Source organism: Malania oleifera, chromosome 3 (assembly GCF_029873635.1).
Source record: "Malania oleifera isolate guangnan ecotype guangnan chromosome 3, ASM2987363v1, whole genome shotgun sequence".
Classification (NCBI taxonomy): domain Eukaryota; kingdom Viridiplantae; phylum Streptophyta; class Magnoliopsida; order Santalales; family Ximeniaceae; genus Malania; species Malania oleifera.
In genome coordinates, this window is record NC_080419.1 from 3,461,061 (window position 1) to 3,533,149 (window position 72,089).

At 35.1% G+C, this 72,089-nt stretch overlaps 1 non-coding gene and 2 pseudogenes across 1 annotated transcript; 1 reads left to right on the top strand and 2 right to left on the bottom strand.

The window, feature by feature from the left end:
• Positions 1 to 23,149: 23,149 nt before the first annotated feature.
• LOC131150413 (desiccation-related protein PCC13-62-like) lies at positions 23,150 to 24,957 on the bottom strand (annotated as a pseudogene).
• A 10,288-nt stretch (positions 24,958 to 35,245) lies between these two features.
• LOC131150414 (desiccation-related protein PCC13-62-like) lies at positions 35,246 to 48,889 on the bottom strand (annotated as a pseudogene).
• Positions 48,890 to 60,781: 11,892 nt separating this feature from the next.
• LOC131152568 (small nucleolar RNA R71) lies at positions 60,782 to 60,887 on the top strand. Its single transcript, XR_009136059.1, has one exon. It is a non-coding gene; the product is annotated as a small nucleolar RNA R71 (small nucleolar RNA).
• Positions 60,888 to 72,089: the final 11,202 nt, after the last annotated feature.

Here is a 72,089-nt window from a genome sequence, read left to right on the forward strand (position 1 = left end):
TCCCTCAACCATTCCTTTTCTAATCAACGGTCCATATACCTCAGGTTCTATGAAGGGTCAAATTATGATCTGAGGTTGGGGTTGACCCAGGTTAGTCAACCCACTGGATTTGTTCAATACGGGCCTGTGGACTTTAGGGTGCATTTGGGCCTCAAGTATATTAAAATATGGGCTTCAATATATTTCATGATGGGATCAGGCCCTAGTTTTAAAATGACTTGGGCTTGGATTGTCTATAAAATATTGGCTCGAATTTTTGGGTAATAGGGCCGAAGCCCTTTTTTGAAAATCTGGGTTTGACCCTTTTTGAAAATCAGGCCTGGGCTGAATCTTTGCTTAGGAAAAGGTTGGGCCTATACTTGTTATTTCTCCAAAAAATTGGGCCCGAATAATTTGAAAAGGGTTGGGTCGACCCATATTTCATGATGGGCTGGGGCCCTAGTTGAAAAGGAATTGGGCTTGGATTACTTGAAAAAATGTTGGCCCAAATTTTTAGGTGATAGGGCTGAAGCCCATTTTTGGAAATCTGGGTTTGACCCTCTTTGGAAATCATGTCTGGGCCAAGTTTTTACTTAGGAAAATGTCGAGCCTAGGTTTGTTTTTAAAGAATTGGGCCCGATTTATTTGAAATGGGTTGGGTCGACCCATATTTTAAAATTCTTGGGCCAAGTGCTTCATTGTTGAAAGGATGTGCCATGGTCTCATTATTGGGCTTTTTCAAAATACTAGCTAAGTAGTATGTAAGTCTAAAATGGATGCAGAATGCATGGTATAATACAAGGTATCTCACAACATATATACAATAGACGGTATGGGGATAAGGATGTCCCAACCCAGGGTAGGTATGTATATACAGGGTTCTTCATGACTCTATCCTAATTAAGGAAAACTATATACAAGTATGTGTGGGTAGGCTCTAACCCTATTAACAAAAGGTCCCCAGTTTGGAATTTCATCCTCCCCCATAGGGGTCCGGATAAAACCCGTACTGAGTGGAGTGGTTCGCGGGTCCCATCAAGCTCTGCCACGAAGGGACTGACGCTATTACACTCCTATCTAATCCTAGTAAGGAAAGCTCAGGTATAGAGCGTGAAAGTGTGTGAATTTAAATTTAACCTAATCCCGCTATCCCCACATTTATTCGCATGCTATAAACAAGATATCTACCATTAATATATATATATATATATATATATATATATATATATATATATATATATTCAAAAGATAAGGAAACACAATATATGCAATTAATATGTTTATTCACAAAAAATTTGGAAACAAAAGAATAAGGAAACAAAATATTTACGATTAGTATACACAATATCTATAATTAATATGCTTATTCACAATATCTAAAATTAATATTCAAAAAATTAGGAAACAAAATATTTTTAATTAATTGAGGTTATTTACAAATTATGGAAGTAAAATATTTACAATTAATTAAAGTTGTTTACAAATTACAATATTTACAAAATAAGGAGTAATTCAAAGATTTGCTAAATTTAAACTTTGGGATAACTTCCAATAAATTAATGGCTCGACTCTCTAAGTCCCCAGCGGAGTCGCCAAGCTGTCGCGGCGTCCCGGGAGCGCGTGTGCCCCGGGCGGCGAAATTAAAAATCGGTTTTATATTTTCAAGGAAAACGGGAATATCGGAGTCGCCACTAACCTTTAGTGCGGTTAGAACACGTGATTACTACCCCGTTAGGGATAGAATGGGTCTATGTTACTAGAGTTAGGTTCGGGAGTACGGTTACGCGAGGAGAAGGTACAAGCACCCCCTACGCGCCCGTTCTTACGAACGGTACCTAATTAATTTGAAATTATCCCTAAGTTAAATCTAGTAAGTCTTTAAATTACTCCTTTTTGTGACTTTATAAATAAATATGAAAAATAAATAAATAAATAAACAAATAAATATATACATATATATTCCCTCAGAGCTTAGGGTACGTGATGCCCAAAGGCTCATACCCCCGCAATAAAATCATAGGGATAAAATCGAAAATAATTTACAAAAATACACACCCAAAATTTTTTTTAAAATCTTATAGGGTTTTTTCTAAGTATAAAACTACTAGCTTGGGAGGTTTTTGAAATAACAAAAAAAAATATATATATATATATATATATATATATATATATATAATTAAAGAAAATAGTGAAAGTCAAGTCAAAAATGTTTTTAGAATTTTCTCTTAGTTTTCTATTTTTTTTTTATTTTTCTGTATCTCACAAAAATTTCAAATAGCTAATAACAAAAAATAATATACTACTTAAAATATAAGACATAACATGTAAATATTATATATCATAATAGTCAAATTTTCAATGATAAAACCCCAAGTATTAATAATCAAATCCTAATGATATACTCTAGAATGGAAACAATCAAATCTTAAAAATTATGTACTTTTTATAAACATGTAAGGAGATAGAATGAGATTATGGACAATAATTCATATCATGGATCTATTATAAAATATACACAAACTCTAAAATATTAATATACCTTAATATGGAAATGCTATACATAAATATAGAAAATAAATCAAATTCTTCCAAGCCATATAAAAGCCAAAGAAATAATATACATTTTATGGAAACCCTTAAGATCAATATTCAATGGTATGAAATCCCTAAAATTAGTACACAATAACAATATAGAGACAGATTAAATAAAACACTATTCAAAACCCTAATAACGTAAAATAGTCAAAACTCTAAACTAAAACAATAACCAAAACCTTAAAGATAATATCATGAAAATAATGTAAACAATCAAGAATCATGAACATACGTAAATATTACAATCCTAAATAATAAACAATAATACACAAAATCCTTAAATATCCCATAAACAATAATCATGATAAATATCCTAAATACATCAAAAAAGCCTAAATAATGTCTACACAATAAAATAACACCCTAAATAATATGTAACAATAAAAATAAGTATATTACAATGATTACAAAAAAAAAATGATAATATAAGTACTTTAATAAACAAATTACAAACTATGAAAATTCCACAAATAAAGAAATTAATGCATATAAATAATACAACCAAAACCTACCATGAATATGAATACTAATATTAACAAACACAATAAAAATCTAAACTTGAAAACAAATGCCATGACAACAATAGTCCTGCAATATAAAGATAGACCGGTTAATATTCCTAATAAATGTGAAGAAGAAAACAAAAATAAAAATAAAATAAACATGACTATCAAATATTAATATTACATAACAAACACAATAAAAATCTAAACTTTTGATATAGAAACTAAAATATTTACAAGGCTACAGGTGTAAGTATGTGTATTCGTGTGTGCAGTGTGCGTGAGTGCAGGGACTTACAGAGGGAGGCAGGGGACTCACCGTGGAGGTAAGATGGAGGGCTGGCCTACGGTTCTGCAAGGTGGAGTGGCCCGCAGGTCTTCGGGTGCTGCTGCCGCAGGCTTGGGTCGTGGTCGCCGGAGGGTTGCCGGGAGCAGGGGTGCTGACTTCCTGGAACTGGTGTGGTGCAGGGGAACGATGTGCAGGCTCTGTGTAGCTGGCTGAAGCATAGGAGGCCGAGAGTGATGGGGCTGTCCGGAGCTGGTGAAGATGACGGTAACGGTGGTGGTGACGGCAACGGAGTTGGTTTGCTGGAGAAGGTGTAGGGGCTGCCGTGAACGACAACTGGCGTAGGATCCCCGGAAACTATGGCGGTGGGCGTCGTCGGAGTGTTGCTGAAGTAACCGGATGGTCTGGTGCAGAGGAGCTCGGGGCTCTGCCCTGTTATGGAGGGAGCCTCGGGTGGTTGGTGCTAGCAGCGGCCGTGCTCTGGGTCTACTAGTGTATGGGTGGTGGCTGGGAGCAAGGTGGCCGGGAGCAAGGTGGTCAGAGATGAGGGGCTGGCAAGAAGAAGAAGAAGAAGAAGCTGGAGAAGCTAGAAAAGGTAGGCTTTTATTTTTTATTTTTTTGGTCTCCGGCCTGTGCTGTGCCTGCGCTTGTTCGTGCGCTGCCACCCCATGAGAGATGCCAAAAGAGACCCTTTCTATAAAAAAAAAAACTTAGAAACCCTACTTCTCTTTTCCTTTTTTGGTTTTTTGTATTTTATGGTATTTTTCTTTTTGGAAACAATATATATGAGTATAACTACTTATTATGGTAATAAGGAAATAATAATAATAATAATAATAATAATAATAATAATAATAATAATAATAATAATAATAATAATAATAATAATAAATAAAATAGAAGTAAAAATAAAAATAAAAGTAATAATAATAATTCTAATGAAAAATAATAATAATAATAATAATATAACTAATGAAAATTAATAATAATAATAATAAGAATAAATAAAATAATAAAAATACTAATAATAATAATAATGATAATAAATATATTGGGCCGGGGTAAAAATGGGGTGTCTACAGCCTATTCAGTTTCATGATTCTAAAAATCTTCAGAAGACTGAACTAAATTAGCAGTCTTCTGAGGTCACGAGAACTATATATTTAATACTTTAAAAACCTTAACTTCAGAAATGGAAAATCTCAAAGATGAATTTAAGAGCTTATTGATAACTATAACATTGAAATAAATAAATAAATAATGACATTGTTGGCCAAAATCATAGGATAATTTGTACAAGGCCTAACTTTCTAAGGTTTGGAAAGCAATATGAAATGAATCAAAAGAAAGAAAATCTGAAGCAAAATTGAGCTTATTGCATGAGAACTTTGATTAAGAAAAGATATTTGAGCAAAATGAGAGGTAGTTAAGATGAATAAAAAATACTTAAGAAACATGAGAAACAATTTGAACAAAATTATAGCACAATGCAATAATATGCTCCATGCTTATATGACATGCTGATATGCTACATACTCCTATACTGACATATATGATATCTATATTTTTCCAAAGAAATGATATTCACTTGACGTATATTGATGATCTTATGGCTCACTATACATTACAAATTTGAGCATGGAATTATTGAGCATGGTTATGAAGCATAAATCTTGGCATTGATATGATATTGGTATTGTAACGACCCGAAAAATAATGGTATTTAAATAATAAAGAAAGAGGGAAATAGAAACACTAACAGAAGGAGGCAGTCGACTTCGTCGACGAACGCTCCGCTTTCGTCTACGATATCAAACTTTGGGAAAAAAATACTCCAATAAATTTATCAGGGCCTCGTCGATGAATACAGGGGATTCGTCGGCGAAGGTACAGCAGGACCTCATCGACGAGGGCGAGCTTCGTCAATGAGAAAACACCAAAAGAAGAATTTGGGCTACTCTGAATTTCATCGATGAAGGGTAAGGTTCGTCAATGAAATTACTTAAGGACTCATCGACAAGATGACGTGGCTTGTCGATGAAGCCAACAGTATAAATAGCCCTAAACTCATTTTTAATCACAGAAATTTTCCGTAAACCCTCTCTCTCTCTACCCCTACGGCTCCTCCCTCTTCTTCCTTCGATCTCGGCCCCGTCAGTCGCCAGATCGACGATCTGAGGCCACCATGACACTCTTGACGGGGTTCTCTGCAAGTCTTCTAGAGTGGATCGTCGGTGGAACGAAGTTGAAGTTCATCCCAAATCCAGGGTAAGGTCTTTTATTCAATTTGTGGTCTTCTGGCAGTTGTAGGAAATGATGTAGGCCAAGAAATATTGATATTCTGTTCTGGCAAATGTGGTTTTCAGGGTGTTAAGTGGAGAACCCTGTGGGTGTTGGACCTATTGTTGTAGGGGGTTTTTAGTAGGAAATAGGTAAGGGAAGTATGCTATGCTAGGTTATTTGAGTATGTTTTTAGTATAAAATTATAAATGTTCCACTAGCGTATTGTTTACAGTAGAGATTTATACAGTTTATCAAATATGATTAATACGTGTTAAAATTTCTGTGTGGCTTGAGAATATAGATATAGTGCAGAAATATGCTTTACAGTATTTTCCAGAGATGTGTTTTACAGAATATACAGATATTAAATATATTTTACAGCAATTACAGAAATACCATGATTATACAATTTTATAGTACCATGACATACAAATTTATAGTTAATTACAAAAATACAATTGATATAGATACAGTTTCCTACAGCATCATGGTTTATATAGTTATTACAGAATCATGGTAAAACATATAGTCGTATATAGAGATGTATTATATAGTATCAGACCCTATTGGACCATACAGTTTACAGAGCATGATACCGTAGCTATATACAATTTATAGAGTGCAACCACCTATTCAGATAATACGTGGTATAAAGGTCGATCGCATAGAGCCCAAGAGTGGACAGGCTCCCCATCAGATATGGGTAGAGGAGGGCTGATCAGACTATGGAGTATAGTGATTTATTCCTAGTTGGCTAGCCATGGTAAATCCTGCCTACGGGCCGCACAACCCTATCATGAGGGGTTAAATCATGACACACAGTTATCTACAGGGAAGTTTACAGTTACTACTATGTTTATATAGGTTTACAGAAACAGAAAATATATATATATATACATTAGCAGTATTTTGGGTAGAAACCTAAAGTATAAAAATGTTAAGCAACAGGAAAAAGATGAAGATTTATATCACTGGTTTTGTCCTATACAGATTCAGTGATACATGACTATATAGTAATAGATTTTCACTGTATTGTAACTCATTTGCCACACACTAGCAATAGCATATTTCGTCTTACTGAGCATTGGCTCATTCTAATTACTTTAACATTTTTCAGGTGATCCAGGTAGGCGAGCAGATCAGGCTCGCAGATAGAGGGGTCTTGATATTGCCCTGACAAGTAATGTGAGTATTTTGGGAGTATTTTTGTATAGCCCTAGCCAGTTGAGGGTATTTTGGAAAACAGACATATATGTATATTTTGGGAAACACTTTAGCACTCTGGTATTGTATATAATTACATATTGTTATCTTTATTTGATTTTTGCTTCTCGCTGCTTAGGCTGATGATTGGCTTTAATCCAATGTGGTATCAGAGTATTTTAAATGTTATAGTATATATAAAACAAAATAAAAACCGAGTTAAATAGCAGGTCGTTACAGGTATTATTCTTGATAATGGTATCCATGAGCACTTACATTGAAATAAATTAATGGCATGATAAATTTAAAATCACAAATGATATCATGATTCATGGAAATCATTGAAATTTATGATATACATTCTTTTGTACTTTTTCATGCTACTTTGAGACTTATTGTTAATCTTTTTATGCATGATAAATGCAAAGCTTCTATGTTTGAGCCTTCACTAAATCTATACTTTTAGCTTACGGTTGCTCAATCGCCTTCGTATTTATAAATTTTCTTATCTTACTTTTTTGATTGATGTCAAAAGGGGGACAAATTTTGGGCAAAAAAATTAAGCACAATACTGCATACTTAAGTTGATATATTGGTATTTGATCTTGTATGATGTGATTTTGATATATGAGCATGATATAGAAATTAATATTGAAGTTGATATTGACAATTAAAAATATTGTTAAGTTAATGCTTATTGTAAGAGGGAGCCTTTTTAAGGCTTACTCAGTTTTTTTTCCCTTATTTGTCATCATCAAAAAGGGGGAGATTGTTGGTCATACAAGACTTAAAATCTTGTTTTGATGATAACAAATAAGATGAACTTGACATATTTAGTTAAGTGATGATATTTCAGGACTCATGTATGAGAATACAAGGTCAAATGCTCATAAAGATCATTCAAAGCTTATACTTCAAAGAAAGATGAACAAATGAAGCTTAAAGAGTCAAAGGATGGATTCAAAAGATGTCCTAATAAAGCTTGAAGATTATGAGAGCATGGATGTTAAAGAGGACTTGCTAAAAACCTTAAAGTATATTAAAGCTTGAGGATAAGATTGAGCAAAAGAAAGACAAAGCAAGAGAGCCCAAAGAAAGAACAAGCATGAAGACTTAAGTGCTTAGAATGTCAAAAGTCCTACGAAGTCTTTATGTAAGTAATTCATGTTTAAATATCTTATGGAAATATGTTGAAAGCTCTTTAGGGGTATTCATTGACTTAGATACCATATTTAAAATCCCGGAAAACGTTTTATAGGAAATCAAAGCAAGAGAGCAAAAATGATTTTTGAAAACAAAAATGAAAAATCTAAATTTGGTCTGCCCAGATGACTGAGGAGTACCCTTAGAAGACTAAAGAAATATGTCAAAATACTGAAGAATAAATTCAGTCTACTGAACAATTTTTTGGAGAAATCGTGAAGAGACAGTACGCCCTTAGAAGACTAAACCCTCAGTTTAGTCGTCTGAGTTGGGACTTTAGAAGTTTGAACTTTAGTTTAGTCATCTGACCCTGTGTCGAGTTCAAATTTTTTAGTGTGTTAAGGAACATCAGAAGATTGAACCCGATAGTTTAGTCTTCTGAACACTATTAATGGTTAGAAATTTTAAATGTTTTAAAATTCAAATAATGGTTTCTTGTGCCCTAAATTTTATAAAAACTTGGAAGAATCTCCAAGTAATCTTGGGCAATACGAAATCACTTTTAGAAGCCTATAAATACATATTTTTGCAAATCAAATCATACGAAGAACAACAAAGAATTGAAAAATCTTTTGCATAGCTGAAAGAACAGCTTGCTATCTTGCTGCTCTCTCTTGCCCAAATCTTTGCACAATTGAATTGCTGAATTTCTGAAGTGCTGAACATCCTACTACTAAGTTCTGAGTTGCTAATTCTCATCAGGAAAAAACTCGGTGAATTCTTATTTGAGCTTCAATAGTATTTCAATTTGATATTTGAATATTGAAGTATCTAGTGCTTGAATTTGTACTAATCTACTCTTTGTGAGAGTATTATTGCACGCAGATGTTGTTTCTTGACGATTCTAGGTTGTTGGATCATTGACCGAGTGTGGGGTATCACTTGGAGAGGCATTGCTCTAACCTATTGAAGGAGTGACCGAGTGTGGGGTATCACTTGGAGAGGCGTTGCTCTAGCCTACTTAAGGAGTGTTTAAGTGTGGGGTATCGCTTGTAAAAGGTTTGTTCTGCCTAGAAAGGAATGGTGTAGTGGAATCCTTTTGTGGTATTGGATAAAGGTGAGGACGTAGGTTGGGGATAAGCCGAACCTCGTAAAAAACATGGTGTCACTCTCTTTCCTTACCCTATTTAAATTCTAGCATATATTAACTGCGTGGTTGTGTTTTAATTTTTGATCACATACACTACATGGATTGTATATTAAATAAAATAAAGATTAATTTGATTTTGGAATTTGCAGAAACCGAAAGGAAGTATGTTGGTTGATCAATATAAATTGCAAAAACCGTAAGGGAGTACGTTGATTGGTTAACACCCAAGACTTATTAACTTAAAGTTTATTTAAAGTCTAAGTTTTTGCAAAGAGTGTTGGATTTCATATTGTGTTTCATATTAAGAAATCAAATGCATCAATGCAAGGCTTAAATCAAACATATATTCATAGGGCTACAATCAAATACCTTGAGCAAAAAATTGCTAAAGTGCTGCAGATTGTATTGAGTGGTTGATTACTTTAAAGTTGATTGATTGGTTGGATGTTTGTTTAAGTTTTGTTGTGCTGTGTTGAAGTGTTGGATTGTGGATTGATTAAGAAACTAAGTTCTTTACTGTGTGTTTGATAATTTAACAAGAGGTCAAAGAATTCATAAAAAAATATTAAAATAAATTTTAATAATCCAATTCACCCCCCCCCCCTCTTGGGACAACTCCTTGACTTTCAGGTCCATCAGGGTTCTTAAACAATATAATGTGATTTATAAAGCAAAACAATAACACGATTTCTTTTTCAAAATTCGGTATAAAACTGTCATACTATAATTTTGTATATAAAATACTATAATACTGAAACTTAGTATAAAACACTATTACACTGTAGTTTTGTATAGAACACTATCATTCTATAACTTTATATAAAATGTTTTCATACTGTAGTTTTATATAGAACACTATCATTCTGTAACTCTGTATAAAAACTTTGTCATATCATAACTCTATATAAAACATTGTCATACTATTACTTTGTATTAAACATAGTCATTCTATAACTCTGTTAAATTCTATCATACTATAATTCTGTATAAAAACACTGTCATATCATTATTCTGTATTAATCTCATGCCACGCAATTTGAGTTAATAACTCATAATATAAATTCTGCATGACATAACTATATTTTTTGCTGAAAAGTAATGGTGTAATCATCTCTAGGGTTTTACTCAACCTCAAAATACCTGATTCCCAAAATATACATATAATAATAATAATTCAAAAATCTCATTTCCATAAGCCTAAATACTCAAAAAACACATATATAATACTCTATGACTATATTCTTCATTTTAATCAGGTGAATTTTTAGAAAAAAGCTGACATAATCTATTTTCTTTGCCTTATCCCAGGAGTGGCGTGTACGATGCCCAAACCACGAAATCTCCCCGATTAAAACGTTGGTGGCCAAAATTGGAACTAGGCATATTTTTCTTTCTTCAATCGGCACAGGTTTCGCCGATAAAAATATAGAGAGAGAGAGAGGAGAGAGAGAGAGAGAGAGAGAGAGAGAGAGAGAGACGAAGAGTACAAGGAGAGAAAGAGAGTGGCGAGAGCAGAGGGTTGTTGAATCCTAACTCAATTTGAATTTAATTCATCAGGACGCATCCTAATGCTTCCTCATGTGTGTGTGTGTGTGTCTATATATATATATATATATATATATATATATATTATATTATTTAATTAATAATAAATATTATATATATATTATAATAATATATTATTATATTATTTAATTAATAATAAATACTATTAATTAATTAATTAATTTTAAATTTTTTTATTTTTTTTCGAATCACTACACTCACCTCGTGATTATCTAATATTTTTTAGATGCCATGTGGAGTATAATAGTGATGAGAGTAGTGCAGCAGAAGCGTGGGTGGGATAGAAGGTTCTATTTAGAATAGATATTCAATAAATTTTTTTTTGTTGAGTCCAGAATTTTAGGGATATGAATTGTGCTATTAGAAATGATATTATTATATTGGGATAATTAGTACTCTAGTAATTTGTATTTGAGGTCTTCCACTGTATGAAAATATTATTATAGGTGGTATCAGAGTAATGAAATTTTTGGGTTATCATAAAGCATGCACAAAGGGAAAGCATAAAGGAAATCAAAGTGCAGCAGGGCAAACCGTTGACAATATAACCATCGACGGTTTGGAGCAATGTCTAAATGAATTTTCATTCCGTATAAAACCATTGAAGGACAACAACCGGCTAATTAACCTAAACCACAAGTTAAGCGTGCAAGGCCTGTTGGTGCAAAACATAAAACTCCGAGAAGGAGAAAATTGAAATCTATAAGCACTCCAAAAAAAGTTACAGAGGCAGATAATTCATTTGATATTTTCAAACTCATTTCTCCTAGAAAATGAAATTCCTATTATGGAACCTTCTGAAGAGGAATCTCTTGAAGAGAAAACTCCTAAAGTGACATCCCTTGAAAAGGGACAGGTACCTGGAATAATAATGAGATCTCAATTCATTACATAGGAGAATGTGGGATAGAAGTAAAGTCTTTGTCAACATCATTTTTGCATATTCAATAGCTACTAATTAACATTACCTAAACTAAAGAGGAACTTGGACCTAAATCTATTAATGAATGTTGATATAGAAGTGATTGAACAAAATGGAAAGAGACTATCACATCAAAATTAAACTCTCTATTGAAAAGATAAGTTTTTAAACTTATAGTCTAAACCTAGAAGATATCCAACCTGTTAGATACAAATGGATATTAATGCACAAGAAAAATGGAAATAATGAAATTAATCGATACAAAGCAAGGCTTGTGGCATAAGCTTTCTCGCAAAAACCTGTAATTAATTATTAGGAGACATATTCTACCGTAATAAATGGAACCACTTTCAGATTCTTAATTGGGCTAGTAGTCGCTAATCAACTGAGCATGCGTTTTATGGACATAGTAACAACATACCTATATGGGTCGATGCATAGTTGAAATTTATATGAAAATCCCCTGAAAAAATTTAAATTGCCTTAGGCAAAATCCATGAACTTTTATTCAATTAAACTCCAATGTTCTTCATATGGATTAAAGTAATTTGGACGCATGTGGTACAATCGATTAAGGTAGTATGTACCTTGTGAAAGAAGGATTCATAACATGATTCAATTTGTCCATGCATTTTTATTAAAAGATTAGAATTCGGATTTGCTATAATTGTTGTTTATGTTGATGATTTGAATTTAGTTAGGATTCCTAAAGAGCTCACTAAAACTACTAATTATTAACAGTAAAATTTGAGAAGAAAGATTTAGGGAAAGACAAATATTGTCTTGGCCTACAGATTGAACATGTAAATAGCGTAATTCTTATTCATCAATCTAAATATACCGAAATATATTAAGGCAATTATATATGGACAAAGTTCATCCTTGGGATCTTCAATGATGGTACGATCACTTGATGTTCAAAATGATCCATTTCGACTTCATGATAATGGGAAAATTACTTAATCCTGAAGTACCATATTTAAGTGTTATCGGCTCCTTTGATATATCTGGCCAATTGTACAAGACCAAACATACATTTGTTGTAAATCTATCTAGCAAGATATAACTATGCTCCTACACGGCGACACTAGAATGGAATTAAATTTAAGCACATTCTACGATTTTGAGAGGTACATTTGATTTGGGTATATTCTACTCACTTGATTCGAAATCTCAACTAGTAGGATATGCAAATGTTTGTATATCTATCTGATCCTATTAACACTAAATCTCAAACTTGATATGTACTTCTTTATGGAAAAACTATTATATCTTGGAAATCAATAAACAAACAGTTACAGCAACATCCTCCAATCATTCTAAAATACTAGCTATCTATGAAACTAGTAGAGAATGCATGTGGCTCAGATCAATGCTTTCACATATCCAAGCAACTTGTGATCTTCAATCAATTAAGGATATTCCAACAGTTTTATATGAAGACAACATTGCATGTATAACTTAACTAAGAGGAGGATACATAAAGGGTGACAGAACAAAGCATATCTCTCCAAAATTCTTCTATACACATGAACTCCAAAAGAATGGTGATATAGATGTTCAGTAGATCTGATCAGGTGATAATCTAGCATATTTGTTCACCAAAATTTTACCTACTACAATATTCAAGAAATTGATCCATCTCATCGGAATGAAACATCTTAAAGATCTTAGTAGAAGGAATTTAAATATAGGTGGCATCCAAGGGGGAGTGTTGTGAAAATATAAATGATTGTCACCACTTTATCTTCAACTGCTTCATCTTCCACTCTTCATCTCCCACTCCTTCATCTTCCACCACCAATTAAATAATGTACTATCCTTATTGCCCTCTAAACAGGGCCCTCTCCCCCTCTCATTTTTATATGCATAAATATGGCTTGGAGTAGGCATACGAATAGATAGGATGTGAGAAAAGGAGGATAGAACGAATGAGAGAAATTTTGTACAATACTAGTTCCAACTCATCTTGTTATTTATCAATAGATGAGTCATTCTTGTTATTGTTGACCTATAGGTCACGCTCGGTTTTGATTATGACAAATACTCATTGAGTCTAATGGGGTGTTTGAGGTTTTGTGCAGAAACTAAAATTTCCAAGATCGAGATGTGCACAAAGAGGAATTGAAGCTGAAGAGACCCATTTTCTGATTGTATTGTATTTAATTCATATGCAAAGGGTGTGTAATAGTAAATAGGTCTTTGGTTTGTAATAAGTTCACACACATCACATGTGTGATAATACGTAAAGCTCCAAAACAAACCATCAAACTAAAAAGTGACCTTAGAATTGACCTTAGGGTTCACCCTTCGGTCTCGACCAAACTTTTTTGGGTCTTTTGAATTGTACATAAATGACCCTAGGACACACACCATGCACTTATGATTGTTGGGGCATTGAATAGGGTTTGTGTGTTTCACACGACAAGACCGAAATGTTGCCACACATTGTGCACTTTCGATCGATAGCCAAGGCAGGCTCATTCTGCCCCACAAGTCGACGAAAACAGGCCCGATCAACAAAGTTGACCAAGGCCCTGGTGGAGAAACCAGTTAAATAGTTCAAAAAAACCCCCGATCGACCGAAACCTTGAGGTGAACAAATTAAACCCATGGTCGACCGAGAAAAAAATGAATACCAACACCTAGTCGACTGCGGGTTCTCGGGGAAATCCCAAATATGGTCGACCAAACCATTCAGCATCAACATGCTGGGGCGGACGAACAGTAAAGTGGACAAATCGCCCACTTTCGGTCGAACCGAGTTTCAGTTCAAAAAATCCTAGTTACCGCACCATTATGAACTCTGGTCGACAAGACCCTTCGGGTTGCGTGTTCTGATTTTTTACCACGGTACACATTTTTAAACAGGGCTGACCTAGGTTTAATGATCTTAAACATATTAATACCCGCTACCATGTCCATAACGGCTATAATTCTTCAATTGTCTATATATAGCCCATCATTTCTACAAAATTAGTAGAAGATAGCTATTTTGATTAGGGGAAATTCTCTGAAAATCTCCCCAAAACCCATAATATCATCGTGGGCCTCCAACACTTATTTTACCAGTCTTACCTTCAAAACTTTTAAATGTTGTGATTTAAGTGTGGTTGTTATAAGTTTGCTCTCCCTGCTCTATTGATTGATATTATTTCTATTGGAGAGCAAAAACTTAAGGACTCCTAGGAGGACTGGTTAATAAGTCTATACTAGGAGGCTTCTTAGATCTTCTACGATTGACCCTCATTGCATAGATGAGAACATTGTATGGTTTTTGTTTGCAAAATCAATTTAAATCATTTCAATATCTAGTGTGTTCATATTGAAATATATGTGAAGAGATATTTTTATGAGCTAAAATCTTTGGTGCTATATCATGGAACTGACATATTTTGTGGATACAAGATTAAATAATTTTTGCAACCAAGGCATATACTTGATTTGATATTATCATGCTTGAGACATCCTGCTAATGAAATATTGAAAGACCTTGAATCTTTGTGTGAACTTATTGGCTGAATATCTTGTGCTACAAAGATGCTTAATTATACTCCAGGCATCATACACTGATAGTAAATATATATATCTGCTGAGTTGATAATCAAACATGAAAATCGAGATTCCTTGATTATTTTCATTACCTTTCCTTAGTATTTTTTTTGTTTTAAAAAAAGATATAAATGAACCAAAAAAAAAAAAAAAAAACCACCCATATGTATTTGGACCAGACGAACATTATATACATGCATTCATAAAACACGTTAAAATTTGAATTTTTTGATCAAAAACTACATTTGACTCGATGCATTTAAAAAAAAATTATTGCCATTCCCTCCTAGACCTTTAATACATGAAACAAACACAACAGACATAAACTGAAAACCAGAGAGAGAGAGAGAGACTTCGTTTTGAGCTATAAAGTTATGGCCAAAGTGTTGCGGGCTATTAAGCATCATCTTCTTCTGGTGCATAGTGGGGACAATTCTACGGTGGCCCAAATGAGTGTGAGGGCATTTCTGGCAATGACGTCCCACAAGGAGGAAGTGGATCTTTGGAGTTCCCTCTAAACTAGAGTACTTGAGGCAGAGTTCTTCTATGGGGGGATTGAGGACATGGTTTGGACCACTTGCCCTAAGTTGATAAAGGGCGGTCCCACCCCAAACGGCGCTAGGGTCACCAACTCGACCTTTGAGTCAAGACATCATTGCCTAATTGCTACCAAGAAAATAGGCATTACTATATACTACTAAATATATGATATCTATATATAGATCTATATATATATATATATATTGTTTGGGGAAAGATTTTCACAATGAATTTCAATTCCGGCATTAAATGAATATTTTTTGTTTTTCAATATGACTTTACGGAAAAAATTGGGGTGTCCGACCCTTTAAACCATTTACCGTACTTAGGACAATTGTGCGCCGATAGTATAATTTGGACCCTAGATCTGTTGAAAGGTCAAAGTCTCATTATAATTAAGTTACCTTAGGATTAACTTAATAATTATCAATTTCTAATCAATCATGTAAACAATTTAGTTTAAGTTACCACCCACAACAAACACACACACCACACACACACAACATATATCTATAAGGGATCTAATTGTAACATACTTAAGTCTTATGGTCCCTCTTCATGCATTATGTTAAATTCATGGAAAAAATACGGTCATTTATATCTAGGATGAATGATAAATAATAAACATGCGTTAGGAACAATATGTCCTTCTTGATTATGACGGTAAAATTGTCAATGAGCAAGGGATTTTAAAAATCCTTTCATCTACCATTCATGTTAAACATTATATACTTTGTTCAATTATTTATACTAATTTTATTTTTTTCACAAACCCGGCGGGAACGAAACGACGAAAGAAAAATCTAAAAATAAGATAGTTCAATCTCTGAAGTGCCTTTTTAATTGCAACATGTATATAGAAGCAGGGGCAATTCAAAGTCCAGTAACGGGATTTCAAGCCCTCTCCCTTTCCCTTAATTTTCTTGGTGAAACCTATGCCGATTGAAAAACGAAAAATATCCCTAGTTCAAGTTTTGGCCACCAACGTTTTAATCAGGGAGATTTCATGGTTTGGGCATCATAGGCATCACTCTTGGGATAAGGTAAGGAGAATAGATTATGTCAGATATTTTCTAAAAATTCACCCAATTAAAATGAAGAATATAGTCATAGAGTATTATATATGCGTTTTCTGAGTATTTAGGCTTTTGGAAATGAGAATTTTGAATTATTATTATTATCTCTATATTTTTGGGAAACAGGTATTTTGAGGTTGAGTAAAACCTTAGAGATGATTACACCATTACTTTTTCAAAAGAAAATATAGTTATCTTAGGCAGAATATTATATTATGAATTATTAACTCAAATTGTGAAGCATGAGATTAATACAGAATAATGATATGACAGTGTTTTTATACAGAATTGTAGTAAGAAAGAATTTAACAGAGTCATAGAATGACCATGTTTAATACAAAGTAATAGTATGACAATGTTTTATATAGAGTTATGATATGACAGTTTTTATACAGAGTTACAGAATGACAGTGTTCTATATAAAACTACAGTATGAAAGCATTTTATATAGAGTTACAGAATGACAATGTTCTATACAAAACTATAGTGTAATAGTGTTTTATACTAAGTTTCAGTATTATAGTATTTTATATACAAAATTATAGTATGACAGTTTTATACCAAATTTTGAAAAAAAATCATGTTATTGTATTAATTTATAAATCGCATTATATTGTTTAATAACCCCGATGGACCTGAAAGTTAAGGAGTTGTCCCAAGAGGAGGGCTGAATTGGATTATTAAAATTTATTTTAATTCTTTTTATGAATTCTTTAACCTCTTGTTAAATTATGAAATACACAACAAACAACTTAGTTTCTTAATCAATCCACAATCCAACACTTCAACACAATGCAACAAAACTTAAACAAACATCCAACCAATCAATCAACTTTAAAGTAATCAACCACTCAATATAATCTGCAGCACTTTAGCAATTTTCTGCTCAAGGTATTTGATTGTAGCCCTGTGAATATATGTTTGATTCAATCCCTGTATTGATGAATTTGATTTCTTAATATGAAACACAATATGAAATCCAACACTCTTTCCAAAAACTTAGACTTTAAATAAACTTTAAGTTAATAAGTTGTGGGTGTTAACCAATTAACGTACTCCCTTACGGTTTCCGCAATTTATATTGATCAACCAACATACTTCCTTTTGGTTTCCGCAAATCCAAAAATCAAATTAATCTTTAGTTTATTTAATATACAATCCACATAGTGTATATGATCAAAAATTAAAACACAATCATGCAGTAAATATATGTTGGAATTTAAAGAGGGCAAGGAAAAAGAGCGACACCACGTTTTTTACGATGTTTGGCTTATCCCCAGCCTATGTCCTCACCTTTATCCAATACCACAAAAGGAATCCACTACACCATTCCTTTCCAGGCAGAACAAACCTTTTACAAGCGATACCCCACACTTAAACACTTCTTAAGTAGGCTAGAGCAATGCCTCTCCAAGTGATACCCCACACTTGGTCACTCCTTCGATAGGCTAGAGCATTGCCTCTCCAGGTGATATTCCACACTCGGTCAATAATTGAACAACCTAGAATCGTCAAGAAACAAGAAACAATATTTGCGTGCAATAATACTCTCACAAAGGGCAAATTAGTACAAATTCAAGCACTAGATACTTCAATATTCAAATATCAAATTGAATTACTATTGAAGCTCAAATAAGAATTCACCAAGTTCTTTCTAGATGAGAATTAGCAACTCAGAACTCAGTAGTAGGATGTTCAACACTTCAGAAATTCAACAATTCAGTTGTGCAAAGATTTGGGCAAGAGAGAGTTGCAAGATAGCAAGATGTTCTTTCTGCTATGCAACATATTTTTCAGTTCTTTGTTGTTCTTCACATGATTTGATTTGCAGAACCATGTATTTAGGCTTCTAAAAGTGATTTTGTATTGCCCAAGATTACGTGAAGTATCTTCCAAGTTTTTAGAAAGTTTGGGGCACAAGAAGCCATTATTTGAATTTTAAAACATTTAAAATTTCTAACCTTTAATAGTGTTCCGACGACTAAACGATCGAGTTTAGTCTTCTGATGTTCCTTAACACACTTAAAAATTTGAACTAGACACAGGGTTAGACAACAAAACTGTAGGTTTAGACTTCTGAAGTCCCAACTTAGACAACTGAGGGTTCAGTCTTCTAAGGGCATACTGCGTCTTCACGATTTCTCCAGAAAATTGTTTAGTAGACTGAACTTATTCTTCAGTCTTCTGAGGGTACTCCTCAGTCGTCTGGGCAGACCAAATTCAGATTTTTCATTTTTGTTTTCAAAAATCATTTTTGCTTTCTTACTTTGATTTCCTATAAAACATTTTCTGGGGTTTTAAATATGGTCTCTAAGTGAATGAATACCCCTAAAGAGCTTTCAACATTTTTCCATAAGATATTTAAACATGAAGTACTTACATAAAGACTTCATAGGACTTTTGATATTCTAAGCACTTAAGTCTTCATGCTTGTTCTTTCTTTGGGCTCTCTTGCTTTGTCTTTCTTTTGCCCCATCTTGTGCTCAAGCTTTAATATACTTTAAGGTTTTTAGCAAGTCCTCTTTAACATCCATGCTCTCATATTCTTCAAGCTTTATTAGGACATCTTTTGAATCCATCCTTTGACTCTTTAAGCTTCATTTGTTCATCTTTCTTTGAAGTATAAGATTTGAATGATCCTTATGAGCATTTGACCTTGTATTCTCATACATGAGTCCTGAAATATCATCACTTAACTAAATATGTTAAGTTTATCTCATTTGTTATCATCAAAACAAAATTTTAAGCCTTGTAAGGATGACAATCTCCCTCTTTTTGATGATGACAAATAAGGAGTAAAAAATTAAGTAAGCCTTAAAAAGTCTCCCTCTTACAATAAGCATTAACGTAACAATATTTGCAATTATCACGATCAAGTTCAATATTAATTTCTATATCATGCTCATATACCAAAATCACCTCATACAAGATTAAATACCAATATATCAACTTAAGTATGCAGTATTATGCTTATTTTTTTTGCCCAAAATTTCTCCCCCTTTTGACATCAATAAAAAAGAGTAAGATAAAAGCTTGGTCTCATCTTTCCTCTTAATTAGGACATTTCCCCTTCCTCGAACTAGGAATTTAGATAGATCACCAAATGATATCTCTCTTTGAACTTTCTCATCAAGTTCATTAAAAAGGTTCTTTCTACCAGTCATGTGATTGCTGGCTCCAAATTCAAGGTACCAAACATTTTGGTCCTGGTGGGTTGAATTGTGTGCCATCTGCATCAACAATTCTCCTTCGGCTTTCTCCTTTTTAGCAAAGTTAACATTTTCATTTACTTTGTGATTTTGGGGATTACCTATGCACTCATTGCTGTAGTGTCCGTACCTGTGGCAGTTGTAGCACTGAACGTTTCTTTTGTCGACATTTAGACGGTTATTGTATCTCCCTCTTCTTCCTTTTCCTCTACCTCATGGGACATAGTTCTGTTGATTGCGTCCTTCTCTAGTGGGACCTCTTCCGCCTCTGCCACCTTCTCTAGAGTCAAAGTTTCCATAATTTCTTCCATGAGATCCTCGACCTCGTCCTCTTCCTCGCTGTGACGTACCCCCTTTGTTCTATATATTTGTAATGAGGGACAACATCCTTTGGAGGGCTTGCTTCAATGCTTTATCATCACTCCTTCTGTTGACTTTCTGGTTATGGGCTTGGAGTGAGCCCACAAGTTCTTCTATGGACATGGTTTCTAGATCTTTTGTTTCTTCCATGGTTACAACTATATAATCAAATTTTGTATCCAAAGATCACAATTTTTTTTCACAAATTCTCTTGTCGTTGAGAGGCTCTCCATTTCTTCTCAATTGGTTTGATACTACCATAACTCGGTATATCAATCACCAATAGATTCAGTATATTTCATTCTTAAGGATTCGAAATCACCTCGCAATGTTTGAAGATGAATATTCTTCACTTTGTCTGCACCTTTGTGTGTTCTATGGAGAGAGTCCCAAACTTCTTTGGATGTTTTCGTGGAGGCGATGATTTTGAATGTGGCCTCATCAAGGCCTTGGTAGATTATGGACTTCGCCTTGCAATCCTTCTTTTGATCGGCTTGCAAGATTGTTCTTTAAGCGTCAGACATAGTTGCTTTGCCTTATTTTGATGGGCTTTTTTTGTACTCATCTTCAGCTATGTCCATGACATCCTGAGCACCTAGAAGGGCTCTCAATTTGAATAGATTAGTTGTCATAATTCTCCTATGTCAACTTTGGAATGACCGCTTGGGTAGTACCATTCACCATCGGGTTTAATATATCAAAAAATAAAGTGATAGAGATTGATTTTGACAAATTGTTAGTCCATGTGGCGGCTTTTGGGCGTGCTGCGTGTCGACGATTGGATGCAGGTCTGTCAGTTGGGTCGGGTTGTCCAAGCGGGTCCAATTTCGTGTTGCTGGTTGCTGGGTCGGATCGAGGATAGGGTTTGTGGGTCAGATCTCACCAGCTGGGCAAAGAAGACGCGTGTGGGCGCGTGACGTCAGCGGTTAGTGTCATCGCCGGCACGTGCAGCTCGTGTGGAGGACGCTGTTTCGTCTGTCGGTGCATGAGTGTGCGTGTGGGGTCTTCCAGACTCCATTTGAAGCACATTTTTCACCTTTGAAATCCTCTCGACCCAAATTTTACAATGGTATGCTAAATTTTGGATTTTGAGCAACTTCAAATCTTGGAAAAAAATCAAATTTCCCTTTGTTTGCCTTTGTTTAGCGAATTTCAGGGAACCAGGACGCTTTGATACCACTGAAGGGTGGAGGGAACCCACTCAATCACTGGTTGTGATTAAAACTTAGTGAGGATTGCACACAAATACACTCAATTGATTTCAATCTGAAAAAAAATATTACAGAGAACTTATAAATACACAAACTCTCTTCTCACTGGTTGTTCACCCTCTCTACATGGCACATTACATTACACACACACACACACACACACACACACACACACACATCTATTTATAACAATTTCTAAAATAGTATAATCAATAATGGTGGGATGGTTGGTGAGGTGCCCAAATTCAACAGAGGTGGGCTTCCGGCCATCCTCAGTCAAGTTTAATTTTCAACAATAAATTCATCTTTTAAATTATATATCTGATATTAATAAATATATGATCGTCTAGCCAGGTCAGTTCAAGTAGTAAGAGCGATTTGTGACTTTGGTGACCCCAAAGGTCACGAGTTTAATTCTCCCTTGAGGCATTACACCGTGAATTACCAGGGGTATGTCAATAGGAAAACGACTTTCACCCGCTCGGGTTTGGTACCGCACCATAGTGTCCAAAGTGACGCAATGATGGTTGGAGTCCTCGGCTTATAAAAAAAAATAAAAATAAATAAATATATGCTTAATTTGATACATATTTAATATTTAAAATATAGACACATATATGGAGTGGCGAGTTCTCTTATGTATTTTTTTCTTGTTTTTGGGACTGTACAACAGTAGTCCTGGTAAGAGCATATTAACAATCAAGAAAAATAGTTACAAAAGTTGTTCTACATAAAATTTAAAGATTATTAATTGTATAATATTAATTATTTTAATATTTAATTTTATTAAAATATTGTGAGATTTATACAATTTTAATATGCTCAATCCATATCCTTCATTTATACAAGTTTAAGTACTACGTTACTAGTATGACATCATATAATTAATGAGTTTCAAACTTCCATGTATAGAGATCGTTTATTCTAAATATTTTCTTAATGAACTATATCCACATCACATAAAGATTTAACCCTAACTCGATCTTGCTACAAAACCACAAAATGGACCACGTCTACAAGGATTTGTATTTATAAAATTACTTAATTTATTTATCCAAGAAGTATGTTGTTACCATTTTTGAACATGTAATAAAAAAAAGTCAGTAGTTATTATTTATATGACCAAATGGCTGTGACCTTCAAATGATTCTAAGCAGATAGCAGTTGGAGAAGTTTCAGCAATAATCAAGTTTTTTTTGGTGAATTTTCCTTTTTGATGTATATCTGACTTATTTACTTACTAAGAATAACAAAAAGGATTCTACCACATAAATGCCTTTAAAAAAAAAATTTCGGGCCAAATGCGAGTGTGTTGATAATATGTTAATATTATTGGGAACTATCTTCCCATATAATTTCATAAAATAAGAAGCTAGCATAATATTTTCCCCCTAAAACAGTACTTAATTAAATAAAAGATCTATATGATAAATACGCAATATGAAATAAAAGACTTTAAACTATTTTTCAATTAATTTATTTTTATAATATTATTGCATAGGGTCCAATCCCAACATTATAAAAATAGATCTTGAGGCTCCAGGACTTCCCAATATAATGTGGTTTCCCCCTCAAGATTTACGCAAGCTAGATTTGGCAATGTTGCCGTTTCCTCCCTTAGGGTAGAACCCCCTAGGGACACGTTCATCCCTGCTGCCATAGACAATTCTCAATATCTCTTCTGGAGTCCTCGCATATGCAACTGAGTACTCGTCTCCTGCTAAGACATTTCTCGAAATTTGTCCTTCTGCTCTTTCTGCTTTAGAGACTATGAGCCCTTCATCTTTCAAGCCCTCGTGCCCTAGTTTGTCCCTTAGCTTAGAAATCCGATCGGTGAATTTTGCCACTGAGATTCCATAAGGATTGACCTTCTCTAGTGCATGCTAGTAAAGGAGTGTCCGAACGACAGCATCTTGACCTGACTCGACGCCCAAAAGGCCAGCAACAAGCTGAAATATTCACATATACATGCATGAATGAACACATATAAGAAGGTTTACATACATAACATAATGGGTGGGGGGATTAGGGTTGGTTATTTTTGTGATTTTGGACTAGATTTTAAATTTTGAGTTTTAAACAAGAATTTCCATACATAATGTAATAGGGGGATGAGGGTTTGCATACTTACCCTTTTTGAAGTAGCACCTTTGAGTTTAGGATTTGCTCCAACATAGCCCGTGAGTCCAACATAAGGAATTGCATAAGATGCAATGAGATCGTTAATGGAGTTGGCATAAGGGTCAAAGGGTGGTTCCAATTTTCGTCCAAAGGCACTATTTATCACTGTTGCAAACGAGTTCACACTCAAATCTAATAATGGTCTTGGAAATCCCTTTACTGTACTCTGTATTGCCCTGTGTGTATATACATGTAGCAAATTAAAAATGCAACTTCCGAGATTGAACTATCTTATTTTTAATTTTCTTTCTCAAGCATTTGTGAAAAAAATAAAGTTATTTTAAAATTAATTGAACAAAAGTAGATTATGTTTTAAAACATTGAAATGGTAGATGAAAGAATTTAAAATCCCTTGCTCATTGCCAATTTATACTACTTCATAAGCAATGAAGGACATTATTTTTCATAACGCATGTTAATTATTTATCAATTCATAGATATTAAATGACATTATTTTTCATGAAATTTAAAATAATGCATGAAAAGGGACCATAAAACTTTAGAGTGAAGGTTACAATTATTAGCCCTTATATATATAAGTGTGTGTGTGTGTGTAAACTTGAAAATAAAAAATGTTACATAATTGATTAGAAATTGATAATTATTAAGTTAATACTAAGGTAACTTAAGTAATAATTGAGACTTTGACCTTTCACAAGATCTAGGGTTCGAGTCTACTATAGGCGCACAAATTCTCCTAAGTTAAGGGGTAAACGGTCTAAAGGGTTCTGACACCCCAATTTTTCTTGAAGTCATTGAAAAAAAAAAAAAAACATGCGTGTATGCGGGAAATATTAAATTCATGTATAAAACTCTTTCACAAAACCATATATATATATATATATATATATATATATCATATATTTATGTAAGTATATCGTAAGTGCCCGATTTCTTGGTAGGCAAATTGGGCAATGATGTCTTGAATCAAAGGGTCGAGTTTGACGACCCTAGCGCCAGTGGGGGTGGGACCTCCCTTTGTCAAATTAGGGGCAAGTTGGTCCAACCCACGTCCCAAAGCCCCCCATGAGAAGAACTCTGCCTCAAAGTACTCTAGGTTTAGAGGGAACTCCAAAAGATCCACGTCCTCTTGTGGGACGTCATTGCCATAAATGCCTTCACTCAGTTCGACACCGTAGGACAGTCCTAGGCACAAGAAGAAGATGAGGCTTAATAGCCACACAACATTATTGGCCATAACCCTTATAGCTACAAGAACTAAGTCTCTCTCTCTCTCTCTCTAGGTTTTTGGTTATGGTCTGTGTGTTTGTTCACGTATATATAGGGCTAGGAGGGAATGGCTTATAATTTTTTAATTTAATGCAGACTCAAATGCAGTTTTTTACCAGAAAAATTCAAAATTTAACGTGTATTTATGAATGGCATGTATATGTATGTTCTTTTGGTCCAAATACATATGGGTGTTTTTTTTTGGTTCATTTAAGATATTTTTTAAAACTCAAAAAATATTAAGGAAAGGTAAGGAAAATATCAAGGAATCTAGATTTTCATGTTTGATTATCAAGTAAAGTGAAAAAGAAAATAAAAATTATGCCAAATCTATGAATAAAATTTTGATTTTACTCATCAATAATATTTAGTTTTTCCTAATTTTTAGTTATATTAAAATCAATTCTCATTTTTTATAGCATTTGAAGGAGAAAGAAAATATAAAGAAAATTAATTTTTCTACTTAATTTTCTCTTCTTTTATTTTCTCATACAAAACCCTTGATTAAAACATGTTCTAAATATATTCGAAATGGAGCCTTTGTTTATTTTTTCTAAGATTTAAATTTGTGAGTTCCTAGGTGGATCCTGCATCTAGATTATGTTCATTTTTTAAGTATATGTCCATTTTTTTCAACCGTTTTAATACCTCCATTATAAATATGAATTTTGACCCAATATGCATAACAAGAAATGACTCATCTATTGATAAATATATTACATTGACCATAACTCTCTCTCTCTCTCTCTCTCTCTCTCTCACACACACACACACACACACACGTTAATGCTTATTATCTTTTTCAAAATGACTTTTGACCCAAAAATAAATTATTGTCCTATAGAAAAAAAACGGTAGTCAATAAAATTAATATATAATTTATTTTTCTTGATTTATGATTTGGTCAAATGTTTACTAATCTGTAATAAAAGATGTAGAAAATAAATAGAGACAAAAATAGAAAAATAACTAGAGACGAGACATAACTTTTATGCGGTTTGGCTATGCCTATTCCATGGGCAGATGTGATAAAAAACTTCACTATCTTGGGGGGAATTACAAGATGATTTGGAACTGGTATTGTACAAAATATCTCTTATTCTTTCTATCTCTCCTTTTCTCTCATCCTTTCTATTCGTATGCCTACTCCAAGCCTTATGTATGCATATAAAAGCGAGAGGGGGAGAGAGCCCTTTTTAGAGGGCAATAAGGATAGTACATTATTTATGGTGGTGGAGGATGAAGGGGTGGAAGATGAAAGAGTGTAAGATGAAGTAGTTGAAGATAAAGGGGTGACAGTCATTTATATTTTTCACACTACTCCCCCTTGGATGCCACCTATATATAAATTCCTTCTACTAAGATCTTTAAGATGTCTAATTCTGATGAGATGAACCAATTTCTTGAATGTTATAGCAGACAAAGTTTTGGTGAACAAATATGCTAGAATATCATTTGATCGGATCTGCTGAACATCTATATCACCATTCTTCCAGAGTTCATGTGTATAGAAGAATTTTGGAGAGATATGCTTTGTTCTATCACCCTTTATGTATCCTCCTCTTAGTTGAGTTATGCATGCAACGTTGTCTTCATATAAAACTGTTGGAATACCCTTGATTTATTGAAGACCATAATTTTCTTGGATATGTGAAATTATTGATCTGAGCCATATACATTTTCTACTAGTTTCATGGATAGCTAGCATTTTAGAATGATTGGAGGATGTTGCCATAATTGTTTGTTTTATTGATTTCCAAGATATAATTATTTTTCCGTAAAGAAATACATATCCAGTTTGAGATTTAGTGTTAATAAGATCAGATAGATATACAACATCTGCATATCCTACTGGTTGAGATTTCGAATCATGTGAGTAGAATATACCCAAATCAAATGTACCTCTCAAATAGCGTACAATGTGCTTAATTCCATTCCTGTGTTACTGAGTAGGAGCATAGCTATATCTTGCTAGTAGATTTACTACTAATGTAATGTTCGGTCTTGTACAATTGGCCAGATATGTCAAAGAGCCGATAACACTTACATATGGTACTTCAAGATTAAGTAATTTTCCCCCCTTATCATGGGGTCGAAATGGATCACTCTGAACATCAAGTGATCGCAACGTCTTTGGAGATCCCAAAGGATGAACTTTGTCCATATATAATATCCTTAATATATTTTCAGCATATTTAGATTGATGAATAAGAATTACGCTATTTACATGTTTAATTTGTAGGCCAAGACAATATTTTGTATTTCCTAAATATTTCTTCTCAAATTTTACTATTAAATAATTAGTAGTTTTAGTGAGCTCTTCAGGAATACCAACTAAATTCAAATCATCAACATAAACAACAATTATAGCAAATCCGAATTCTAATCTTTTAATAAAAATGCATGGCCAAATTGAATCATTTATGAATCCTTCTTTCACAAGGTACGTACTAACTTAATCGATTGTACCACATGTGTCCAGATTATTTTAATCCATATAAAGAATATTGGAGTTTAATTGAATAAAAGTTTCTAGATTTTGCTGGAGGCAATTTAAATTTTTTCAGGGATTTTCATATAAATTTCACTATGCATTGTCCCATATAGGTATATTGTTACTATGTCCATAAAACGCATGCTCAATTGATCAGCGACTGCTAGCCCAATTAAGAATCTAAAAGTGGTTCCATCCCTTACGGTAGAATATGTCTTGTCATAATCAATTCCGGGATCTGTGAGAAACTTTGTGCCACAAGCCTTGCTTTATATCGATTAATTTCATTATTTCCATTTTTCTTGTGCATAAATACCCATTTGTATCTAATGGGCTGGATATCTTCTGGTGTTTAGACTATAAGTCCAAAAACTTATCTTTAAAATAGAGAGTTTAATTTTGATGTGATAGTCTCTTTCCATTTTGGTCAATCACTTCTATATCGACATTTATTAACAAATTTAGGTCCAGGACCCTCTTTACTTCAGGTAATGTTAAATAGTAGCTCAGGCATATGCAAATATGTTGTTGACAAAGACTTATCTTATTATTATTTCCAAGTACCTGTCCTTTTTCAAGGGATGTCTCTTTAGGAGTTTTCTCTTTATGAGATTCCTCTTCAGGAGGTTCCATAAGAGGGATTTCATTTTCCAGGGAAAACAGGTTTTAAAACATCGATGAATTATCTGCCACTGTAACTTTTTCTGGAGCGTTTATAGATTTCAATTTTCTCCTTCTCGGAGTTTTATGTTTTGCACCAATATGCCTTCCATGCTTAACTTGCGGTTTAGGTTAATTAGCCAGCTATTGTCCTTCAATGGTTTCATACAGAATGAAAATTCATTTAGACATTGCTCCAAACCGTCGATGGTTATAGGGTTATTGTCAACGGTTTGCCCAATTGCACTTTGATATCCTTTATGCTTTCCCTTTGTGCATGCTTTGTGACAACTCGAAAATTTCACTACTCTGATACCACCTATAATAATATTTTCATACAATGGAAGACCTCAAATACAAATTATTAGAGTACTAATTATCCCAATATAATAATATCATTTCTAATAGCACAATTCATATCCCTAAAATTCTGGACTCAAGAAAACAAAATTTAATTAATATCTATTTTAAATAGAACCTTCTATCCCACCCACGCTTCTGCTGCACTACTCTGATCGCTATTATACTCCACATGGCATCTAAAAAATATTAGATAATCACGAGGTGAGTGTAGTGATTCGAAAAAAAATAAAAAAAAATTAATTTTATTAAATATTTATTTAATTAAATAATAAATTATATAATATAATATTACAACCAAGATCATCAATGCTTGCGAATTAATTATTGAGTTAGGATTCAACCCCTTGTGCTCTCGCCATTTATATCTAATAAATAATTAATAATAATATATTATTATAATATATATATATACACACACCAAGAAGCATCAGGATGCTTGCTGATGAATTAAATTCAAATTGAGTTAGGATTCAACCCCTTGTGCTCTCGCCACTCTCTCTCTCTCTCTCTCTCTCTCTCTCTCTCTCTCTCTCTCTCTCTCTCTCTTCTCTCTCTCTCTCTCTCTCTCTCTGTCTCTCCTCAATTTTCTTGGTGAAACCTATGCTGATTGAAAAATGAAAAGTATCCCTGGTTCTAGTTTCGGCCACCAACGTTTTAATCAGGGAGATTTCGTGGTTTGGGTGTCGTAGGCATCACTCCCGGGATAGGGTAAGGAGAATAGAATATGTGAGATATTTTCTAAAAATTCACCCAATTAAATTGAAGAATATAGTCATAGAGTATTATATATGTGTTTTCTGAGTATTTAGGCTTGTGGAAATGAGAATTTTGAATTATTATTATTATCTCTATATTTTTGGGAAACAGGTATTTTGAGGTTGAGTAAAACCTTAGAGATGATTACACCGTTACTTTTCAGCAGTTAATATAGTTATCTCAGGCAGAATATTATATTATGAATTATTAACTCAAATTGTGAAGCATGAGATTAATACAGAATAATGATATGACAGTGTTTTTATATAGAATTATAGTAAGATAGAATTTAACAGAGTTATAGAATGACCGTGTTTAATACAAAGTAATAGTATGACAATGTTTTATATAGAGTTATGATATGACAAAGTTTTTATATAAAGTTACAGAATGATAGCGTTCTATATAAAACTACAGTATGAGAGCATTTTATATAGAGTTACAGAATGACAATGTTCTATACAAAACTATAGTGTAATAGTATTTTATATTAAGTTTTAGTATTATAGTATTTTATATACAAAATTATAGTATGACAGTTTTATACTGAATTTTGAAAAAGAAATCATGTTATTGTATTGATTTATAAATCGCATTATATTGTTTAAGAACCCTGATGGACTTGAAAGTTAAGGAGTTGTCCCAAGAGGGGGGGGGGGTGAATTAGATTATTAAAATTTATTTAAATTCTTTTTATGAATTCTTTGACCTCTTGTTAAATTATCAAATACACAGCAAAGAACTTAGTTTCTTAATCAATCGAAAATCCAACACTTCAACACAATGCAACAAAACTTAAACAAACATCCAACCAATCAATCAACTTTAAAGTAATCAACCACTCAATATAATCTGCAGCACTTTAGCAATTTTCTGCTCAAGGTATTTGATTGTAACCCTGTGAATATATGTTTGATTCAATCCCTGTATTGATGAATTTGATTTCTTAATATGAAACACAATATGAGATCCAACACTCTTTCTAAAAACTTAGACTTTAAATAAACTTTAAGTTAATAAGTCTTGGCTGTTAACCAATCAACGTACTCTCTTACGATTTCCGCAATTTATATTGATTAACCAACATATTTCCCTTCGGTTTCCATAAATCCAAAAATCAAATTAATCTTTAGTTTATTTAATATACAATCCACATAGTGTATATGATCAAAAATTAAAACACAACGACACAGTTAATATATGCTGGAATTCAAAGAGGGTAAGGAAAGAGAGTGACACCACGTTTTTTACGAGGTTCAGCTTATCCCCAGCCTACGTCCTCACCTTTATCCAATACCACAAAAGGAATCCACTACACCATTCCTTTCCAGGCAGAACAAACCTTTTACAAGCGATACCCCACACTTAAACACTCCTTAAGTAGGCTAGAGCAATGCCTCTCCAAGTGATACCCCACACTTGGTCACTCCTTCGATAAGCTAGAGCATTGCCTTTCCAAGTGATACCCCACACTCGGTCAGTGATTGAACAACCTAGAATCGTCAAGAAACAAGAAACAATATCTGCGTGCAATAATACTCTCACAAAGGGCAAGTTAGTACAAATTCAAGCAATAGATACTTCAATATTCAAATATCAAATTGAATTACTATTGAAGCTCAAATAAGAATTCACCAAGTTCTTTATAGATGAGAATTAGCAACTCAGAACTCAATAGTAGGATGTTCAGCACTTCAAAAATTCAACAATTCAGTTGTGCAAAGATTTGGGCAAGAGAGAGTTGCAAGATAGCAAGATGTTCTTTCTGCTATGCAACATATTTTTCAGTTCTTCGTTGTTCTTCACATGATTTGATATGCAGAACCATGTATTTAGGCTTCTAAAAGTGATTTCATATTGCCCAAGATTACTTAGAGTATCTTCCAAGTTTTTAGAAAATTTGGGGCACAAGAAGCCATTATTTGAATTTTAAAACATTTAAAATTTCTAACCGTTAATAGTGTTCAAATGACTAAACTATCGGGTTTGGTCTGCTGATGTTCCTTAACACACTAAAAAATTTGAACTAGACATAGGGTCAGACAACTGAATTGTTGGTTTAGACTTCTGAAGTCCGAACTCAGACGACTGAACTGAGGGTTCAGTCTTCTAACGGCGTACTGCGTCTTCATGATTTCTCCAAAAAATTGTTCAGTAGACTGAACTTATTCTTCAGTCTTCTGAAGGTACTCCTCAGTCGTCTGGGCAGACCAAATTCAGATTTTTCATTTTTATTTTCAAAAATCATTTTTGCTCTCGTACTGTGATTTCCTATAAAACATTTTCTGGGGTTTTAAATATGGTCTCTAAGTTAATGAATACCCTTAAAGAGCTTTCAACATTTTTCCATAAGATATTTAAACATGAAGTACTTACATAAAGACTTCATAGGACTTTTGACATTCTAAGCACTTAAGTCTTCATGCTTGTTCTTTCTTTGGGCTCTCTTGCTTTGTCTTTCTTTTGCTCCATCTTGTGCTGAAGCTTTAATATACTTTAAGGTTTTTAGCAAGTCCTCTTTAACATGAATGCTCTCATAATCTTCAAGCTTTATTAGGACATCTTTTGAATCCATCCTTTGACCCTTTAAGTTTCATTTGTTCATCTTTCTTTGAAGTATAAGCTTTGAATGATCTTTATGAGCATTTGACCTTGTATTCTCATACATGAGTCCTGAAATATCATCACTTAACTAAATATATTGAGTTCATCTCATTTGTTATCATCAAAACAAGATTTTAAGCCTTATAAGGCCGACAATCTCCCTACTTTTGATGATGACAAATAAGGAGCAAAAAATTAAGTAAGCCTTAAAAAGGCTCCCTCTTACAATAAGCATTAACTTAACAATATTTGCAATTATCACGATCAAGTTCAATATTAATTTCTATATCATGCTCATATATCAAAATCACATCATACAAGATCAAATACCAATATATCAACTTAAGTATGCAGTATTATGCTTAATTTTTTTGCCCAAAATTTCTCCCCCTTTTGACATCAATAAAAAAGAGTAAGATAAAAGCATGGTCTTGATTACGCACCGAAACCGCGTAATTGGACGTTTAACCTGAACTTTACGGTTTATATTTTTAATTAAATATCTAAAATTGTCCAATATTTTAATAAAATGCCAAAATCATCATTCTTGAACTTTATTGCACTATTTATGAAGTTTTGGTAATTTTTTGTCGCAGGAAAATTCCCGGGAACCAAAACCGACACTTGTTCGTATTTCATGCATAACTTTTCCGTCCAAGCTCTGATTGAGATGATTCAAGTTTTTGAAGAAATAGGAAAGGATGATCTACAACTTTAGTGTTTTGAGTTTTGTGAGATACGGGCTCCAGAAGAGCAGAATTTGCAACGAATAGAGAATTAAAAAAATGAAAAAATCAAGTTGCTGGGTCAACTTGTTGCAAACGGGTCGGGTTGGGTAATTCGGGTCATAGGGCTTTTCCCCATCCCCTTTAAATCTTCTCTTCCTCCTTCTTCTTTTGGGAAGGCAGCCCGTGGGGGCTTTTCACGCTGCCTCTGTTCTTCTTCTTCATCTTCTTCTTCTTCTTCTTCTTCTTCTCCTTCTTCTTCTTCTTCTTCTCTTTTCCTTACTTTTCTTTGCTTTTCCTGTCTTCTCTTTTGGTATTTCTTTTAGCCTTTCTATCTTCCATTATTTCTCTTCTTCTTTTTCCTTTTTCTTCTTTTCCTTTCCCATCTTCTTCCTCCTCTGTTTTCCTCCTAAAACTCCCTCTGCTCTAGCCAAACCCGAGAGCCCTCCCTGCTGTCCCCTGCTAGTCCACCCGAGCACACCAGCTGCTGCAACCCTTGCTGCCACACACCACGCACAGCAGCAGCAGCCGCGGCTTCACACAGCAGCTCCTCTGCTACTGCCAGAGCACACAGCTCATACGAACATAGCAGAGGCCAGCAGTAACACAGCCGAAGACAGCAGCAACCGAGTAGGAACAGCAGAACCGTGACACACCATCAATCCTCCTCTGCCACAGCATACAGCAACATCCACATCTTCAAGGATTTCTCTCTCTCTCTTCTTCTTTTTCCTTTCTTTCTTTATTTATTTCTTTTGATGGATACTATTGTGTTTATTATTATTTATCTATGTTATTTGCAAGTTTGAGTTTTAATGTTTTATTTTGTAATGGTTATTTAATTGTGTTTTTTTCTTGTGTTTTGTTTTGTTTTGTCTTCCCATAAATTAGTAGTAGATTAATTTAGTTGTTTTCTTCTCTTAAAAAAAAATTTAATTTTTAATTGAAGTTTGATTTAGTTTAGGTTTCTTCTTGTTAAAGTTCGTGTTTTTATATATTGTCTGCGTATTTCTTAAGTTTTCAAAATACTAAATTTTGGTTTGAATTCTCGATTTTTGTTAAAGTTTCGATTTTTAGTGCATGTTTGTGTCTGTTTGAGTTTTCATAGTGTGCTCTTAATTCCGTGTCCAAAGTTGCCATTTTTAATTAGTGCGTGTCTCGATGTTTCCTTAGGTAGATTAGAGTTTCCATTCTTGCATGTTTTAATTCCATGTTTTAGGTTTCCAGTTTTTATTAATGCGTGTCCCAATGTTTCTTTAAGTAGACGTGAGGTTTCTATTCTTGTTTTCTTTTATTTAGTGCATGTTAGTTTAGAATTTTAAATTACGTGTCATTTAATTCATCAAAAGTGAAATTGAACAATCTTGAAAAACCCAGAATCTGAACCAAGTTCAGTACCTTCTTAATTTGGATTGGAAGAACGTAAAATCTGAGATTAAACGCATTCCCTGAGGAGACGATCTAGCCCTTGGGCTTAATATTACACGACGTAACTCCTATACTTGGGATAGCTTTCGAGCTGCTCATTTTTCGAGTGAGTCAGGTCTCCATCCTTCCTCTTAATTAGGACATTTCCTATTCTTCGAACTAGGACTTTGGAGAGATCACCAAATCATATGTCTCCCTAAACTTTCTCATCAAGTTCATTAAAAAGGTTCTTTCTACTAGTCATGTGATTGTTGGCTCCAGAGTCAAGGTACCAAACATTTTGGTCCTGGTGGGTTGAATTGTGTACCATCTGCATCAACGACTCTCCTTCGGCTTTCTCCTTTTTAGAAAAGTTAACACTTTCATTTACTTCGTGATTTTGGGGATTACCTCTGCACTCATTGTACAATATTAATTATTTTAATATTTAATTTTATTAAAATATTGTGAGATTCATATAGTTGAAATATGCTCAATCCATACCCTTCATTTATACAAGTTTAAGTACTACGTTACTAGTATGATATCATATAATTAATGAGTTTCAAACTTCCATGTATAGAGATAATTTATTCTAAATATTTTCTTAATGAACTATATCCACGTCACTTAAAGATTTAACCCTAACTCGATCTTGCTACAAAACCACAAAATGGACCACGTCTACAAGGATTTGTATTTATAAAATTACTTAATTTATTTATCCAAGAAGTATGTTGTTACCATTTTTGAACATGTAATAAAAAAAAGTCAACAATTATTATTTATATGACCAAATGGTTGTGACCTTCAAATGATTCTAAGTAGATAGCAATTAGAAAAGTTTAAATAATAATCAACTTTTTTTTGGGTGAATTTTCCTTTTTTGATGTATACCTGACTTATTTCCTTACTAAGAATAACAAAAAGGATTCTACCACTTAAAGGCCTTTTAAAAAAAAAAATTTCGGGCCAAATGCAAGTGTGTTGATAATATGTTAATGAATATTGGGGACTGTCTTCCCATATAATTTCATAAAATAAGAAGCTATCATAATATTTTCCCCCTAAAATAGTACTTAATTAAATAAAAGATCTATATGATAAATATGCAATATGAAATAAAAGACCTAAAACTAATTTTCAATTAATTTATTTTTATAATATTATTGCATAGGGTCCAATCCCAACATTATAAAAATAGATCTTGAGGCTCTAGAACTTCGCAATATAATGTGGTTTCTCCCTTAAGATTTATGCAAGCTAGATTTGGCAATGTTGCCGTTTCCTCCCTCCGGGTAGAACCACCCAGGGACACGTTCATCCCCGTTGCCATAGACAATTCTCAATATCTCTTCTAGAGTCCTCGCATATGCAACTGAGTACTCGCCTCTTGCTAAGACATTGCCCGAAATTTGTCGTTCTGCTCCTTCTGCTTTAGAGACTACGAGCCCTTCATCTTTCAAGCCCTCGTGCCCTAGTTTGTCCCTTAACTTAGAAATGTGAATTCTACCACTGAGATTCCATAAGGATTGACCTTCTCTAGTGCATGCTGGTAAAGGAGTGTCCGAATGATAGCATCTTGACCTGACTCGACGCCTAAAAGGCCAACAACAAGCTGAAATATGCACATATACATGCATGAATGAACGCATATAAGAAGGTTTATATACATAACAAAATGGGGGGGGGGGGGATTAGGGTTGGTTATTTTTGTGATTTTGGACTAGATTTTTAATTTTGAGTTTTAAAAAAGAATTTCCATACATAATGTAATAGGGGGAGTAGGGTTTGCATACTTACCCTTTTGTAAGTAGCACCTTTGAGTTTAGGATTTGCTCCAACATAGCCCGTGAGTCCAACATAAGGAATTGCATAAGATGCAATGAGATAGTTAATGGAGTTGGCACAAGGGTCAAAGGGTGGTTCCAATTTTCGTCCAAAGGCACTATTTATCACTATTGCAAACGAGTTCACACTAAAATCTAATAAAGGTCTTGGAAATCCCTTTACTGTACTTTGAATTGCCCTGCGTATATATACATGTAGCAAATTAAAAATGCAACTTCAGAGATTGAACTATCTTATTTTTAATTTTCTTTCTCGGGCATTTGTGAAAAAAATAAAATTATTATAAAATTAATTGAACAAAAGTAGATAATGTTTTAAAACATTGAAATGGTAGATGAAAGATTTTAAAATCCCTTGCTCATTGCCAATTTATACAACTTCATAAGCAATGAAGGACATTATTTTTCATAACGCATGTTAATTATTTATCAGTTCATAGATATTAAATGACATTATTTTTCATGAAATTTAAAATAATGCATGAAAAGGGACCATAAGACTTTAGAGTGATGGTTACAATTATGATCCCTTATATATATATATGTGTGTGTGTGTGTGTGTGTGTGTGTGTGTGTGTGTGTGTGTGTGTAAACTTAAAAATAAAAATTGTTACATGATTGATTAGAAATTGATAATTATTAAGTTAATACTAAGGTAACTTAAGTAATAATTGAGACTTTGACCTTTCACAAGATCTAGGGTTCAAGTATACTATAGGCGCACAAATTGTCCTAAGTTAAGGGGTAAATGGTTTAAAGGGTTCGGACACCCCAATTTTTCCTAAAGTCATTGAAAAAAAAAAAAAAAATGCATGTATGCTGGAATATGAAATTCATGTATAAAAATCTTTCACAAAACCATATATATATATCATATATTTATGTAAGTATATCGTAAGTGCCTGATTTCTTGGTAGGCAAATTAGGCAATGATGTCTTGAATCAAAGGGTCGAGTTTGGCGACCCTAGCGCCGGTGGGGGTGGGACCTCCCTTTATCAAATTAGGGGCAAGTTGGTCCAAACCATGTCCCAAAGCCCCCCATGAGAAGAACTCTGCCTCAAAGTACTCTAGGTTTAGAGGGAACTCCAAAAGATCCACGTCCTCTTGTGGGACGTCATTGCCATAAATGCCCTCACTCAGTTTGGCACCGTAGGATTGTCCTAGGCACAAGAAGAAGATGAGGCTTAATAGCCCCGCAACACTATTGGCCATAACCTTTATAGCTACAAGAACTAAGTCTCTCTCTCTCTCTCTGGGTTTTCAGTTTATGGTCTGTGTGTTTGTTCATGTATATAAAGGTCTAGGAGGGAATGGCTAATAATTTTTTATTTAATGCAGAGTCAAATGTAGTTTTTGATCAGAAAAATTCAAAATTTAACGTGTATTTATGACTGGCATGTATATATATGTTCTTCTGGTCCAAATACATATGGGTGTTTTTTTTTTTTTTTTGGTTCATTTAAGATCTTTTTTAAAACAAAAAAAATATTAAGGAAAGGTAAGGAAAATATCAAGGAATCTAGATTTTCATGTTTGATTATCAACTCTCAGATATATATATTTACTATCAGTGTAATGAGTGCGTGAGAGTATCAATTAAGCAATCTTTGTATCACAAGATATTCAGCCAATAAGTTCACACAAAGATGTCAAGTCTCAAATATTTCAATTAGCAGGATGTCTCAAGCATGTAAATATCAAATAATGTATATGCTTGGTTTGCAAAATATATTTAATCTTTGTATCAACAAATAATATGTAAGTCAATGAATATAGCAACAAAGATTTTTATCTCATAAAAAAATATCTCTTCAAATATATTTTTCAATATGAAGCACACTAGATATTTGAAAATGATTTTAAATGGATTTTGCAAACAAAAACAAATACAATGTTCTCAATATATTGCAATGAGGGTGCAATCTTAGAAGATCTAAGAAGGTCTCCTTAGGATAGACTTATTAACCAAGTCTCCTAGGAGTCCTTAAGGTTTTGCTCTCAATAGAAATAATATCAATCAAGTAGAGCAGGGAGAGCAAACCTATATAACAACCACACTTAAATCACACTTACAAAAGTATTTGAGAGGTAAGATCTGGTAAGAATAAGTGTTGGAGGCTCAACGATGAGTATTATGGGTTTTGGGATTTTCAGAGAATTTCTCCCTAATCAAATATGCTAATCTTATACTAATTTTAGAAAATGATGGGCTATATATAGACATTGGAAGAATTATAGCCGTTAGGACATGTAGCGTATTATTAATATTGTTTAAGATCATTTTAACCCTAATTAGCCCTGTTTAAAAATGTGTAACCGTGGTAAAAATCAGAACAACTCGAGAGGTCTTGTCGACCAGAGTTCATATGGTTCGGTTAACTAGGATGTTTTTGAACTGAAGACTCGGTCGACCGAAAGTGGGCGATTTTCCACTTTACTGAGGTTCGGTCGACCAGGTCATTTTGATCTGAATGGTTTGGTCGACCAGATAGTTGGGATTTCTCCCGAGAACCCTCAGTCGACTAGGTAGTTGGTATTCATTTTTTTCTCGGTCGACCAGTTGGTTAATTTGTTGACCTCAGGGTTTCGGTCGATCGGGGGGTTTTGAACTATACTGGTTCAGTCAACCAGGGCCTTGGTCAACTGTTGACTCGGGCCTGTTTCGGTCGACTGGGGCAGAATGAGCTGCCTTGGCTAGTCGATCGAAAGTGCACAATGTGTGCATTTCGGTCTTGTCTTGAAACACACAAACCCTATTCAAATGCCCAACAATCATAAGTGCAATGGTGTGTGTCCTAGGGTCATTTATGTACAATTAAAAGACACCAAAAAAGTTTGGTCGACCGAAGGGTGAACCCTAAGGTCATTCTAAGGTCACTTTTAGTTTATGTTTTGTTTTGAGCTTACGTATTATCACACATGTGATGTGTGTGAACTTATTACAAACCAAAGACCTATTTACTATTACACACCCTTTGCATATGAATTAAATACAATACAATCATAAAATGGGTCTTCAGCTTCAATTCCTCTTTGTGCACATCTCGATCTTGGAAATTTTAGTTTCTGCACAAAACCTCAAACACCCATTAGACTCAATGAGTATTTGTCATAATCAAAACCGAGCGTGACCTATAAGGTCAACAATAACAAGAAATGACTCATCTATTGATAAATAACAAGATGATTTGGAACTAGTATTGTACAAAATTTCTCTCATTCTTTCTATCTCTCCTTTTCTCTCATCCTTTCTATTCGTATGCCTACTCCAAGCCTTATGTATGCATATAAAAATGAGAGGGGGAGAGGGCCCTTTTTAGAGGGCAATAAGGATAGTACATTATTTATGGTGGTGGAAGATGAAGGAGTGGGAGATGAAAGAGTGGAAGATGAAGCAGTTGAAGATAAAGTGGTGACAATCATTTATATTTTTCACAACACTCCCCCTTGGATGCCACCTATATTTAAATTCCTTCTACTAAGATCTTTAGGATGTCTCATTCCAATGAGATGAACCAATTTCTTGAATGTTATAGTAGAAAAAGTTTTGGTGAACAAATATGCTAGATTATCACTTGATCGGATCTACTGAACATCTATATCACCATTCTTCCAGAGTTCATGTGTATAGAAGAATTTTGGAGAGATATGCTTTGTTCTATCACCCTTTATGTATCCTCCTCTTAGTTGAACTATGCATGCAACTTTGTCTTCATATAAAACTATTGGAATACCCTTGATTTATTGAAGACCATAATTTGCTTGGATATGTGAAAGCATTGATCTGAGCCACATGCATTCTCTACTAGTTTCATAGATAGCTAGTATTTTAGAATGATTGGAGGATGTTGCTGTAACTGTTTGTTTTATTGATTTCCAAGATATAATAGTTTTTCCATAAAGAAGTACATATCAAGTTTGAGATTTAGTGTTAATAGGATCAGATAGATATACAACATTTGCATATCCTACTAGTTGAGATTTCGAATCAAGTGAGTAGAATATACCCAAATCAAATGTACCTCTCAAATATCGTAGAATGTGCTTAATTCCATTCTAGTGTCGCCGTGTAGGAGCATAGTTATATCTTGCTAATAGATTTACAACAAATGTAATGTTTGGTCTTGTACAATTGGCCAGATATATCAAAGAGCCGATAACACTTAAATATGGTACTTCAGGATTAAGTAATTTTCCCTTATCATGAGGTCGAAATGGATCATTTTGAACATCAAGTGATCGTACCATCATTGAAGATCCCAAAGGATGAACTTTGTCCATATATAATTGCCTTAATATATTTCGGTATATTTAGATTGATGAATAAGAATTACGCTATTTACATGTTCAATCTGTAGGCCAAGACAATATTTTGTCTTTCCTAAATCTTTCTTCTCAAATTTTACTGTTAATAATTAGTAGTTTTAGTGAGCTCTTTAGGAATCCTAACTAAATTCAAATCATCAACATAAACAACAATTATAGCAAATCCGAATTCTAATCTTTTAATAAAAATGCATGGACAAATTGAATCATTTATGAATCCTTCTTTCACAAGGTACATACTACCTTAATCGATTGTACCACATGCGTCCAAATTACTTTAATCCATATGAAGAACATTGGAGTTTAATTGAATAAAAGTTCATGGATTTTGCCTAAGGCAATTTAAATTTTTTCAGGGATTTTCATATAAATTTCACTATGCATCGACCCATATAGGTATGTTGTTACTATGTCCATAAAACGCATGCTCAGTTGATTAGCGACTACTAGCCCAATTAAGAATCTGAAAGTGGTTCCATTTATTACGGTAGAATATGTCTCCTAATAATTAATTCCAGGTTTTTGCGAGAAAGCTTATGCCACAAGCCTTGCTTTATATCGATTAATTTCATTATTTCCATTTTTCTTGTGCATTAATATCCATTTGTATCTAACAGGTTGGATATCTTCTAGTGTTTAGACTATAAGTTTAAAAACTTATCTTTTCAATAGAGAGTTTAATTTTGATGTGATAGTCTCTTTCCATTTTGTTCAATCACTTCTATATCAACATTCATTAATAGATTTAGGTCCAAGTTCCTCTTTACTTTAGGTAATGTTAATTAGTAGCTATTGCATATGCAAATATGTTGTTGACAAAGACTTTACTTCTATCCCACATTTCTCCTATGTAATGAATTGAGATCTCATTATTATTTCCAGGTACCTGTCCCTTTTCAAGGGATGTCACTTTAGGAGTTTTCTCTTCAAGAGATTCCTCTTCAGAAGGTTCCATAATAGGAATTTCATTTTCTAGGAGAAATGAGTTTGAAAATATCAAATGAATTATCTGCCTCTCTAACTTTTTTTGGAGTGCTTATAGATTTCAATTTTCTCCTTCTCGGAGTTTTATGTTTTGCACCAACAGGCCTTGCACGCTTAACTTGTGGTTTAGGTTAATTAGCCGGTTGTTGCCCTTCAATGGTTTTATACGGAATGAAAATTCATTTAGACATTGCTCCAAACCGTCGATGGTTATATTGTCAACGGTTTGCCCTGCTGCACTTTGATTTCCTTTATGCTTTCCCTTTGTGCATGCTTTATGATAACCCAAAAATTTCATTACTCTGATACCACCTATAATAATATTTTCATACAGTGGAAGACCTCAAATACAAATTACTAGAGTACTAATTATCCCAATATAATAATATCATTTCTAATAGCACAATTCATATCCCTAAAATTCTGGACTCAACAAAAAAAAATTTATTGAATATCTATTCTAAATAGAACCTTCTATCCCACCCACGCTTCTGCTGCACTACTCTCATCACTATTATACTCCACATGGCATCTGAAAAACATTGGATAATCACGGGGTGAGTGTAGTGATTCCAAAAAAATAAAAAATAAAATTAATATTAATTAATTAATTAATGAATTATATTTATTATTAATTAAATAATATAATAATATATTATTATATAATATATATAATATTTATTATTAATTAAATAATATAATATATATATAGACACACACACACACACATGAGGAAGCATTAGGATGCGTCCTGATGAATTAAATTCAAATTGAGTTAGGATTCAACAACCCTCTGCTCTCGCCACTCTCTTTCTCTCCTTGTACTCTTCGTCTCTCTCTCTCTCTCTCTCTCTCTCTCTCTCTCTCTCTCTCTCTCTCTCTCTTTAATTTTCTCGGCGAAACCTGTGCCGATTGAAGAATGAAAAATATCCCTAGTTCCAATTTTGGCCACCAACGTTTTAATCGGGGAGATTTCGTGGTTTGGGCATCGTACACGCCACTCCTGGGATAAGGCAAAGAAAATAGATTATGTCAGCTTTTTTCTAAAAATTCACCTGATTAAAATGAAGAATATAGTCATAGAGTATTATATATGTGTTTTTTTGAGTATTTAGGCTTATGGAAATGAGATTTTTGAATTATTATTATTATATGTATATTTTTGGGAATCAGGTATTTTGAGGTTGAGTAAAACCCTAGAGATGATTACACCATTACTTTTCAGCAAAAAATATAGTTATGTCATGCAGAATTTTATATTATGAGTTATTAACTCAAATTGCGTGGCATGAGATTAATACAGAATAATGATATGACAGTGTTTTTATACAGAATTATAGTATGATAGAATTTAACAGAGTTATAGAATGACTATGTTTAATACAAAGTAATAGTATGACAATGTTTTATATAGAGTTATGATATGACAAAGTTTTTATACAGAGTTACAGAATGATAGTGTTCTATATAAAACTACAGTATGAAAACATTTTATATAAAGTTATAGAATGATAGTGTTCTATACAAAACTACAGTGTAATAGTGTTTTATACTAAGTTTCAGTATTATAGTATTTTATATACAAAATTATAGTATGACAGTTTTATACCGAATTTTGAAAAAGAAATCGTGTTATTGTTTTGCTTTATAAATCACATTATATTGTTTAAGAACCCTGATGGACCTGAAAGTCAAGGAGTTGTCCCAAGAGGGGGGGGGGGTGAATTGGATTATTAAAATTTATTTTAATATTTTTTTATGAATTCTTTGACCTCTTGTTAAATTATCAAACACACAGTAAAGAACTTAGTTTCTTAATCAATCCACAATCCAACACTTCAACACAGCACAACAAAACTTAAACAAACATCCAACCAATCAATCAACTTTAAAGTAATCAACCACTCAATACAATCTGCAGCACTTTAGCAATTTTTTGCTCAAGGTATTTGATTGTAGCCCTATGAATATATGTTTGATTTAAGCCTTGCATTGATGCATTTGATTTCTTAATATGAAACACAATATGAAATCCAACACTCTTTGCAAAAACTTAGACTTTAAATAAACTTTAAGTTAATAAGTCTTGGGTGTTAACCAATCAACGTACTCTCTTACGGTTTTCGCAATTTATATTGATCAACCAACATACTTCCTTTCGGTTTCTGCAAATTCCAAAATCAAATTAATCTTTATTTTATTTAATATACAATCCATGTAGTGTATGTGATCAAAAATTAAAACACAACCACGCAGTTAATATATGCTAGAATTTAAATAGGGTAAGGAAAGAGAGTGACACCATGTTTTTTACGAGGTTCGGCTTATCCCCAACCTACGTCCTCACCTTTATCCAATACCACAAAAGGATTCCACTACACCATTCCTTTCTAGGCAGAACAAACCTTTTACAAGCGATACCCCACACTTAAACACTCCTTAAGTAGGCTAGAGCAACGCCTCTCCAAGTGATACCCCACACTCGGTCACTCCTTCAATAGGTTAGAGCAATGCCTCTCCAAGTGATACCCCACACTCGGTCAATGATCCAACAACCTAGAATCGTCAAGAAACAACATCTGCGTGCAATAATACTCTCACAAAGAGTAGATTAGTACAAATTCAAGCACTAGATACTTCAATATTCAAATATCAAATTGAAATACTATTGAAGCTCAAATAAGAATTCACCGAGTTTTTTCCTGATGAGAATTAGCAACTCAGAACTTAGTAGTAGGATGTTCAGCACTTCAGAAATTCAGCAATTCAATTGTGCAAAGATTTGGGCAAGAGAGAGCAGCAAGATAGCAAGCTGTTCTTTCAGCTATGCAAAAGATTTTTCAATTCTTTGTTGTTCTTCGTATGATTTGATTTGCAAAAATATGTATTTATAGGCTTCTAAAAGTGATTTCGTATTGCCCAAGATTACTTGGAGATTCTTCCATGTTTTTATAAAATTTAGGGCACAAGAAACCATTATTTGAATTTTAAAACATTTAAAATTTCTAACCATTAATAGTGTTCAGAAGACTAAACTATCGGGTTCAATCTTCTGATGTTCCTTAACACACTAAAAAATTTGAACTCGACACAGGGTCAGATGACTAAACTAAAGTTCAAACTTCTAAAGTCCCAACTCAGACGACTAAACTGAGGGTTTAGTCTTCTAAGGGCGTACTGTCTCTTCACGATTTCTCCAAAAAATTGTTCAGTAGACTGAATTTATTCTTCAGTATTTTGACATATTTCTTTAGTCTTCTAAGGGTACTCCTCAGTCATCTGGGCAGTCCAAATTTAGATTTTTCATTTTTGTTTTCAAAAATCATTTTTGCTCTCTTGCTTTGATTTCCTATAAAACGTTTTCCGGGATTTTAAATATGGTATCTAAGTCAATGAATACCCCTAAAGAGCTTTCAACATATTTCCATAAGATATTTAAACATGAATTACTTACATAAAGACTTCGTAGGACTTTTGACATTCTAAGCACTTAAGTCTTCATGCTTGTTCTTTCTTTGGGCTCTCTTGCTTTGTCTTTCTTTTGCTCAATCTTATCCTCAAGCTTTAATATACTTTAAGGTTTTTAGCAAGTCCTCTTTAACATCCATGCTCTCATAATCTTCAAGCTTTATTAGGACATCTTTTGAATCCATCCTTTGACTCTTTAAGCTTCATTTGTTCATCTTTCTTTGAAGTATAAGCTTTGAATGATCTTTATGAGCATTTGACCTTGTATTCTCATACATGAGTCCTGAAATATCATCACTTAACTAAATATGTCAAGTTCATCTTATTTGTTATCATCAAAACAAGATTTTAAGTCTTGTATGACCAACAATCTCCCCCTTTTTGATGATGACAAATAAGGGAAAAAAAAAACTGAGTAAGCCTTAAAAAGGCTCCCTCTTACAATAAGCATTAACTTAACAATATTTTTAATTGTCAATATCAACTTCAATATTAATTTCTATATCATGCTCATATATCAAAATCACATCATACAAGATCAAATACCAATATATCAACTTAAGTATGCAGTATTGTGCTTAATTTTTTTGCCCAAAATTTGTCCCCCTTTTGACATCAATCAAAAAAGTAAGATAAGAAAATTTATAAATACGAAGGCGATTGAGCAACCGTAAGCTAAAAGTATAGATTTAGTGAAGGCTCAAACATAGAAGCTTTGCATTTATCATGCATAAAAAGATTAACAATAAGTCTCAAAGTAGCATGAAAAAGTACAAAAGAATGTATATCATAATTTTCAATGATTTCCATGAATCATGATATCATTTGTGATTTTAAATTTATCATGCCATTAATTTATTTCAATGTAAGTGCTCATGGATACCATTATCAAGAATAATACCTGTAACGACCTGCTATTTAACTCGGTTTTTATTTTGTTTTATATATACTATAACATTTAAAATACTCTGATACCACATTGGATTAAAGCCAATCATCAGCCTAAGCAGCGAGAAGCAAAAATCAAATAAAGATAACAATATGTAATTATATACAATACCAGAGTGCTAAAGTGTTTCCCAAAATATACATATATGTCTGTTTTCCAAAATACCCTCAACTGGCTAGGGCTATACAAAAATACTCCCAAAATACTCACATTACTTGTCAGGGCAATATCAAGACCCCTCTATCTGCGAGCCTGATCTGCTCGCCTACCTGGATCACCTGAAAAATGTTAAAGTAATTAGAATGAGCCAATGCTCAGTAAGACGAAATATGCTATTGCTAGTGTGTGGCAAATGAGTTACAATACAGTGAAAATCTATTACTATATAGTCATGTATCACTGAATCTGTATAGGACAAAACCAGTGATATAAATCTTCATCTTTTACCTGTTGCTTAACATTTTTATACTTTAGGTTTCTACCCAAAATACTGCTAATGTATATATATATATATATTTTCTGTTTCTGTAAACCTATATAAACATAGTAGTAACTGTAAACTTCCCTGTAGATAACTGTGTGTCATGATTTAACCCCTCATGATAGGGTTGTGCGGCCCGTAGGCAGGATTTACCATGGCTAGCCAACTAGGAATAAATCACTATACTCCATAGTCTGATCAGCCCTCCTCTACCCATATCTGATGGGGAGCCTGTCCACTCTTGGGCTCTATGCGATTGACCTTTATACCACGTATTATCTGAATAGGTGGTTGCACTCTATAAATTGTATATAGCTACGGTATCATGCTCTGTAAACTGTATGGTCCAATAGGGTCTGATACTATATAATACATCTCTATATACGACTATATGTTTTACCATGATTCTGTAATAACTATATAAACCATGATGCTGTAGGAAACTGTATCTATATCAATTGTATTTTTGTAATTAACTATAAATTTGTATGTCATGGTACTATAAAATTGTATAATCATGGTATTTCTGTAATTGCTGTAAAATATATTTAATATCTGTATATTCTGTAAAACACATCTCTGGAAAATACTGTAAAGCATATTTCTGCACTATATCTATATTCTCAAGCCACACAGAAATTTTAACACGTATTAATCATATTTGATAAACTGTATAAATCTCTACTGTAAACAATACGCTAGTGGAACATTTATAATTTTATACTAAAAACATACTCAAATAACCTAGCATAGCATACTTCCCTTACCTATTTCCTACTAAAAACCCCCTACAATAATAGGTCCAACACCCACAGGGTTCTCCACTTAACACCCTGAAAACCACATTTGCCAGAACAGAATATCAATATTTCTTGGCCTACATCATTTCCTACAACTGTCAGAAGACCACAAATTGAATAAAAGACCTTACCCTGGATTTGGGATGAACTTCAACTTCGTTCCACCGACGATCCACTCTAGAAGACTTGCAGAGAACCCCGTCAGGAGTGTCATGGTGGCCTCAGATCGTGAATCTGGCGACTGACGGGGCCGAGATCGAAGGAAGAAGAGGGAGGAGCCGTAGGGGTAGAGAGAGAGAGGGTTTACGGAAAATTTCTGTGATTAAAAATGAGTTTAGGGCTATTTATACTGTTGGCTTCATCAACAAGCCACGTCATCTTGTCGATGAGTCCTTAAGTAATTTCATTGACGAACCTTACCCTTCATCGATGAAATTCAGAGTAGCCCAAATTCTTCTTTTGGTGTTTTCTCATTGACGAAGCTCGCCCTCGTCGATGAGGTCCTGCTGTACCTTCGCCGACGAATCCCCTGTATTCATCGACGAGGCCCTGATAAATTTATTGGAGTATTTTTTTCCCAAAGTTTGATATCGTAGACGAAAGCGGAGCGTTCGTCGACGAAGTCGACTGCCTCCTTCTGTTAGTGTTTCTATTTCCCTCTTTCTTTATTATTTAAATACCATTATTTTTCGGGTCGTTACAATACCAATATCATATCAATGCCAAGATTTATGCTTCATAACCATGCTCAATAATTCCATGCTCAAATTTGTAATGTATAGTGAGCCATAAGATCATCAATATACGTCAAGTGAATATCATTTCTTTGGAAAAATATAGATATCATATATGTCAGTATAGGAGTATGTAGCATATCAGCATGTCATATAAGCATGGAGCATATTATTGCATTGTGCTATAATTTTGTTCAAATTGTTTCTCATGTTTCTTAAGTATTTTTTATTCATCTTAACTACCTCTCATTTTGCTCAAATATCTTTTCTTAATCAAAGTTCTCATGCAATAAGCTCAATTTTGCTTCAGATTTTCTTTCTTTTGATTTCATTTCATATTGCTTTCCAAACCTTAGAAAGTTAGGCCTTGTACAAATTATCCTATGATTTTGGCCAACAATGTCATTATTTATTTATTTATTTCAATGTTATAGTTATCAATAAGCTCTTAAATTCATCTTTGAGATTTTCCATTTCTGAAGTTAAGGTTTTTAAAGTATTAAATATATAGTTCTCGTGACCTCAGAAGACTGCTAATTTAGTTCAGTCTTCTGAAGATTTTTAGAATCATGAAACTAAATAGGCTGTAGACACCCCATTTTTACCCCGGCCCAATATATTTATTATCATTATTATTATTATTAGTATTTTTAATATTATTAGTATTTTTATTATTTTATTTATTCTTATTATTATTATTATTATTAATTTTCATTAGTTATATTATTATTATTATTATTATTATTTTTCATTAGAATTATTATTATTACTTTTATTTTTATTTTTACTTCTATTTTATTTATTATTATTATTATTATTATTATTATTATTATTATTATTATTATTATTATTATTATTATTATTATTATTATTATTATTTCCTTATTACCATAATAAGTAGTTATACTCATATATATTGTTTCCAAAAAGAAAAATACCATAAAATACAAAAAACCAAAAAAGGAAAAGAGAAGTAGGGTTTCTAGGTTTTTTTTTTTTATAGAAAGGGTCTCTTTTGGCATCTCTCATGGGGTGGCAGCGCACGAACAAGCGCAGGCACAGCATAGGCCGGAGACCAAAAAAATAAAAAATAAAAGCCTACCTTTTCTAGCTTCTCCAGCTTCTTCTTCTTCTTCTTCCTGCCAGCCCCTCATCTCCGACCACCTTGCTCCCGGCCACCTTGCTCCCAGCCACCACCCATACACTAGCAGACCCAGAGCACGGCCGCTGCTAGCACCAACCACCCGAGGCTCCCTCCATAACAGGGCAGAGCCCCGAGCTCCTCTGCACCAGACCATCCGGTTACTTCAGCAACACTCCGACGACGCCCACCGCCATAGTTTCCGGGGATCCTGCGCCAGTTGTCGTTCACGGTAGCCCCTACACCTTCTCCAGCAAACCAACTCCGTTGCCGTCACCACCACCGTTACCGTCATCTTCACCAGCTCCGGACAGCCCCATCACTCTCGGCCTCCTATGCTTCAGCCAGCTACACAGAGCCTGCACGTCGTTCCCCTGCACCACACCAGTTCCAGGAAGTCAGCACCCCTGCTCCCGGCAACCCTCCGGCGACCACGACCCAAGCCTGCGGCAGCAGCACCCGAAGACCTGCGGGCCACTCCACCTTGCAGAACCGTAGGCCAGCCCTCCATCCTACCTCCACGGTGAGTCCCCTGCCTCCCTCTGTAAGTCCCTGCACTCACGCACACTGCACACACGAATACACATACTTACACCTGTAGCCTTGTAAATATTTTAGTTTCTATATCAAAAGTTTAGATTTTTATTGTGTTTGTTATGTAATATTAATATTTGATAGTCATGTTTATTTTATTTTTATTTTTGTTTTCTTCTTCACATTTATTAGGAATATTAACCGGTCTATCTTTATTATTGCAGGACTATTGTTGTCATGGCATTTGTTTTCAAGTTTAGATTTTTATTGTGTTTGTTAATATTTAGTATTCATATTCATGGTAGGTTTTGGTTGTATTATTTATATGCATTAATTTTCTTTATTTGTGGAATTTTCATAGTTGTAATTTGTTTAAAGTACTTATATTATCATTTTTTTTTGTAATCATTGTAATATACTTATTTTTATTGTTACATATTATTTAGGGTGTTTATTTTATTGTGTAGACATTATTTAGGCTTTTTGATGTATTTAGGATATTTATCATGATTATTGTTTATGGGATATTTAAGGATTTTGTGTATTATTGTTTATTATTTAGGATTGTAATATTTACGTATGTTCATGATTCTTGATTATTTACATTATTTTCATGATATTATCTTTAAGGTTTTGGTTATTGTTTTAGTTTAGGGTTTTGACTATTTTACGTTATTAGGGTTTTGAATAGTGTTTTATTTAACCTCTATATTGTTATTGTGTACTAATTTTAGGGATTCCATACCATTGAATATTGATCTTAAGGGTTTCCATAAAATGTATATTATTTCTTTGGCTTTTATATGGCTTGGAAGAATTTGATTTATTTTCTATATTTATGTATAGCATTTCCATATTAAGGTATATTAATATTTTAGAGTTTGTGTATATTTTATAATAGATCCATGATGTGAATTATTGTCCATAATCTCATTCTATCTCCTTACATGTTTATAAAAAGTACATAATTTTTAGGGTTTGATTGTTTCCATTCTAGAGTATATCATTAGGATTTGATTATTAATACTTGGGGTTTTATCATTGAAAATTTGACTATTATGATATATAATATTTACGTGTTATGTCTTATATTTTAAGTAGTATATTATTTTTTGTTATTAGCTATTTGAAATTTTAGTGAGATACAGAAAAATAAAAATAAAAATAGAAAACTAAGAGAAAATTCTAAAAACATTTTTGACTTGACTTTCACTATTTTCTTTAATTATATATATATATATTTTGTTATTTCAAAAACCTCCCAAGCTAGTAGTTTTATACTTAGAAAAAACCCTATAAGATTTTAAAAAGAATTTTGGGAGTGTATTTTTGTAAATTATTTTCGATTTTATCCCTATGATTTTATTGCGGGGGTATGAGCCTTTGGGCATCACGTACCCTAAGCTCTGAGGGAATATATATGTATATATTTATTTGTTTATTTATTTATTTATTTTTCATATTTATTTATAAAGTCACAAAAAGGAGTAATTTAAAGACTTACTAGATTTAACTTAGGGATAATTTCAAATTAATTAGGTACCGTTCGTAAAAACGGGCGCGTAGGGGGTGCTTGTACCTTCCCCTCGCGTAACCGTACTCCTGAGCCTAACTCTGGTAACATAGACCCATTCTACCCCTAACGGGGTAGTAATCACGTGTTCTAACCTCACTAAAGGTTAGTGGCGACTCCGATATTCTTATTTTCCTTGAAAATATAAAACTGATTTTTAATTTCGCCGCCCGGGGCACACGGGCTCCCGGGACGCCGCGACATAGGTAATAGCACTTTAGAAGACTAAAGTCTAGGTTCAATCATCTGAACCTTTAGTGTTACAGCGTTCAGTCATCTGAGCTTACAAGTGTAGTCGTCTAAAGTCTGTAAATTTTCAGAAATCTTTCTATTCTTATCCTGAAACCTTTCTAAATTACTTACCTGTTGTGCTTTATCAAATTATTAGGCTTCAAGCATCTTTTTAGCATTGTCGTTTGAGACATATAACATCCTTGTTCTTTGAAGATATGTTCAATTAAGGTTCTCTTCATTTGATCTTGAGACATCTTACTGATTTTACTTTCCAATTCAGAAATATATAAGTTTTTTTCATTATCCATGGAAGTTTTGGACTTAAGATCTTCTAGTTCTTTTATTACCTTTTCATTCCTTCTTTCTAGTTTATTGATTTTTAAATCTTTTTCTCTTTCAACAAGTTTTAAAGATTCTAGCTCTTTCTTTACTCCTTTATTCTTGTTTTTCAATGATGTGTATTGTTTAGTTACATTAACTAAAATCTTATGCACCTTGAATAGTTCATTTTGAAGTTCTTCATAAGATGGTATACTTTCATCACTGGATTCATTAGATGAATCATCACAAGAATTATTAATAGATTTGGCCGAGGAGCTTTCCTCATCATCCCATGCCATATAACAAGCAACCTCTTGGTCACTTGATTTGTTATCAGAACTACTTGCACTCATATTATCCAAAATAGTGGCTCTTATTGCCTTTTTATTTTTCCTTTTGGAATCTTTCTTAAGTTTTGGACAATCCGATTTTAGGTGTCCTACTTTCTTACAATTATAGCATGTAGGTGGTTCTTTCTTTGTTTCTTTCTTATTAGTTTCTTCCTCCTCTGATTTTGAGTTCTGGATTTTTCTTTTGAATTTATTATTCCTTCTTAGTATTCTTGCAAGTTTCTTGGATATGAAGGCTATTTCATCTATATCCATCTCTTCTTCATTTTCATCGCTAGAGTTTTTGTTTGAGGCTTTAAAAGCAATGGATTCTTGGGCTTTGATTTTTCTAGTACTTCTTTCATTCATGGTCATCTTATAGGTGAGAAGAGATCCTACGAGTCCATCTAGGGATGTATTTTTGAGATTTCTTCCGTCGTTAATTGCTGTAGCTTTAGGTTCCCATATAGGAGGAAGTCCTGTAAGGAATTTTCAGATATAATAATAATAATAATAATAATAATAATAATAATAATAATAATAATAATAATAATAATAATAATAATAATAATAATATAATAAAATATATTATATATATTATAACCTAAAGGATCTCAGGATCCTTCAGGAACAAGAACAGACGTTTCCTTTTGTTTTTTCCTTCTCCCACTCCTCAATTTCTTCTTCAATATTCGGCCGATCGGAAATCAAAAAATACCATTGGGCTTCATTTTCTGCCATTGACATTTCTACTCGAGCGGATTTGTTGTAGTAGTGGCGTAGACATATCTCCTAGGGTAAGACCAATTTTCACTCTTACTTTAGTTTTTCTTAAATCTTATGCCCAATTGACGAACGGAAATTGTCAGGAGATTTTTGAGAAGATTCTTTACAATTTAGTCGGAGCGGGTTTTCGAATTGGAGCTCTGCGGCACCAATCCTAAATTGGGGTAAGTTTAATAATTTAGGCTTTTATAGGCTATTTAGGGTGTTCAGAACATAGGGGGATTTGATGGAAAGTTACTTTGGGAATTGTGATGAATAATGTAGTTAAGTTTGAATTTCAGGGTTTAGGGGTTTTGAATGCTGTGGGGCGTAGGCCGGGATTTTATCAGGCTTTTCAGGAATCAGGTAAGGGGATTAAGTTAAGTCAGAATTTTATTAAATATGAACTGATTAAATTGTTATTTATTTATTTACGTATTTAAGAATTTAAAGGTTATTTCGAAAACCAACCATTCGAAATGGATTTTACAAACTTAGGATATACGGTATGGTATTTTGAATAAAAATGAACGGTGGAATGTTTGGTTGTTTATACGGTTGTGTTTAAATGTTGAATTTGTGTGGCCGATGATTATTTGGTAGGATTTATTGTTTAACTGGATTTGAGATTGATTGCGAAATACCAGAACTGTTTATGAAATGCAGGGGTTTGAAATAACGGATAGTGGCCGGATATTGTTTGGTTGGCCAAGGGCCACGATTATTATTTGACGGTTGAGGGCCAGGTTTTAATTGACGGCTATACGCCGGGTTGTATTTTGTGGCCGCAGGCCATGTTTTTGGAATAATAGGGAATATATGTGAATTGATGTTTTAAATGATGATTTCTATTATCTAAATTATATGATATGCTTTAGGAACCTTGGGGACTAGTGTATTGTGAGCACGATACCGTTGCTAGTGATTTGTTATGTGGCTGTGTGCGCCCACATTCGTGCTAATAGGTGTAGGGTGACCTTGTCCGATTTGCCTACGTAAGGTGAATATACCCCCTAGGTGAGGGCAATCAGACCAGAAGTTGGAGCTGCAAATACCCGTGGAGTATGTTAGCGGAGAGTACATAGGACTATTGTCTGGGTGGATCCCCCAGGACAGTAGTGCAGCCTTCGGACCGCACAACCCGTGCCATGGGGGAAGTAAATGACGTGTTTTTCGCAGGGAATGCCTTATATGTATATTTGTTAATTTATCTGAATGCGAATAATTAATAAGATAATTTCGAGGGCTTTCTGAGAAAGGTAAGTGCCCTAATAGCAGTAATGGTATTAGAGCAAAGGGAAGCTACTTGTATGGGCGGGTAATCTTCCCTATCCTCGGCTAATTGTGTGTGTGAGTGCAAAATAAGAATGATTTCATAAATGTGTTTATTTACTTAGTGAAGTGGTATTTTTCTGTACACTAAACGCATGCTCGCCACACACTGACATTAACTTAGTCTTTCCTTTATTGAACTGTGCCTCACCCCTACTTTACAAACTATCTTTTCAGGAAATCGTAGAAATCAGGTCTAGCGGGCTAGAGGAGCTGCGCTAGTGGTGTAAATTTATGTAGGTAGTGTGTATGGATAAAGAGTTTATTTTGTGGAATTTTATGGGATGTAATTATGTGAAAATGGATATATTTGTATATAAAGATAGTTAAAACTTTGGTAATGTAATTTGAGGATTTTTTATTTTATTTTCGCTATGTATATGTTTATATTTAATGAATAAGATATAAGGTACACAGACGTTACTAAAGTAGCACCCTGGACCCACGTGGCGGGTTGGGGTCGTTACAATAGGGCTAGTTAGCATTGTTCAGGGTGAGTTCTGGTGAGACATAGTGATGTATATGAATATACTTTGTGTATCTTTGGGATGTATTATGAATTTTTGGGGATTCGTGTATGTATTTTGGAAAATGGCAGTACTCTAGTATTGTATTTGGAGTGTATATGGTGGTAGGCTCGCCAAGACTTGGGCCCTAAACTACCAAAAATAATATTTATAAAACCTAACTATCCCAAGTTTAGTAGAAAGTGGGTAAGTCGAGTATCAATCCACGGAGACTGGAAGCGCAGTTATTTAACTACTTCCAATTTAGTTTACTAAAGCCTTGTTATGAAAAAGAAGTGAAAGATGGTATTTTGCAATGGTGATTGTCTAACAACTACTGGAAAGCATGTAACTGAAAGAAAATAAATCTAAACTACTAGAAAGTAATTAAATTTCTAAGTTATCCTACTCATGCAAAGTGATACTATGATCCAAATCAGATGCTAGACACCATGCTTCTAACAATGCTCATCCAGACTTCCATAGAAGTACTAACCCGAGCGGGCCAAAGTGGGAGAGGGGTGATCGAGGGCACAATGTAGCAAGGGTGCACCAACCATCCGGAGTATGGTCGGGAACCGGAGTATACCTTGTCTCAATGATAACGAACACCTCCGCGGTTCCGTTGCCAACTATTTCCCTCTGATTGATATGTAGCAGTGCTTATCCTTATTTGCAATCTTTCATCAAACACACAACAAGTAAATAGAAAGCAGTAAATGAAAGCATAATTAAAAAGATCATCCCTTTATCATTTTAAACGTCTGTCACTAATGCTAGAAGTACAAGACGAGATCCTAATATACACGGCTATTGTATAAATGACACCGGTTGTCATAGGCCGTCGGACACTCCATACATGAACCGAAACTACTCTATTCCTATTCTAACTTGGCTCTTAATGACTTCTTAGGTCTGTCAATAACCTAAGAGAGGTCAAAGAGGAACCCAGAGCTTGTGTTCATAGCGAATACTTATAGGCTCTAGGGTTTACAAGGTTTGTTTTACAAATTATGAAAGTTTGCAGCAAATCTCGCGTAGAAGATCATCACTGTCGACCAAGTCGTTCCTCTGTCATTCTTGTGCACACCCTAGTCAGATCTCGCGGGAAGTCAAGGATTCGAATCTTCAATGTCTTTGACTTTGTTGCACCTCATGGTCTTGATAGTCAAGACTTGCAGTATCTCGATCCTCAGGAAATCTCAGTATCTCGACATGATCGCCCCTGAAGGTCTCTTGGTAGAACACTTCGTCGAGACTCTCGGTACTTCTGAATTTCATTTCTGTTTTAGTATCTCGACGTGGTCACTCTAGGGTGTTACTTGGTCGTGCACTTGGTCGAACATTACAACATTTTGATCTTAGTCTGAACCTTGGAGTTTGCAGTGGAAGACCATAAGTTTTACAAATCATGGGCAAGTGTGTTTTTAGCTCCGTGAAGTACCATGTAAATACTAGAGTTTACATTGCAGTATTAACCCGAAAAAACCACTAGTCAACGACCTAACTAGAGTAATATTAAGTTGTTGGTCATGTTATGTGATCTTTATACAACTAATTTACTACATTGTTAGTGAGCATAATGAAGTCATATAACTGAAAAGTTTATGCATGTAACATTAGGTTATATAGGTGTATGTAGAGGATATAAAATATGTTAGCATAGTTCACTGGAATTTAGTTTCAAAAAATTAAAATTGTGTCATTTTGTGCATGAATGTATCATGTAGTGTGCCACCCCCTACCCCCAACTTAGAACTTCAGTGTCCTCTTTGAAGTGTGGATAGAAAATAGAACCTGGGTAAAGGATAAGACAGTGCAATATGCCAGTAAGAACAAACAATGTACCTTCAAAATACAATAACCAGAATAGCATGCAAGCAGAGATACCCTGTAGCACAAAAGACCAATGTCAGCCAAAAGCAGCATGTATATGTCATTAGTATCAATAAGTTTACTTACTCTAATCACATACCCCCTAAATTATCCTATGACCTACTCTAAGGACTCTGACTTCTAGTTAGTTTACTCTAACTACCCTAAGGACTCAAAAAGAAAATAAGAACTATCGGCTTGCCTCCCGAAAGCTCTAAGTTTACCGTCTTTAGCCAGATGCTTTGAAGCTCAACTTGAATTCAGCCTGGGTACCTGTTAATATTGGTTTCTCCCTTCTCTTCCTCACACCCGAAGTTGCATACCCCCACCTTATTTTCAGAATTGGGGACCAAATCATGTTTTGTTATACATTGCTCAAAAGGGTCCTCAAATTCGGCAATGTTAGGGCTATCAAGCTGAAGTGTACTATCCCAAGGGTATTTCCATAGCATTGAAGGAGTTGCTTCCCTAACAATTTTATCAATTACGTCTTCGTCCAAAACTTGGATAGCGTTAAGTGGATGTCAGAAAGCATTAAATATATTCAACCTACGTTGCTTATGGCCCCATGAGATGTCCATAATCCCTGTCCTACATTGAATGCAGGCCTTAGCCATGGTTAGAAATGGTCATCCCAAAAGGACAGGGATCGGGTTTGTGGAAGTCTCCATGTCTAAAATGATGAAATCAACAAGGTAATGGAAATCTCCCACCTTGATTGCCACATCTTCTACCACACCCTAGGGTTTCTTAAGCGATTGATCAGCAAGGCATAAAGAAATCGAGGTGGGTCGCAACACTCTTGGGTTAAGTTTTTGATAAACCGAGTATGAAAGGATGTTCACACTTGCTCCTAAATCTAGAAAGGCCCCATCAATGGTGTAATCGCTAATTACACATGAAATAGTAGGTGAGCTGGGGTCTTTTAGTTTAGGAATAAGGTGCTTTAGTATTATTAAACTCATATGTTCGGCATGCTTTACCAAACCATCCATGTGCACCCTCTTGATTCTATCCCCTGCATTGACAAGTCCCTAAGGAATTTTATGAATGCAGGTCATTTCTTAATGCCATCGAGGAGGGGTTTATCCATTCTCACTTGTTTAACCATGTCCTAGATGGACTCAGTGGAAGCCTTTTTCCTAAATATAGAAGGTGCAAGTGGGCTGTCGGATGTGTCACTGAGTAGTCGTGAAAAACCCTCTAGGGGGCGAAGTGAGGTGTGGTCCTTCTAGTGGTATGTGTGAGATTCAAGGGTTTATGTACCCAACTAGAGGAAGAGAGTGTGCATGAATCAGCATTGGGTGCTTCCTGTAATGACCCAAAGAATAATGACATTTAAATAATAAAAGAAAGGGAAATGGAAACTGGAAACAGAAGGAGGTAGTTGAGCATTCGTCGACGACATTGCACTTTGGAAGGAATAACTAAGGGGAATTTTCAGGGCCTTGTCGATGAACATAGGGGATTCGTCGATGAGGGTATAAGAGGACCTCGTCGACGATGGCAAGGTTCATCGATGAGGAAATACTGAGAGAGGTTTTGAGTAGTCTGAATTTCGTTGACGAGGAGTGGGTTTTGTCGACGAAATTATTAAAGGACTCGTCGATGAGATGACATGACTCGTCGACGAATCCAGTCCTATAAATATCAAAAGTCTGGATTTTAACTTCAAAATTAAGAAACCTCTCACTCTCTCACCTCTCTCTCTCTCTCTCTCTCTCTCTCTCTCCCTACGGTTTCTCTCTCTTTTCTCTTTGATTTCGGGCCGAATTTTCGCTGGTTCGAAGATCTGAAGCCACCACAACGCTTCTGGGAAAGTTCTCTACAAGTCTGTCAGAGCAGATCATCAGTGGGGCTGAGTTGGAAACCATCCCAAATCCAAGGTAAGGGTTTCTACTCAGTATTTTGTTATTTGACAGTTGTAGGAAGTGTTATACGCGTAGAAATACTGAACTTTAGTTATGGGAAATGCTGTTTCCAGGGTGTTGAGTTGGGAACCCTGCGGGTGTAGGACAAATTTTCTCAGGGGCTTTTCAAGAATCGGGTAAGGGGATAAACTAAGTTAGTATGTTATAAAAATTTGTATATTGTTATAGCATTCGATTTCAGAAAATAAATATATTTATATATGATTTGTATATTTGGGAAAAATACTGTTGAAAATAATGGTATGTTAAATATGAAAATAACCTATTAGTGTGGCATGAGTAGAAATTGTTATGAAATACTATTTTCTGGGAATGTGTTAATGATACAGATTTTTATAATGAAATTCGGTGTACGGGCCGAGATTTTTTATATGTTTTGTCGGTATACGGGTTGTGCTATGTGTATGATTTTCCAGCGTACGGGCTAAGCTATGGATATATTTTACCAGCGTATGAGCTGTGCTATGGATGTGATTTGCTAGCGTACGGGATGAGCTATGTATATGATTTTTCAGCGTACAAGCCGAGCTATGGATGTGATTTTCCAGCATACAGGCTGAGCTATGTATACGATTTACCGGCGTACAGGCCGAGCTATGGAAATGATTTGCCAGCGTACAACTTGTGCTATGATTTGCCAGCGTATGAGCCGAGCTATGGTAAAATATGTGATACTGGCGTACGGGCCGATGATTTTCATGATATACGTATATATGCAAAATGATATGGTTGATATGAAATATCCATGTATCACAGTTTTAATATATGTTATATGGTATCAGAACTTGGTTGGCTTCGTCTAGGCTAGCACTTGCATGGTACCGTTGCTATGTGTCCATAGTCTTTGTGATCATGATATTTGTGTTAACGCCGCTATACAGAGTAGTGTGAGATTGGATGGTTGATGTGGTTTTTAAGAAGTGTGTGAGCGCCCCTAGTGTACGAACCAGGTTTGGCAGACCCATTAGACTTACAGACTATACTTTTGACTTGGAAGTGGTCGACTAACCATTGTCAAGTCCCGCCTTTGGGCCACACAACCCAGTTATGTGGGGGTGATACATGACAATAGACATCTAACCTACTAGGAATGTTTTTGTATTATTATTATATGAGATGAAATATGTTTATGAAAATGCAGTATGTTCTGCTATGTTTTGATAATATATATGTTTTCCCAGATTTGATATAACAGTTACTGAATATGTTCTGTATGGTATATGTATAACACGGAATACTCATATTTCCATACACTGGTATTAGTTTATTTCCCTTACTGAGAGGTGTCTCACCCCAAAATTTTATAAACTTTTCAGGAGCCCCAGATAAGAGAGCGGGAAAAGCCCCGCTGATTTAGAGCTATTTGTCTGCCCTCTTTGAAGGGTAAGTTTTAGTAGGGAAAGTCGAATTTTGTGGAAGTGTCCCTAGATCTTGTTTTTGGGATGTATATACTGAAATACAGTGGATATAGTGACTTTGGTATTTGTGGTAATGTGATGGATGTTTTCGTATTTATAATATTGTGATTGTATGTTTCTTGCTGCTTAGACTTTCGTTATGTGTTCTGATGTATCCCTGGTACCCACGGGTCCAGGTGGATTATGATCTGTTGAGCTAGGATTTGTGATATAAAAAAAAAAGTGAAAATTAAGCAGGTCGCCACACTTCCAATTTTATCTCTTTATTTTCGCCCTTGCTTGATTGCTCCTTAACTTTTTTCACCTATCATCTTGCTACTTTTGAAGGTGGTCACCACCTGGGCTTGCTCAGAGTATAATAAGGGACCAAATTTTGGTTCACATTCCACCCCATATTGTCCCTTAGGATTTGCTATAAACTAACTTGGTAAGTTACCCTATCCCTCCGAATTAAAGTAGCAGCTAGCTGCCCCATGGTGGCTTCTAGCTTTGCGATAGATTAGGAATGAGAGTGAAGGAGTTGCCGATCTACTTGATGGCTAGCTTCGATTTGCTTAAGGGTTGTCAACACTGTCTCCTAAAATGAATCATATTTGGACTGATATGGAGTGGTTGCTAAATGGTTGAAGGTTTGTGGGCTGAGTCCGAATGATTTTGGAAATTTTGATATGGGTGTGGAGGCACAACATTAGGGTTTTTTTGAGGTCTTTGGCTTTGAAAACCCAGAGCTTGTGGCCTCCAGGAGAAGTTAGGATGTTATTTCCACCCGGAATTGTAGGTATTCGAATAAGGGTTGTTGGACGCCTTATCGTATCAATTGTGAGTGGACTTTACATCCTCTTGCACAAGCTCAGGCTGGAAGTGTGCATGCGGGCAATTATAGCATGTATGTGAAGGATCAGAGCAAATTGTGCAAACCTCTGCACATGCTATTGTTTGTGGTCCTAAGGACAAACAATGATATACTTTTTTAGATATAGCATGTAGAGTAGGGGCTAGGTCCTAGTTTTTTGTCGAGTCGTAGACTCCCTTAGGTTTTGAAGTTGATGGATTGGGTAGTCTACAAGTAGCAACCATGTGTTATTGGAAGTTCTCAGCCAAATTTTCAAAGAGAATCCAGGCTTCGTTTTCGTGCTTTGTGAGGGAAGTACCTCTGCATGATGCATCAACCATAGACCTATCTCTTTCACCTAACCCTTCATAAAAAGTTTGCACTAATTGCCACTTGGGGACCTAGTGATGTGGGCATTTACGAAGCAGGTCACTAAAACTCTCCCAAGTCTCAAAAAAGGGTTCCCCATCCATCTGTGAGAAACTTGTGATGGCTCTCTGAAACTGGTTAGTCTTCTCAATTGGGGAGTACTTTTTAAGAAATTAATGTTGCATGGTGGTCCAACAAGTCATCGAGTTCGGTTCTAAGGATGTTAGCCAATATTTGGCCTTATCCTCTAGAGAGAATGGGAAGAGCCTAAGACGTAGAGCATCATCACTAAAATTAGGGATGCGTATGGTGGAACAAATTTTCAAGAAATCATCTAGATGCTGATAAAGATTTTTAGTAGAGTTCCCATGAAAGTTTGGCAGCATCGAGATGATCAAAGTCTTAATCTCAAATTGTGCCGCCTGAACATCCGGCAACCGGATGTTGGATGGTGAGGTGTATGCATTAGGTACAAAGTAGTCCCTTAGGGGCCGAAGATTTTGTTCTCCTACAACAGGTAGGTGGGGAGCGTGGGGTTCCGGGATTTGTTCTGTGGGAACCAAGGGGTTATCTTTGGCCATTGCTTTCAGTTCAGACGAATCAGTCTTTTTTGGATTAGAGATAGGTTTCCTAAGGGACCTACAAAAATTTTCAATCTTAATATCTATGGGAATTATCTTGAGTTCCAAAGAACGCTGACCGTATAAACATGTGTAAGCACACAGATTCAGACTTCAAAAATAGAAAACAAAATAAAGAAAACAGAAACTAATAAAGAAAGTGAAAAAAAAAGGAGATCAAATCAAAAGAACAAGGCAATAATACTCTAAAGCGGAAGTTGACTTATAATCGTAGCCAAGTCCTCAACAATGGTGCCAAATTTTGGTAGGCTCGCCAAGGCTTGGGTCCTTAACTACAAAAAATAATATTTATAAAACCTAACTATCCCAAGTTTAGTAGAAAGTGGGTAAGTTGGGTATTGATCCATGGAGACTTGAAGTGCAGTTATTAAACTGTTTCCAATTTAGTTTACTAAAGTCTTGTTATGAAAAAGAAGTGTAAGATGGTATTTTGCAATGGTGATTGTCTAATAACTACTAGAAAGCATGTAATTTAAAGTAAATATATCTAAAGTACTGAATAGCAAGTAAATTTCAAAGTTACCCTACTCCTACAAAGGGATATTGTGATCCAAATTAGATGCTGGACGCCATGCTTCTAACTACGCTCATCTAGACTTCCATTGAAGTACTAACCTGAGTGGGCCAACGTAACGACATGCTATTTAACTTGGGTTTTTTTTTTTTAAGTATAACATTTATAATGCTCTGATACCAAACTGGATTAAACCCGACCATCAACCTAAGCAGCGAGAAGCAGAAATCAAATAAACATAATCATATATAATTATATACAATACCAGAGTGCTAACATGTTTCCCAAAATATACATATATGATTGTTTCCCAAAATGCTCTCAACTGGCTAGGGCTATACAAAAATACTCCCAAAAATACTCACTCTACTATCAAGGCAATACTGAGGCCCCTCTATCTCCAAGCTTGATCTGCTCGCCCACTTGGATCACCTGAAAAATGTTAAAATAATAGGATGAGCCAATGCTCAGTAAGACAAAATATGCTATTGCTAGTGTGTGGCAATTGAGTTACAATACTGTGAAAATTTATTACTATATAATCATGTATCACTAAATTTGTAATTACAATACCAGTAATATAAACCATCACCTTTTCCCTGTTGCTTAACATAGCTGTATTTTAGGTTTCTACTTAAAATACTTCTAGTATATATATTCTGTCTTTGTAAATCTGTATAAACATAGTAATAACTGAAAACTTCCTTGTGGATAACTGTGTCATGATTTAGCCCCCTATGACAGGGTTGTGCGGCCCATAGGTGGGATCTACCGTGGCTGGTCAACCAGGATAAACCACTACACTTCATCAGTCTGATCAGCCCTCCTCAACCCATATCTGATGGGGAGCCTGTCCACTTGTGGGCTCTATACGATTGACTGTTATACCATGTATTATCTGAATAGGTGGTTGCACTTTATATACTGTATGTAGCAACGGTACCATACTCTGTAAATTGTAATGGTTCAACAGGGTCTGATACTATATAATACAATTATGTATATAATTATCTGTTTTACCATGATTCTATAATAACTATATAAACCATGACGCTGTAATAAATTGTATCTATATCAATTGTATTTTTTGAAATAAACTGTAAAATTGTATGTCATGGTACTGTAAACTGTATCTGTATCAACTATATAATCATGGTATTCTGGAATTACGCTAAAATACTTCCTTTGTCTGTACATTTTGTAAAACATAGCTTTGAAAAATATTGTAAAGCATGTCTCTGTACTATATTCATATTCTCAAGTAACACAATAATTTAAAACATATTGTACATAATGGATAAACTGTATTAATTCCTGCTGTGAATAATAATCTGGTATAAATATATATACTATACTGAAAATCATACTAAATTTTCCTAGCATAGCATATTTCCCTTACCTGATTCTTGCTAAAATCTTCTTATTATAACGGGTCCTACACCCGCAGGGCTTCCTACCTGACACAATGAAAACAACATTCGGCAGAATAGAATATCAATATTTCTTTGCCTACATCATTTCTTACAACTGCTACTAAACCAAATTTTGCTTAAAAGACCTTACCCTGATTTTGGGATGAAATCCAACTTCGACCTACCGACGATCTGCTCTAGTAGACTTTGAGAGAACTTCCCTAAGAGCATTGTGGTGGCCTTAAATCATCGATTTAGAGAATGACGGGGCCGAAATTGAAGAAAAATGGGAGAGGGACCGTTGAGAGAGGAGAGGGAGAGTCTTCGATGAAATTTCTGCGTAAAAACTGAGTTTAAGCACTATTTATACTGCAGGACTTGTCGACGAGCCATGTCACCCTGTCGACGAATTCTGTAGAAAGTTTGTTGACGAACCTGCACCCTTGTCGACTAATTTTAGACTTCCAAAAATCCTTCTCGGTATCTTCTCATTGACGAGACAGGACCTCGTCGACGAAACCCCGATGTTCATCGACGAGACTTGGAAAATTTCTTGGGACTCTCACCTTCAAAATGCAACGTCGTGTTCGTTGACGAATCGGCTGCCTCCTTCTATTACTATTTCCATTTCTCTCCCTCTTTATTATTTAAATACCATTATTCTTCGGGTCACTACATTCTCCCCTCCTTATAAAATTTTGTCCTCGAAATTTACTATTCATATAGCTCATCATCCCTTAAGGGCAAAACGATTTACTTATTTTATTACCTGCCCTTAATTATGGAGGAGGAATACCGTGGTTACATGGGTAGTTTTGAGAGATTACAAGTATAAAATAAAATTCTCCCAAAACCAAAATACTACCTATCCTATACACTACATTACAATTCCACTATATTAAACAAAAAAAGACTTACTATTACTTTAATCATACATTATTGCTGTATTCACTAAACAAGTGGAGATATTTCTGTCTGATCTCATCCACAAGGCTTCTTCTATTGCGTGATTTCTCCACAGGACTTTTACTAGTGGTATCTTTTTATTGCGCAATTCCTATTCTTTTCTATCTAGAATCTGTACTGGAGCTTCCTTATATGCTAGGTCACCACTAAGTTCCAATTCCATATAGCTGATGATATGGGAAGGATTTGGGACGTATTTCCTTAACATAGAAATGTGAAATACGTCGTGAATTCTGAATAAAGATGGCGGTAAAGCCTGCCGATAGGAAACTGACCCAACCTTCTCGAGTATCTTAAATGGGCCAATGAACCTAGGGCTCAACTTATCCTTCTTCCCAAACCTCATGATTCCCTTCAGCAGTGCTATTTTCAGAAATACATAATCATCTACTCCAAATTCCAGTTCCTAACGGCGAGTAGCTGCGTAGCTTTTCTGTCGACTCTGTGCTGCATTGATTCAATCTCAAATGAGTTGGACTTTATCATACGCCTTCTGAACTATCTCTGGCCCCAAAACTCGCGTCTCACCCAGCTCACTCCAATATAGGGGGGAACGACACTTCCTACCATAAAGTGCCTCATAAGGATCTATGCCAATGCTAGCCTGGTAGCTGTTATTGTAAGAGAATTCTACCAATGGCATATACTAAGTCCAACTACCCCCAAAATACAAAACACACGCTCCCAACATATCCTCGAGCACCTGAATAGTTCTCTCTGTCTGACTATCAGTCTGAGGATGGAAAGCGGTGCTGAATGCTAATTGAGTCCCTAGTGCCTCTTGTAAACTCTTCTAGAACCGCAAGGTGAAACGTGGATCACAGTCTAAGACTATGGATACTGGCACTCCATGGGGTCAAACAATCTCCTGTATGTAAATCTCTGCTAGCCTGTTCATAGGGTAGCTAACCTTAATGGGCAGAAAGTGCGCTGTCTTCATCAACCTATCAACAATTACCCAGATGGCATTCTGACCATGTGGCGCTGGTGGTAGCATAGTAACAAAATCCATGGATACGTGGTCCCACTTCCACTCAGGAATGAAAAGTGGCTGCAATTGACTAGCCGACCTTTGGTGCTTAGCCTTAACCTACTGGTACGTCAAACACTGCTACACAAAATCTGCTATTTCCCTCTTCATGCCACTCCACTAGAAATACTCCTGCAGATCCCTATACATTTTCGTACTTCCAGGATGAATAGCGTATAGAGATCTGTGTGCCTCCTTTAAAATCGTCCTCTTGATGCTGTCATCTATAGGCACACACAATCTGGTGCGAAATCTCAAAGCCCCATCGTTAGAAATGCTAAATTCTTCTCCCCGACCTTCCTGTATTCTGGCTATCACTTCTGCCAATTCTAGATCATTTCCTTGAGCGGTTTTAATCCTTTCATATAGTGTAGGCTGTATAACTAGACAAGCAATAAATGCCTGAGGATCATCTGCTACTAACTCCACACCGAGTCTTTCCAAGTCCATCTGAATCGGGTGCTTAATTATTGCTGCTAATTGCGTTGTATCCTCTGATTTATGGTTCAGTGCATCAGCTACCACATTTGCTTTACTTGGGTGGTAACTTAAGGAGCAGTCATAATCTTTGATGAGTTCTAACCACCTCCTTTGCCGCATATTCAACTATTTCTATTTGAAGATGTACTTTAGGCTCTTGTGATCAGAAAATATTTCACATTTTTCACCATATAAATAATGTCTCCAGATATTTAGTGCATGTACAACTGCAGCCAATTCCAGATCGTGAATAGGGTAGTTCTTATCATACTCTTTCAACTGCCTGGATGCATACGCCACCACCCTACCTTGCTGCATCAGTACACAACCAAGCCCTTTCAAAGACGCGTCACTGTAAATCACATAACCATTACCTCCTGATGGAATCGTCAGTACTGGTGAAGTAATGAGCCGCTGCTTTTGTTGGTGAAAACTTTGCTCGCAATCTTCATCCCACACAAATCTGGCATTTTTCCTGGTCAACCGCATGAGTGGTCCTGACAAAGCCAAAAATCCCTCCAAAAATCAACGATAATAACCTGCCAATCCTAAGAAACTTCTGACTTCCTCCACGTTCTTTGGCTTGGCACAATTCACTACCACATCGATCTTGTTGGGATCCATTGAAATACAGTCTACTGAGATCACATGGCCTAAAAATGTAACTTTCTTAAGCCAGAACTCACACTTGCTAAACTTGGAATATAGCTTTTCCTCCCTGAGAGTTTGCAGTACCCATCTCAAATGCATCTCATGATCCTCAAAACTCCTTGAATAGACCAATATATCATCAATAAAAACTACCACAAACTGGTCCAGATACGAGTGAAAAACTCTATTCATCAAATCCATAAACACATCTAGGGCATTCGTCAAACCAAATGGCATAACGAGGAATTTGTAGTGCCCATACTTGGTCCTGAAAGCTGTCTTTGCAACATCCTCTACTTTTACCCTCACCTGATGATAACCGGATCTGAGGTCGATCTTGGAATATACCTGTGTACCTTGGAGCTGATCAAAAAAATCTTCAATATGGGTAGAGGATATTTATTCTTAATAGTAACCTTGTTGATTTCCCTATAATCAATACACATCCACAGAGACCAGTCTTTCTTCTTTACAAACAACACTGGAGCTCCCCATGGCGATACACTGGGTCGTATAAATCCTTTATTCAGTAAGTCTTGCAACTGATTATTCAATTCTTCTAATTCAGCTGGAGCCATACGATAAGGAACCTTAGAAATCAATGCTATCCTTAGAGGAAAATCTATAGGAAAGTCCTCCTCGTGTTCAGGAGGCAACCCTGGTAGCTTCTCTGGAAATTCTCGTATAACCGGGGTACTGTCAAGCTTTAGTTCATTCTTTGACACTCCCCTTACAAAAGCCACAAACCCCTGACTTCCGTCCAGGAGCAATCTAATCGCCTGCATTGCTGATACTAGCTGTGATGGAGCACGTACACGACAGCTAGCAAACTTGAATTCTTGCTCACCAGGGGGTCTGAAAATTACTTCCTTCTGAGAATAATCAATACTTGCATGATTAGTTGCCAACCAATCCATACCTAGTATTACATCAAACCCATACATCTCAAACACAATCAAGTCTGTTGGTAGCACTCTCCACTGAACTTCTATTGGATAGCCTCTGAGTACCCTTTTACACCTTAATACTGACCCTGATGGTGGAGCTACTGACAACTCTTTATCTAATAATTGAGTCTCATTTCCAGACAATTTAACATATGATGTAGATATAAAGGTAAGAGTAGCACCTGAATAAAATAAAACAATAACGGAATGTGATAAAACAGTAAAAGTACCTATCACCACATCCGCGGCAGCTTCAGTATCACCCAGCGTCAACGCGTAAACCCTCGCTGGGGCCACATTTCTTTGCTGTCCTCTATGAGGCGCCTAATATCCTCCCTGATAGGGCCTAGGAGCCGGGACTTGGTCTGGCAGTCCTGGGCTTGCATGTGCCATGTGGCTAGGTCTCCCACATCGATAGCATACATCTCTCCCTACTCAGCACTCCCCCAATTGACGTCTCCCTCACGTCTGACATACCGAGACAATCGGTGCAGCCTGATTCCCCCGAGGTCCTGTTAGCTGCCTTTGATCTCCCCTATCATGACCTCCTCTCCATGGACCCCTACTGGAGCCAGCCTGAAAGCCCTGAGGCGTAGGTCTTTTCCTCTAACTCTGAGTCGTTATACCCCTCTGTATACCACTCTCAATGATTGCAGCTCTGTCTACAAACTCCGTAAATGTCTGAGCTTTGAAGCCAATCACCTACTCAAATAAGTTCTGCCTTAGTCCTTCTTCAAACTTCCTTGCCTTTTTCTCTTCATCAGGTGCTAGATATGGAGCAAAACGTGACAACTTGATAAACCGAGCTGCGTATTGGGATACCTACATCTGCCCCTGAACCAGGTGCATAAACTCTACTGCCTTCGCGCTTTGAATGATAGAAGGGAAATACCATTTGAAGAACAATTCCTTGAATTGGTCCCACGTCACTGGTATTGGAACCGGCCTCTTCTCCTCTATCAATTGCGCTGATCTCCACCAACGCTTTTTGCCTCCCTTGTTATATGCTGCAAATACTACCTTCTACTCATCCGAATAAGGAAGCATTGTCAACGTTTCTTCGATGTTCTGGACCCAATTCTCATATACAATTGGGTCATCTCCTCTAAAAAAAGGATAGGGGCTTCATCCGCGTAAACTGTTTGATCGAACAGCCACGCTCCCTAGAGCTCCTGGCCATCTCAACCATCACCTGCTGAGTGACACTACGTAGTACAACATCTGTATCTCCTCCACCTATGTTGGAAGGTCCTGGCCTATCCTCCCCAGCATTCATAACACTGCTTCCCGGGTCCATCCTGAAATAAGAAACACACTTAAGCACCTTATCTCCTATACATACCTATCTTGTACCAATTCAAAATTAATTACCTTCCCCGACCTTAACTCAATATCTAGTTCTGTCACCTAGATACACGACCTGACAATAGTTTACTATGGTTTTCCTGAAATCGTCACCTAAAAAAAAAACACAGAAACCACCACGGTAATCCTATACCTAGACTTAGAACAAACCTCAAATCCTTTCATATACTCTGGTATTGCTTCTATTGAGTCTACAGAACCTAAGAACTTAGGCTCTGATACCAAATTGTAACAACTTGGGTTTTTATTTTTAAATTTTTATATATACTATAACATTTATAATGCTTTGATACCAAACTGGATTAAACCCAACTATTAACCTAAGTAGCGAGAAGTGGAAATCAAATAAACATAACCCTATATAGTTATATACAACACCAGAGTGCTAACATGTTTCGCAAAATATACATATATGACTGTTTCCCAAAATGCTCTCAACTGGCTAGGGCTATACAAAAATACTCCGAAAAATACTCACTTTACTGTCAGGGCAATACTGAGGCCCCTCTATTTGCGAGCCTGATCTACTCACCTACCTGGATCATCTAAAAAATGTTAAAGTAATGGGATGAGCCAACGCTCAGTAAGATGAAATATGCTATTGCTGGTGTGTGGCAATTGAGTTACAATACTATGAAAATCTATTACTGTATAGTCATGTATCACTGAATCTGTAATTACAATACTAGTAAAATAAACCATAACCTTTTCCCTGTTGCTTAACATAGCTGTATTTTAGGTTTCTACTCAAAATACTTCTAGAATATATATATATATATATATATATATATATTTTTTTCTGTCTCTGTAAATCTTTTTAAACATAGTAATAACTGAAAACTTCCCTGTGGATAACTGTGTGTCATGATTTAACCCCTTGTGACAAGGTTGTGCGGCCCGTAGGCGGGATCTACCCTGGCTGGCCGACCAGGATAAACCACTATACTCCATCAGTCTGATCAGCCCTCCTCAACCCATATCTGATGGGGAACATGTCCACTCGTGGGCTCTATACGATCGATTGTTATACCACGTAGTATCTGAATAGGTGGTTGCACTCTATATACTGTATGTAGTAACGGTACCGTATTCTGTAAACTGTAATGGTTCAACAGGGTTTGATACTATATAATACAATTATGTATATAACTATCTATTTTACCATGATTCTATAATAACTATATAAACCATGACGCTGTAATAAACTGTATCTATATCAACTGTATTTTCTGAAATAAACTGTAAAACTGTATGTCATGGTACTGTAAACTGTATCTGTATCAACTATATAATCATGGTATTCTAGAATTACGCTAAAATACTTCCTCTTATATATTCTGTAAAACGTAGCTCTGAAAAATACTGTAAAGCATGTCTCTATACTATATTTATATTATCAAGTCACACAGTAATATTGTACATAATGGATAAACTATATTAATTCCTGTTGTGAATAATAATCTGGTATAAATATATATACTATAATGAAAATCATACTAAATTTACCTAACATAACATATTTCCCTTAGCTGATTCCTGCTAAAATCTACCTACTATAACGGGTCCTACACCTGCAGGGCTTCCTAGCTGACACCCTGAAAACAACATTCGCCAAAATAGAATATCAATATTTCTTTCCCTACATCATTTCCTACAATTGTTACTAAACCAAATTTTGCTTAAAAGACCTTACCCTGATTTTGGGATGAAATCCAACTTCATCCCATCGACAATCCGCTCCAGCAAACTTGGAGAGAACTTCCCAGGAGCATCGTGGTGGCCTCAGATCATCGATTTGGCAAACGACGGGGCCGAAATCGAAGAAAAATCGGGGAGGGACTCTAGAGAGAGGATAGAGAGAGTCTTTGCTGAAATTTCTGCATAAAAATTGAGTTTAATCACTATTTATACTGCGAGATTCATCGATGAACCACATCACCTCATCGACGAGTCCTATAGAAAGTTCGTCGATGAACCTGCACCCTTGTCGGTGAATTCCAGACTTTCAAAAATCTTCTTGGTATCTTCTCGTCGACGAGATGCTGAAGAACCCTCGTCGATGAAACCCCTGTGTTCGTCAACGAGACTTGGAAAATTTCTTAGGACTCTCACCTTCAAAATGCAACGTCGCGTTCACTGACAAAGTTGGCTGCCTCCCTTTGTTATTATTTTCATTTCTCTCCCTCTTTATTATTTAAATACCATTATTCTTCGAGTCACTACATGCCATCTATAAAATGGACATTTCCCAAACCTATAAGTCATAAAAATCTTACAGAATATGCACTAGTATTACACATCACTGCATCAGCCATGCAGGTGCCATTCCTGATATAATCAGTAAAGCAAAAACAGTTGTGACAGTCGATGCATGATAAAGCAAAAACATGGCCAGAATGCCATCTAGGAGATTGTTGACCGTTTGACTAAGACCGCCCACTTTTTACCTATCAAGATCAATTACTCCCTTAACCGTTTGGTGGAGATTTACATTCAGGAGATAGATCTGTCTCATGGGGTGCCAATATCGATTGTATCAGATCGAGACTCGCGTTTTACATCACATTTTTAGAGGAGTTTGCCAGAAGCACTAGGGTCTCATTTATCGTTTAGCACGACATTCCTTCCTCAGTCAGATGGGCAGACTGAGAGGACGATACATATATTGGAGGATATGCTCTGAGCGTGCATATTGGATTTTGGCGGTAGTTGGACTCATTTTATGCCACTGGTAGAATTTGCATATAATAATAGTTATCAGAACAATATTGGCATGACACCATTTGAGGCTTTATACGGTAGAATATGCTGTTCTCCTTTATCCTGGGATGAAGTGGGTGAGTGGCGAGTAGTGGGGCTAGAGCTTGTTCAGTGCATGTGAAATGTTCAGCTTATCGGAAACAAAATCAGTGCAGCTCAGAACCGACAGAAAAGTGATGCTGATAATCACCGCAAGAATTTGGAATTGATGTGGGGTAATTATGTGTTTTTGAAGATAGCTCTGTTGAAAGGGGTTTTGAGATTCGGCAAGAAGGGTAAACTTAGTCCTAGGTTTATCGGTCCATTTGAGATTCTAGATAAAGTGGGACCGGTTGCCTACAGACTAGCTTTGCCACCTGTGTTATCCAGGATCCACGATGTATTCCATGTTACTATGTTGAGAAAATACATCCCAGATCCTTCTCATATCATCAGTTGTGGTGAATTAGAGCTTAGTGATTCACTGGTGTATGGGGAGGTACCAGTACAGATTCTGGATAGGAAAGTACAGGGGCTACATAACAAGAAGATTCCTTAGGTAAAGTTTTGTGGAGGAATCATGTGGTAAAAGA